The sequence below is a fragment of the Amborella trichopoda genome, chromosome 3, assembly GCF_054954075.1.
Source record: "Amborella trichopoda isolate Santa Cruz 75 chromosome 3, AtrichopodaSantaCruz75HAP2 v2.0, whole genome shotgun sequence".
Classification (NCBI taxonomy): Eukaryota; Viridiplantae; Streptophyta; class Magnoliopsida; order Amborellales; family Amborellaceae; genus Amborella; species Amborella trichopoda.
This window is the reverse complement of record NC_142338.1, coordinates 49,827,918-49,892,932: the sequence shown is the minus strand read 5'-3', so window position 1 is coordinate 49,892,932 and position 65,015 is coordinate 49,827,918. Positions and strand designations below refer to the sequence as shown.

Here is a 65,015-nt window from a genome sequence, read left to right as displayed (position 1 = left end):
CGACATCGAGATGTATGACTATGAAAAAAAAAGGATTTTGAGTTTAAAAAATGATGTATCTTACAACATATTATCTAGCTCGTTCATTTTCAAAATTTTCATATGTTTATAGATCTACTTGATTTTAATCATTTTTGGAGCTTAAAATTTTATAAGTAGATTTGAAAATAGATTTTGAGATAATCTTTAGAATATCTTACGTTAAAATTATATGTTATGATAAAATTGGAATGTACGCCTTAAATGGATTGTTTAAGGTTACAACCTGAAACCACACCCTTTTTTTATGGGAAAATATTTCCATAAACCCCATTTTTAATTTTCATTTTTCCATTGATCTAAACTTGCAAAACCTATCTTACTACATAGAAATTCATTCTATTATATTTCTTAACCCCCTAAATTGGTCGGTCTGACTCATTGCACCGCTAACTGTTTGGCCTGACTAGACGGAACATTGATCAATGTTTTGGTCCATCTGGTTGAGTGTTTAATTGAAAATCGATCAAAATTATTTGCTAAGTTTTGTGATAAATAAAATTGTAGTAGCTTTTTTGTGATATATTTTATTTTAAATTATTAATAATATTTTCCTTTTTATTTAAATTTAATCTAATAGGGTCGACTATCAGTCGCACCCACTTTGATTAGACCAACTCTCACTTTTTTGGTGACGGTAGTATCGGTAACATAAGTGAAACTTAACAATGACTTGATTTTGATCGATAATATGACAGAACTTTTATTTTTCAGCGTTGAAGTCATAACAAAGAATGAATTACCATAGAAAAGAACATTGCATTTGTACGTCTCCCATAAATAGATCCAACAAATAGAGTACTCGGGGGTAATGGTTGTGAAAATTAATTAGTAACCATCAAATGTGAAATTTGGTAGCTTGGGTGTGTTTAAAGTTTGATAAAATCCTTTTTGAACTTTGAACTTTTTCAATGGAATAAATGCAATTACATAATTTCACATCTAATTGTTAAGATTGATTGTGATCACCTTGTACAAAAAGGTAAGTGGTCTTATAATATACATTTTGATATCTATTTTATGATTTGCTCTATTTGTTAGAAAGGTTGAAATTTAACATAAAAATCATGTACCGACATATGCTAAGGTTGGGTGGTCGGGAAGGATGTAGGGAAGGATGTACTTCCCTACACTAGAGACGAGTGTGGCTTTCCAATCTCTCATAAATAGATCTAATAAACAGATTACTTGGGTTAATGGTTGCGTTAAAACTAATTAATAACCATCAAATGTGAAAATTGATAATTTGGGTGTGTCATAAAGTTCGATAAAGTTTATTTTGAACTTTGAACTTGTTCAATGGAATAAATATAACGATCCAATTTTACATGTAGTTATCAAGATTAATTGTGACCACCTTATACAAGAAGTAAGTTGTCTCATATTATACTTTTTCATATATATTTTATGATTTGTTCTATTTCTTACAAAGGTTAAAGATTTGTAGTCCACTATTTTTCATTCTTCATTGATTATATTGTGATGGATTTAGTCAAAAGTTCATCTTGCAACAAATGTATGTAAACAGGTTGTACCCCCTCGACACTGTTCATCTTGCATAGTATAAAGTCAGTGCCTTATAAAAACCTTTTTGTGATTAGATAATAATTTTCCAATTGTTGGAGGGTGGTTGGCATAAAGTTGCAACCTCAAACAATCATAGTAAAGTACAGCACCAAATTTCACTGTAAGATATAATTTTGGTGTTAAAAATTCTTAGGATAGCCTAAGAATCCATTTTCATCTCTAATTATAAAATTTTAAATTTTAAAAATAGTTCAAATCAAGTAGATCTATAAACACATGAAAATCTTGAAAATGGACGGTCTAGATAATGTGTTGCAAGATGCATTATTTTTGGGACGCGAAATATTTTTTTATTTTTATGTTCATACATCTCGATGTCGAGATGATCGATTAGAGAGTTTCCAATCTTCAAAACAACCTTTCACAATGGATTTTTAAGGTACACCTTAATTCTACATTTTAAGGTTGCAAGATTATATAAACTTTCTCCATTGGATCATAGATATTTATAGCTACTTTTTTCTTCTCTTAAATTGCTATCCATGCTAATTGAATCATTCATAGAGAAGGTCCCTTACACCCAAATATACAAAACAAATGGTGGATAAAGGGGTAGATTTCACTTCTCATCTCATCACCATGGAGCCCATTTAGTGCATGGTGATCATTATGACCACCCTATTAATCATGAACACATGGACAATATCATACTATAATCCCCAATCTGTGATAAAAGTCTTGCCTACTCTAGTGACCATGACCATTTTAATAGGTACCTTTTTGGTTAACTTCATTCATTGAAATGAGGTTTGTGTCATTGTATCTCAATCATTATTGACCATATGATATGAAATAGGGTAATAAGCGTTGTGTTATTGATGGGGTATAAAGTTGCAAATAAGATTTTTCAAATGTTACGACAATATCATAGCCTATCAAAGATTTCATATCTGATGGTTAAAAGTGATAGAACTTTATTATATTAAAAATCACAATATACAATCCCATACAATATATTTGCATTTTGACAAGGGGCTAGGTATTTGGTGTAGAAGCTAGTGTCTATGGCATATACCGGAAATTATCACTTGGTAGAGTTTCGGTGCATCCAGGGATGCAATAATTTTTTTTTTGAATAGCAAATATATAAACATATGATGTAGTTTGCATAAGATTGCAACATTAAGCAATCAAAGTGGTGCATTTTATCATAAGATATAATTTTAGCATAAAAATTTATAAGATATCATAAGCATCTATTTTCATCTCTAATTATAACAGTTCAGACTCCAAAAAATGTTTCAAATCAAGTACATCTATAAAACCATGAAAATATTGAAAATGGACAGTCCAGAAAATGTGCTGCAAGGTGCACTATTTTTGGGACTCGAATATTTTTTTTTTTTTTTTCACATTCATACGTCTCGATGTTGAGATGATTAATTAGAGGGTTTTCCAACTTCAAAACATTCTTTTACGATGAATTTTTTAAGTGCATCTTAAATCTACGTTTTAACAACAAACTAGACATTACCCTTTCTATAGTAGTGTGTGAGGCTTGTGTTAGTCTTGTTTAAAATATGAAGAATCTCATTAACAATGGATGTTAACTTCCATGGTGCGCATGCTCGATTTGTGCCCCATTTGATAACATTATGAATCACCCTCTGTCAATTTCATCTTCTTGCCTTCCAAAGTCTCCCGTTCCCTCATTTACTAAAATAAATCCCCTTTTCCTCAAGTTATCAATGGCGGGATGATAGTCGTAAGTTGTATCTCAACATTTATCCAGAAAAAAAAAAAAAAAAGAAAAGAAAAAAAAAAAAACACTTATTGTTTGCTTAGAAAACAAAACAAGTGTATCCTTGGTTGGCCTTTCTTTCCTCCCGAATACTCCCCTGGCAAGGCCAAATATGCAAGAGTACAACTGGATCTCTAAATTCTAATTCTCTGATGATGATTTATGAACCCATTGATATCTTACACCACACATTCGATTCTCAAAATCTAAAGCCTAACATGCACCACTGGTGCATGGTTGGTTTTGTGATATACCATGGTGATGGATATTACATTTTATAATTAGAGATAAAATAAATTTTTAAGCCATCACAAGGATTTTCAGTAGTGAAACGACGTCTTTCGTTACTATTTGAATGTGCGTCTTGCTTTGATTGTTTATAGCCTCGGCCGTAGACAAACCACATCCTAATGTAAATAGCCCCCTGAGTATGTAAGTAGGTTTGCCTTACCCTTTTGGCTTTAGAGGTAAAATGGCTCTTAGCAGCCTTATTACTACTTTTTTTAACAAGGTCGTGCAGGAATGGAAGTTGAGACATAGCTATGAAAACCTAACTGCTACCGTCTTCGCTTAAACCCGATTCCTTAGCACCCTGTTACTACTTAGATGGGTAGGAACATGCTGGGCCGCCACAGCCCGAAACCATGTAAAACAAGCCCAACCTATGGCCAAAAATTTATAATTGGGCACCGCCCTAAATCGTGGTAACATGGCCCAAACCCAAAAAAATTGGGCCTTCTAAGGTGGACCTCATATAACCGCTCTGAAATTTTTCAAAAAGCTGTGTAGAAAAACAGTTGGGTTGGATCCGGTCCAGCCTGGCCCTGTCAAAAATACACCGGGCCTATCAGACCTGACACTCGGGTTAAAATGCGAAATTGGACCCGGAGGAATAGCCCTACAGGCCCAGCTCTGATTTATTGTGTCTTAATACCCCTAAAAACTAGAGCAGAATCCGACTTTGCAGACTCGTCAAAAAATTTTCCTCTTTAGACACCACAAATTCCAATTATATATGCTTACAAAGATTTTTTAGATTCATGATGTAAGATATAAAATCCATGTATCTATGTTATGGCGACTATGGAAGGAAACAAAGAGGTATTGATCATTTCAAATCTTAAAATGCTCGACCAAAGACTTCCCGTTGAGCCCCTTGCTGAAGAACCTCCCGAAACATTATGTCATAGTGAACTTGCGATATTTTGGTGAATTTTAGGGTGAGAGCAGCTCCTCTATGGGACCATAAACTGCGGAATCATCCCTCTTCCCCGGCGTGTAGAAAATGGGTACTGAGATCCTCGGCTCTTTTGATGGGTTTGCCAGGATACGGTGTTCCGCACTTTTGTACACCTCATTTGAAACAATATGCATTCATTTATAAGAGACGAGGTTAAAAGATGGGATAATAGTAAGAGAAGGACATAAAATTTCAAAAAACATAAATAATTTTGGAGTGAAAATGATTGTAACCTCTCTGTACAAAAGATCAATGGTCTCACAATTCCTTGAAAGACACATATAGGACTCTTGCTCAATTAAATATGGTCGAGAGGGATAAATAATGCATAGTAAACATTGAATTATTCCTCAATTGAATCAGGAGAGAGAGATTTATACAATTCAAAAAGAAAGAAAAACAGAGAGATTCGTATGACAAACACAATATCAAATATAAATGAGATATATATATTATAAGAAAGAATATGAAATAAGCCGATTGATGGGAACCTCATATATGACGCCAGCTTAACATACTTTGGGGAATAGAGGCAATTATATATGTAAATGTACATTAAGAGCAACTTAGCTTTTGGGCAAGGAGATCACAATTAACATCTAGCATTAGATAAGAGATTGTGGCTGGGGTGTACCTTGTCATCAGTTTCAAGGTCCAAAATCAAAATTTTTGAAATTTGTAATACATCATAAGTTGTCAGATTTCACATTGCGGCATCTTTTTATTAAAGATAAATATTCTTATAATATCAACCGCTTTATGTATGTAGCGACCCCCTAACCTTTTGATCTAGAATTTGTGCGTCTTTTATCAAATGGACAAGCCTTCTATGCTTCATCTACGACATAACACTTATATACTTCCCTTTATCCAACCATCTATTCTGAATGGACGACTAAGATGGCCCCAAACACAATGTCATATCTCTACACTATTTTATTTTTAATTTTTTTCTTCAAATTACACTAATAAAAAATATAAAAAATTCCTAATAAATAAAATGTCTAAAACACCCCTGAAAGTTTCAATGGGTATTTTGGTAATTATATTTTACAAAAAAAATCTTTTTAATATTTTTTTAGATGCACCCCAATGAGAAGATGGCACGTACCAAATTGTATATTCTTACAATCTGTAAAAAAGAATTAAAAATTAAATACTCTGAGGCATCAGGTCCAAATGAAACGGTGGGTGCCTCATTCAATCAAAATTGAACAGCTGAATGCTTGGGGAATCATAGAGTTTCTATATTGTAAGGGAAGTACATAAACCTTTCCTCTATCAAATGGTCATTGGACTAGGCAATTTGTCATGGATGGTTTTCGTTATTGTAATAACGCTCGATAATATAAAGATATGATGTACATGATATTGTTAGCCCAGTTTATGTATGCCAGATATTCATGAGCAAGTTTGTTTGAAAAAATGGGTAGGAGCTTGTCTTCCCCACCGAATTACCCAAAAAAAAAACAATATTTGTGAATTTTCTTGTTAAAGTCTCATGGGTCGCATTTGATTTTTGGAAGACAAATTGCATCTTCCAATATTGTAGCACTTCTCTCAATTTGATAACGGGGAAATTTTACAATAAAGTGGATACCACATATTTAAAGCTAACTGTGGCTACAACCAGTTATACGTAGGTATTGTGAAACTCCGATATCTACTTCTCTAGAAGATGCAGTTTCCAAAACCACATCTACTAGAAATCAAACACACCAATGCTGATTTGGAAACATATCCCATCCACAATGAAAAGTTTCTTATCCATGTTCATTCGTTACAATGGGCTGGACGGTGAAAACAAAACCTTCTGCATAAATTCCTCTTTTCAAAAGTAAGACAACAAAATATTTTAAATGTTTTCTTTCCTTACCTATTTTTAAAAATAATTAGTAGTTTTTGAATGCGTAAGTGAAAATGAAAATCTAGACCAGTAGCTGAAGCTCACGTAACCACCACGGCCTCAACCCCAATCCCAAACCTTTTAAATGTTGAACACTAGATGTCTTTCATTTGGTCTCATAGGTCTCATAGGTGTACCACATAATTTTTTGTGAATACCATGTTCTACCAAAAAAATTGAAAAAATTACTGAAACCTCTATTGACACAAAATGTCCTCCCAACAACTTTTTAAAGTAGGAAAAAAAAGTGAGTACTGTTTTCTTTTGTACTTTCCCCTCAGTCAAAAGTTCAATAAATTTATAACCAAGATTCTCCTCTCTCTATCTTATACCCACATTTCATAGTGTAGGTTCGGCACTATGAAATCAATGTGCCTAACTGGTTCAGTTGAAAACAGGGGTCAAATAGGGATATTTTGATAAAACAGAGTACCTTTTTTAATTTGGGGGTAGTTGAAAAAAAATAATACTGATTATTTTAAGAAAATTATAAAAAATATACTTTAATTTTTGAACTATTAAAAATAAACCTCAAACTTTTCAAAATCTCATTCATATCCCTTTTTTTCACTTTTTGTTTTTTTTTTTATCAAAATAGCATTTACTGTAGTCTTAAAACCTTAAAAACATCACGATATACTCATTACTATGATGGTCATGGACGGTTTAGTGTTTTGAAACATCACGACACTTAAAAAGCCATGATGGTCGTTGACAGGCATCACGACACATAAAAAGTTGTGATGCACGTTAAGAGGCACAACAACATTTAAAATATGTGATGCACATTAAGAGACATTACGACACTTAAAAAGTCGTGATGGTTGTTAAAGGTTCTTATGCCCTATGGTAGTTAAATTAGAACCGTGCTATGTCAATAAATTATCATTGTTCTTTAAATGCCGTGATGCTTTAAAATTACATTTGACTTGCAACTTGCCACGACCGTCGCGGTTTTCAATGGTAAATGATATCTTCACAATTCTAATTATGAAGGCTAACTCACCCAAAATATGTATGGATGCGGTTTTGAAACGTTTTGAGTTTATTTTCAATAATCTAAAAGTTAAGGGTCAGTTTGGATGTACCCAAAATTGCAATATTTTCCAATGCCAAGAAAAAAAAGATTGAGATAGCAACTGGTAACCGTTTGAATAGCCCCATTAGATTTAATTCCCAACAAAACACATTATGAGGCTAAGCCAAATTTGTCCAAAAACGTTAGCGAAAAAATCCCTATCATTTATCCCAAACCGCTAAGCTAAATTTGCCCAAAAATGTTTCCTAAAAAATCACTATCATTTTCCTAAACCTTCTGGCTCTGAGTCACACTAACAAAAACATCTCTCCCACTCTCAAGCAGGTTTCACAACTCTTTCTTTCTCTCATCTTCAACTATGCATCTCTCCTACTCTCGCATCTTCAACTATGCATCTCTCCTAATCTCAAGCAGGTCTCACAGCTTCTTTCATCCTCAACTATGCATGGGTAGGTTCAGGGTTGTTAATAGGCTGGGCTCGCCACGGCCCGAAACCATGTAAAGCAAGCCCAACCTAGGGCCGAAAATTTAAAATTGGGCATGGCCTAAAATCACGGCAATAAAGTCCAAACCCCAAAAAAATTAGGCCCCAAACCCAAAAAAATTGGGAAATTTCTCAGAAAGCTGTGTAAAAAAGATATAGGAAAGAAGTTTCCATAGGGCCTATGCTTTATGAAAACAAAATAAAGCCTCATCTCAAATTCTCTTCCAGAAAGTACTTTTGACATTGAAATCTTCATAATGGCTCTAAAATTAATTTCCAACACCGACAATAAAATTTTAAACTAAAAAAATGTACAAGCCTATGAACATTTATTTTTAGGGTGAAATGGATGGTCTAATGATTTGTTGCGATATGCACAATTTTTAAAATTTGAATCCTATTTTTTTTGTACAACCATAATGTTCCAGCTGATATGATCGATTTAAAGGTTTTTCAACACTTAAATTGCAAATTTTGATGAGTTATGAGGTGAGGTTTTACTTATTTTGATAGGACTGCAGCCCTATCAAAGCGTTTTCCAAAAGATTTTGAGCTGGATTCGGTATAGCCGGGTCCCAGCCCTAAAATACACGGGCATACTGGACCTGGTACATCAGTTTAAATGCGAAACTGGACCTGGCCCAAAAGCCCGACAAGGCCCTCGCTTTGATTTACTGTGTATAATTGAAATTCCCCTAAAAACTAGAGCTGAATATGTGTTGGCAGACTCGAAAAAAACTTTTCCTCTTTAAACACCACAAATTCCAAGTGTCTATGGAGATTTTCTAGATTTATGATATAATACATAAAATCCATGTATCTATTTAAAGGCAAGGGAGGAAGGAAATAAACTAGCAATGTTCAAAAACTCCACTCGGCCAAGGTACTCAGACCCTGGCTCAGGCGAGTTATTCGGTTGAGTCCGAGTAACTCAACCAAGTTTATATCATGTTAAAACCTAACAAAATAAAGGTACGTGTATAAAAATAAATTAAGGTACTGTATAAAAATAAACTAAGGTACATACATAATACGATATTTACTATTGCTCGGGTAGTATACGGGTAAGAAGAGTCTATGGACCCTCTACAGGAGGTCTAGGTATCAATGGGCTCCTGGAATGATAGCCAAAAGCCAACTATAAATCATCTAGTTATGGCAGCGGATATTATATATATAATAGATCAAGGCCGAGTGAGTAACTCGGCCGAGTCCAAAAACAGTGCAAACATGTGCTGATCAATTTAGATCTGAAAATGCTCGAGCAATGACTTCTGATAGAGCCCCCCCTTGAAGAACCTCTCGAAAAATTCTGTCATAGTGAACTTGCGATATTTTGGCGGATTTTGTGGTGAGAGCAGGTCCTTTATGGGACCGTAAACCGTGGAGTCATCTCTCTTCCCCGGCGTGAAGAACATGGGTACTGAGATCCTTGGCTCCTTTGATCGGTTTGCCAGGACACGGTGCTTCTAACTTTTGTACATCCCATTTGAAACAATCTGCACTCATTCATAAAAGTCAAGGTTAAAAGATACATATCTGATTCTTGCTCAATGAATCTGGTGGAGAGAGGGAGAAATAATACACATTAAACATTGAATTCTTCCTCAATTGAATCTGGTGGAGAGAGATATATTTATACGGTTCAAAAAGAAAGATCAAATAAAGATTCTGGCAAAACACAATATAAAATATAAATGAGATATGTATACTCATGGGAGTATATACAATAAGGCCATATATGGGAACCTTATATATTATGAAAGTTTAATATATTTTGGGGAATAGAAGCAAATATATATATATAGTGTATATTAAGTGCAATTGAGCTTTATATGTATATGTATGGAAATGTATATTAAGTGCAATTGAGCTTTTGAGACGAGAAAATCATAATCAACCTCTAGTATTAAATACGAGATTGTGGCTAAGGGTGTCACTTGTCATCACGTTCAATGTCCAAAATCATTTTTTTTGAATTTTGGTACATGCAAGTTGTCAGATTTCATATCTATCGACTATAAACCATTACGGCATCATTTTACTAAAGATAAATAGCCTTGTACTATAGAACCCCTCTGTATATGCAGCGACCCCCCTAACTTTAGCCAGTGGACCAGGGTGTTTGTCTATGGCTTTGTGACAGCTTTCCAAGGGCATCCATCTTTCACATATGAGTAGGGACATATAGAGATGGTTTTCCTTATTGTAATAACGCTCCCTAATAGAAGGATCTGATGTGCATGATACTGTTAAGCCAGTTTGCAAATGGCAGTTATTCATGAGCAGGTTCCGACATTAGTGAGTTTTCTTGTTAAAGTCTCATGTGTCGTGTTTGATTTTGGGAAGGCGAATTTGCGTTTTCCAGTATTGTACCACTTCTTTATTTGATAACGGGGGAGTTTTACAATGAAGTGGATATCAAGGTATCCACTTTATTTAAAGTTAAAAAACCGGCTTTGCTTTATCGAGGGACCATGAAACTTTGATATCCACTTCCTTAGAAAACACTTTCCAATACCACGTCTACTAGAAATCAAACACACTAATGCTGATTTTGAAACATAACTCATCTACAAATTTAGTATGAGTAAGTCCCGTTTCTCTTGCCCCACTTATTTCAGAAGGGCTGGACGATGATAACAAAACCTTTTGCATAAATTCTTCATTTCTAAAGCACGACAATAAAACCTTTTAAATATTTTTTTGTCCCTGCCCATTTTTAGAAATAATTAACGGTTTTTTAATACGTCAGTAAAAATAAAAACTAGACCAGTAGGTAAGGACCATGACCTCAACTTCATTTCCAATCTTTTTAAATGTTGAACACTGATGCCTATGGTTTGGTCTCATAAATTTACCATACAAATTTAGTGGACACTACGTTCAACCCAAAAGAAAAAAATGGAAAAATTATTAAATCCTCTCTTGACTCAACTTTCTAAATATCCTCCTCCCAACATGTTAAAACAGTAAACAAACTGGTACTATTTTCTTTTGCCCTTCTACTTCCATCAAAAGTTCAATAAATTTATAACCAAAATAGCCCTCTCTCCTCCATGTAACCACGTTTTCATAGTGCCGGTCCTTCACTATGAAATAGTGTGCCGGCACATTTTTTATGTTGGGTCGGTCCTGCACTTTTTTTTTTTTTTTTTGCCTCAAATATATATAAAAAGGGTATTGTACATAGAAGTCAAATGGAGATATTTTGATTAAAAAAAAGTGCTTTTTTTAATTTAAGTGTAGTTGTAAAAAAAAAAAAAAAAAAGATTTTTTTTGGGACCCAATTTTTATGCGACCAATCTTGCATATATAGAAAATGAAGGCCTCCTAATCAATCTATTTTTGAGATGGATTTTATAACTTAATTTTGAAAGACATGTCATCTCTAACATAGAGATCATGAATATGAAAAAATAAATAAATTTAAAAAATTAAAAATAATAATTATAATAAAAAAAACATTTGAATTGTTAATTTTATTTGTTTTTTTTTTTTTGATGGAATACCTACTTGGATCCATCTTTAAGCGGGATGCTTTACACTTTCTCGACCTTTATGTGTATAAATGCGGTTCAGCCCGCATGACCTAGCGTTTTAAAAAGTTTATTTATTTTGGGGGGTTAGTAATTTTCCAAATAATAAAAAAAATAAATTGATACTCCGTTGAAATTACGAACCTGCAGGAGATCCCCAACATTGATGACAAGCGCACCAAGCAACGGCCGCACATCGACCCACTCCTCGCCGTTGAGAACCTGAAGCCTGCTCACGTGGTTCTGCAGCAGCACCCCCAACACCGCACCGTCCGAGTGCCCAACCAAACCCACCGTCAGCTCCGGTTCACGACACCAAGGATAGCAGTGAGCCACCAGATACCTTCCCTCCAACGCGCTCATCCCCTTCAAAAACTGAGAGCCTAACCCTAAACCCTCCCATCAGGGTCTCCGCGACCCTGGTAGCCTCTTCTGCCCCCTCAAGAAGAGGCACTCGGCAGGGCTCGGGCACGCTCCCAGGGTCCACAGACACTGGACCCAGGATCACCTGTAGTGTGTCGCGCCAGCTTGCCGCCTTGGTCTGGTACAGATCGAAATTGCTTGCAAAGGCCACCCCTGTTGTTTGGTCTCTTCTGTAGTAAGGGGCCTTTTCGGCATGCTGCTGCTCATTGAAGGCTTTCACCGAATCGATCGTAGCTTGAAGAAGGTTGGAATCGATTCCATGGTTGATGAGGTAGAAGAAGCCGCAGGATGATGCGGCTTGGTGGATTTGAGCGGCCACGATATCATGAGGGGCAGAGAGATCAACAGTCCGGATCAGGGGTGCGGGACGGGGACCGATCGTGGGAATGACGCGGGACTCGGGAGGGTGGACAAAGAAGCGGGGAATGGAAGGCGAATTCAAGTCGACAAGGCCTTTGACGCAGAGCTTTGATTCGTCAAAGGCTCGGAGCTCGGCCATGCGATCGTAATCTTGTGTTTCAGCGGCGTTGGTGATAACCATTCTCACTGGTTTTGGCAGGCCTTCCTTTCCTCTACCTTGGAATTGTGGGATTTCTGTATCAGTATTTAAGGGCTTAGTTTTCTTTTCTCTTGACCGCTATGGGTCAAGTCCAAACGCAAAGAGGTGTGGGGTGGGTGCTATCATCCTTGTCGCGGCTCCCTTGCTTTATATGGAATAATTTGCCATTGCCATTGCCATTGCCATTGCATGTCATCCTTGTCGCCGTTCTGTTGCTTTTTATGGAATAAGTTGCCATTGCCATTCCCATTGCCATTGCATGAATGGCGCCTATCGTGAGAAGGCAACATAAAATATTTGGAGAGGAAGCCCTACTTGTATAGCGTGCTCCCACTGTAGGAGCACGTTGTCAAATACTTCCCCACCTGAAAGCTTGGGATGAGTTCTAGATGGCCTAGGCTTTATAAAAATAAAATAAAACCACATCTCAAATCCTAGTCCGTAAAGTACTTTTGGCAACAAAAATATCCATGGTAGATTTAAAATATTCATGGGCGTAATGTGACTGCCCTTAAAGGTGCCTTTTTTTTATTATTTGAAAACTTTTATTTCCTCTTCGGGACTTCTTGTTTTGCATTGGAGAGGATTTTTAACTTTATGCGCCCAAATTTTCATTTTTTTTAGTTTAATTTTCATATGTATCTATTTAATGATTTCATTATGGAGAATGATTTATTAGATCTTCTTATTATTGGAGCTCACTTTACTTTATCCAATAACTATTCTTCCAATCTAATTTTATCAAAGATTGATCGCTTTCTTGTCTCAGAGGCTTGGGACATAGTATTCCATTTGGTTAAGGTTAATGCTCTTATCAAATTTTCTTCTGATCACCTCCATATCTGTTTTCATACTGAGGAGGTCTTATCTGGGCTCAGACCTTTTTGTTTTGATATTCACTGACTGGATAAACCTAAAGTTGTGGATATCATCAATCATATTTGGAATAGTTGTTATGTTTTGAGTAGTTTTGACTTCCATTTTCATAAGAAGCTAATCTGCCTAAAGCACAAACTCATCTATCGGAAAAAAACAAACCAGTATCAAAGGCAAGATTGACTCCACTTTTGTAGATTTAGAGATGATTGAAAATTCTATTAAAACTTTCAGAGTTGATTTCCCTTTTTCCTTCTAATTGTATGGTCTGGAGCCGCTACAATGGGCTACAGGACATAGTTATTTTGCAGCTTCATAATCTACGTCAACAACTTGATTAAGTTTGCATATTTTTTAATAACGAAGAGTTTATCATATGGGAATCAGAAAGTGACGGATTATTTTTCTGTCAAATCAATATATAAGCTCTTTTTTATGGATCCGATATAAAATCCAAGCCTTCAAGTGGCCTGCATGTCAAAGGACATGTTTCCATGAATCCAAGCCTTCCTATGGGTTCCATGTCAAAGGAATGTTTCCATGGTTGATGAGGTAGAAGAAGCCCCATAACGTTGCCGCTTGGGGGATTTGAGCAGCCGCGATAGCATGAGGGGCGGAGAGGTCAATGGTTGGGATCAGGGCCGAGGCACGGGACCGACTGTGGGAATGGCCCGGGATTCAGGAGGGTGGACAAAGAAGCTGGGGATGGAAGAGGAATTCGAATCGATGAGGCCTTTGACACCGAGTTCGATTCGTCAAAGGCTCGACGCTCCGCCATTGGATCGTAGTCTTGTGTTTCAACGGCAGCCCTGGTTTTGGCCGGCCTTCCCTTCTACCCTGGAATTGTGGGATTTCTGGGAGAGAAGACGAGAGAGAGGGGGGTGTATCAGTATTTAAGGGCTCTGGTTTTCCTTAGCCCAAACGCAGATAGGTGTGAGGTGGGTGTTGTCATCGTTCCCATTGTCATAGCCATTGCCATTGCCATTGCCATTGCCATTGCACTGCAGGAATGGCGCCTACCGTCGATGCGAAGATCATATAAAATATTTTTAGAGGAAGCCCTATTTGTATAGTGTGCTCCCTCTTTAGCATGTTGTAAAAGTATTCCCTCACCTGAAAGTCCACATTAGCCTGGAATAGAACTAGAGAGAGAGAGAGAGAGAGGTGGGGGAGGCATTTTGGTCTGTAGAGAGAGAGAGGGGCACGAGGTTTTCTGTTACTCCCCAAAAGATTGTTATTCTTCTCTCTCTCTTGTTTGCAGTATTTCCAAAAATGGAGAAGCGATTCACCCTTTTTCAGACCGTAGCAGCTGCTGGCGTCTTCTCTGCTATTTCGTTCTGGTATTATTCTCTGTCTTTCTCTGACTCTGATTTTGGATCAATCTTTTGTTTAATGCTCAAAAGGATGGTAAAGTGCAGGTATGGGTTTATGTTTGGAAGGGAATCCTCAAGAAAAGAGCTCAGTGGCCTCATCGAAGAGCTCCGTGCTGCCCCTTCTCATACAAATACCACTGAACCATGAATCCATCTTCCAATGCAGGTTATAGTGCCAAATACAAACACATCTCTCTCTCTCTCTCTCTCTCTCTCTCCTCTCTGTCTTAGAAAATCAAGCGGCATGTTTCTCTATTATTTTGATCAATGTGGGCCATTTCTTTGTTTGGAAATGCTTTGATTTTGGTCTCTGTTTCTCTCAAGCTTTTTTTTTTCTGGTTCACCGTTCATGTGGTACTGTGATTTGAAATAGATTTCTTATTAGCAAACACTAGAAATTACACCATTTTATTTGTATGGAATGGATACTTTATGGAGGAGCTGAGCGACACATCTATTGGATCTGAAGTAGTGAACTCTCTTTCGTAATTGTGTAGAATTCTTTCGTGGGGGATATGAACCAAACTTTTGCTGAAATTTGATGTAACCTAGATCCCTAGGAAATAGAAAAAATTGTGTTTCTAGGGTATTTGGGCGATCCCATGAATACGTTTAGATGCTTCCTTCATGACTAACATTTTTTTTGTGTTCGAGATTTGTTGTGGAGCCAATTGTAGAGTCTAGGACTTGTGATACAGTGTAAGTATTTGATCAAATTCCAACTTCATTTGTGGGTTACGAAACTTGTTGCTCAGAATTTTCTCCAATGTACGAGTTTGATACCTGTCTTACAATAGTATTTTCCATTTATTTGATGAATTGATTTGAACACAAATTTATGGCATCTGGAAGCAGATTCCTTCAACTCCAATTCCCTAATTATCAGAGTTTAATGGAATTAAATGCCTATCTTTTTGGTTGATATTGAATTTATAGGTGCTGGATTCAGTGAAAATCCTAGCCGACTTATAAAGTGGGGAAGGAGCAGTAGAGTTGGAACTTTCAGTGATGCCTCTATTTAATTGAAGAAGAGAAGATGGGGATGAATCAGAAACAAAGACCTGACCTTGTGAAGATACATTCTGAGAAGACCCACATGTTAAAAGGTAATTATCAATGGGAGAAAATGTGCTAGTTGACTTGGAAACCATGAAAACATCGAGAACAAGAAGAAAATGCGTCATAGAAGACAAATCTAAAGACCCCAACTTCATTTCCATCGTTCTCAATCCAGTTTAAAAGCCGCTGTAATCAAAATGGGATCACTATAGCTTTTCTGCTGTTACTAAAAATAGGAACTTTTAATGCAATCCAAGTATTTCAGCTCAAAATCAAAACGATAGGATGCTTTGAGAGTTCAGAAAGATCTCAAAACCTGATAAAAAACAAAGTTTGTAGGTTTGTTTTCTGTCACAACCTCTCCAGAAGCTATCTCCATAACCACATGAAGAAAGAGAAACAATGACACATTCTTCCCCCTACTGGTTTCAGTAAGAAAAAGAACCACCTCAGAGATAAAGACGAGAGAAAGTAACAGATCTTAAGAGCAAATGACGTCTATGAAAGAAGAGAGAGAGAATGCATGACCAAGAAAGGCAGGAACTTGAGTTTCTCTCTCTAAGAAGAAAAGAAGGAATCATGGTTCTCTCTCTAACCTCAAAAGAAAAGCAGGGAACTTGGGTCTCCCCCTCTCTTTCTAGACATGCGTACCTTGTGATTTCATTATATTATCATGTCCCTTATATATTATATAGTATATATTATATATTACATATTATTTATTATATATTTTCTTATGTTAATAAAAAAAGAAAGATAAAAATCATAATATAATTTATAATATAATGTAATGAAATGAAAAATTAAAAAAATCTAAAATAAAGATAAAAATAAAAAAGGTAAAATTTAAAAATATAATATATTGAATTAAAATCTTAAATTCATAGGTTAGTATTGTATTATATTATGTTATCTATAACTTTGGTGCTCTATTCGTATAACTATTTTGCAAATTTTCTATTCCTATGGGCACATACTGCATGCGTGATTTATTAAATTAGAACTCCTTGTGAATAATAAAATTTTATTTTTCTCTTAAAAATAATTTCTTTGCTAATTTAGAAATACTCTGTAAATTTTATTTAGAAATTACCGTGAAAAGCACCTACTACATTCAGAAGGAGCTTCTTTAAAAATAAATATGTATTTCAACATTCCAATTAATATACATTTAGAAGGAGTTCATCAAAATGTTTTTATTTTGGGTGAGTCAGTGGGGAGAGGGCCCCTTCCCTTGTAGGAATTGAGCCTAAGACGTAGCGTTGCCAATTGTCAAGAGCTAACCAATTAAGCCTGGGGTCTTTTCCTAGTTCATCAAAATGTTGACACGTTGAATTTGTTGATGGGGCACCACACGAAGCTCTCAACAAAGCTTAGAAGGATAATCTGAAGGAGAGAAAGGGAATGAGAAAAATGCATATGGGATCTATATTTTCCAAGGAATCACAATAATTTTCTCACCCCTATGGGCAGATTTGGGTTAGCTTTAGAATGATGGGACACAGATTTGAGTGGCTGACTTTCGATTTCAATGTGTTTGGTTCCAGAATGACCAACTCTTCCATTTGGGTTCCCAACTTTGATTATGAATAATATAAAAGGACAGGATATCATATTTGGGGAAGGGCATAATGTATGTTTCAACTCCTTATATGGTAGTTTCTGAAATAGATCTCCAAAACCAAACATTTGTAATATGTTTTAAGGTTAACTAGTATCCTAGGTATGGTCCAAAAATTTGAGTAAATTGTATTTAGGCAACTTGAAGCAGCTTCCTATTGATGGTATTGTATTAAGAAAGAAAAGTTTGCATAGCACATGAAATGCTTGTTGGTATTTGAAACGCCCATTCTAATTGTTTTAGTAACTTCTCCTTGATTATACATGCCTAAAATGAAACTCGTCACCAAATTATTAGTAGCAACTTCCTGTGCAGTCACTTCTACATGAGCCTCTATTCCCATGTAAAACTATTCAAATTTGCAATTTTTGTTAGGAACAACTTTTCCTTAACGGCCAACTTGGATTGTCTTCAGTGCTTGAGTTAAGATTTAATTCTTATTCATAGGGAAGAAGGGGTTGCTGCTTTACATTGTAGGCAGAATACGTGGTATCGATTAAACTTTCCTAATGAATATAACATTGACAATGGATTCCACTGTTCATTTCTTTCCTTGTCATCCAAATAGTTGGCCATGAAACAGAACCACCAAAGATCTTTACTTCTTGGCCTCCATATAGTTGTTGCTTGTTATTTCCAGAAAAAGGCTAAAACTTCAGGTATTAATCACTGAAAACTTAATAAAGACCACCATTTCTTTCCAAATCTCTTGTCCATATCTACTATTGTCGAAGTGATGCTCCATTATCTTGTACTCATCTTTACAAAACATGAACACCGCTTACAAGAATGAGCTATAGCATTGCCAATCGTCAAGATTTTATTTTTATGATGTATCTAGAAGGGATGAGTTAGTTCAAGTGGAACGCTCTAAAAGATATTGAGAATACCCAAAAGAACATGGATGAGAGTAGTAAGAAGAGATATGGTGACCTATGGTCTTACTGAGGTTACGATCCTTGATAGAGCGGAATGGGGGGAATAGGATTCGTGTAGCAAATTATAGTTGGAATAAAGCTTAGATGATGATGATTATGATGAACTAAGGGGGTGAATCAAACTTTTTGATAGCTGACAGGGAAATTCTGGTCATCACAAAACTAAGTTTACCCAGAATAGACCGACTGAGACAATGCTGGAATCTCTGCTTCCCATTCCTCCTCATGGTTTCTATCACCTATAAAGCTGTTAGCCCTTCTACTCCAAGGTCCACCTACATGAGATCACTTTCTGAGGAAAGGCTCTTTTTATTTTGAATCTTAGTATCTATCGAACTAAAAATCCCAATTTATGTAGATCTTCCTTTTTCTTCTTTTAATAATGAATATTTTTCTCAAACAATGATGACACTTACATTGAAACAGGAAAATGATGTAAACTTGTTGGGGCCAAAAATCCCTATTGCCCAAGTCTCTAATTAGTTCCCACAAGTTTGGTGTATGACTTGCCACCGAATTAGCTCCTCAAGTGCATGAACAATATTGATCCAGGGGTCATAATGAAGGTTCTACTCCCTGAGCAGAGTACGTTGTGCTTCCACACACATTTAGTTTGTAATTTGTATTATGCATCTCCTTTTTTTGGCAAATTGTTATTCCTGGAAAAGCCAATTTAGCCAAATCGTACATAATAATATCATGATATTATCCCCTTTAGTCATTAGTCATTGCCATCAAAATCAGCTGGACCATGCTTTCTTTAGGAGTTCAATTATAGTTGAGTTTATTTAAGTGATTGTTGGGTTGGAAAGCCTCTGAGTAAATAAGCCTATTCTTGGGACTGGAATCTTGTCATTTTTATTCATGACATCCTTGTCAAATACCATCAATCCTTCAAAAGTTTGTGTTTTGGATCATCCAAATGATCTTATCTTATTTTTTGACCTCAAACAGGTCATATACATGCATGTCAAACATCCTAAAGCATGATACAAGGTGATAAAATAGAGAAATATTTAATCTTCATTCTAACACACACTTTTCTGCACAGATTAACTAAAAATAATCCTTATGGTTCTATATTCCATATGCTCTCTTCTGATCTGGATATTAGGTTGGGCCTCAAAATCTCATGGGTAATGGAGGGATCCACAGGGACATGTGCACTTGAGGGGCAGTTTCATAAGTAATATCATAAGATATTCCCCCATCCCCCTTAATCCAGGCTCTGGTATCTACATGGGCAAGGTGTCAAGTGTGGCCCTCCCTAGAGTTGGGAGTTTTTCCATTTTATGAATTGTACTTCTACATTTTTTAGGGTATCCATTAATTTTTCTCTATTTTGAGATATCTATGGATTTGAGGAAGATTGTTAGGTGTTGAATGTTTGATTTCAGTGTTTTTCCATTGTATTCTTTTTCCTTTTTAGATATTTCTCCTCCAAATCATACTGCTGAAATTTGTCTGAACTTTATACCTAGTAAAAGACTCTTTGGTGATCTCAGCTTATCTGTGCATCTCATAAATTAGTTCATGACTAAGGCTAGAATCACAGTCTCCAAGCTGTCTATTTAGCAAAAATTTCACTGCAGTACCACACTAACTATAACTTATGTCATTTAGACCTGTAATATTTACAAAAAGTCTTGCATATTCTGTGGGGATGAATATTTTGCGAGACCATTGAGAACCTCTATTGCTGGTCTAAGATACTTGATTCTCTTGAAGATACAGAATCAAGTAGGTCATATATATCAAATAATTAAGTGTTGGGATATTACTTCTATTTTATGGTGAATCTGATTAAATTAGAAAATATGAAGCAATGGAAATTTTATTTCAGATAGCTCGTGTGTAGCCCTATTCTCTCCAATTAGTTTCTAGATATACCATGAAGAAAGAGTGATTTCTATGCAAAGAAAGATAGGCATTTCTAAATTTGTTCTAGGACAGTATTCTGATTACCCTCATGGATTATTTAGGTTGTCACAATTACCATTCCACTCATGGGGATCGATGGGGCGGCAGCTAAGTTCTCATTTGATTCATGCACAAATTTGGTGACCAATTTTTTTCTTGATTGTGACAAGATTTGTGCATATTATGTGGTGGTATGTGGATCAGGAGTCTTTATATGAATAATTTTGTTTCACTATCCTATAGAGAGAGAGAGAGAGAGAGAGAGAGAGAGAGAGAGAGAGAAAGAGAGAGAGATTTTGTCAATTCTTGACTAGAGTCCTATAGGATGCACTCACCTCATGAACCAACTGGATGAACATGAACGTGTCCTAAGACTATACTTGGATTATTTTTTTTAAAGAAATGTGTTTATTGTTTCTCAATTATGGCAAAGTTTCTATTTGTTCTCTTTTTCATAATGATTTTAAACTTTGCTTTGTATTTTTTTATTTTCTCTTAATTTTACCCATTTTTGGTAATTGTTCTATTTCACACCATATTATATCTTGGGAAAATATAGTGAGATTATCAAACCACCCATGAATTGGTTACTTTGTTAAAATGTTTCTATTTTAGGTATTTTCTAATATTCTGTCAAAACATGCCTTGACATTTGAAAACTCAAACAAGTAGGGGTATTTTGGTAATCTAGCTTCATTGGATCAAGTGATCAAATTACTAAAATATCTTCACATGTTTCAGAATCTGAACATGAAACAAGATATTTGCTGAACATGAAACAAGATATTTGCATGTAAAAACATATTATTTTGAGCTTAAACTCGGATAAACAAGGATAGTCTATCATTGGGGACCAGATTACCATAATGATCCCAAATCAATATGTCTCATGTTTAGAACCGAAAACCAGCGGGTCATCCACTTTAGTGGGGCCTAATTACCAAACCACCTTTGTTCGAGGTTCCTAACTAGAGAACTTGCAGTTTAACTACTTTTTTTTAAAAAAAACAGTAAAAAAAAAGAAAAGGAAAGGAGGGAGACGTAAGTGTAGAAATCTTAATAAACTATTTAACAAAAAAAAATGGTTGAAGAGGGTCATTAGTGTAGAAATTTTAGTGACGTAACTATTTAAATTGGTTGATTCAACGACCTTTATTTAAAAGGTGATTTATTTAAAAGTTGAGGTTTGTATAAGGTGCCTACCTTATGCTATACAAGTAAGGGCATTCCACATTTTGGAGGAAGATGTCATCCGGTGTCAAAAACTTTATGCAAGTTTGAAAATCCATGTTCAATCATAATCATGAAATTTAAAATTGTAAAAATGGTGCATCTTAAACAAATATATAAACACTTGAAAATAGACGCTCTAGATAGCATATTATAAGATGCAGTAATTTTAGGACTCAAATTTTTCATTTTTCTTTATACCATAGATCGTGAGTTGAAATGATCAATTGGATTTTTTCCAACATCCGAACAATTTTTTTTCAAGTTTTTCTACTGGATTTTTGAGGTGAAGCTTGCTTCTATAGTATAGAGTTACAACCTTATATATTCCTTATTAAAATGGCCGGAGCAACTAAAAAATAAAAGAAAAGTGAAAATTGACCTCCATTAGATGATGCATTAATGAAAACTGGGCTACATATACAAGCCACTTAAATGATGAAAGAAATGTCCCAAAAATTCCAAGTTGAACATTTAGAGATCGGTAAGAAAGTCCTAAGAAGAAACCCAATTTCTATTTAAATAGTCACCGGTGGACGGACCCATACGACAAAGTCTCCCGAGAGAGAACAAAACAGTATTGCTTTTGGTTTTACATTTGAGTGCAGTTTGTATAAGGCTGAAGCCCTAAACAATCAAAGTATGGCGCACCTTTAAATAGTGTCGAAAGGTTGTTTCTTAGAAACCTTGCTTTGTTTTAATATCTAATTATAAAATTTAAAGCTTAAAAAATATTGTAGACTTTGAACACTTGAAAATCTATAAAATTGACCGACCATAAAATACATTAATACATTACAAGATGCACGAGTGGTTAACATTTAACATTAACATTGACTTGTACGGTTAATATTAGCAGCTACCATTGGGCTACACATGCACTTTGAACCCATTGGCTATGGCACTAGCTACAGCGTTTTCCTAAATTTAAGGGGTTTTAAAGGTAAAATAATGAAGGTTCAAGTATTTTATAAAATCATTAAATGGGCTCCTAAATTTAAGGGGTTTTATAGGTAAAATAATAAAGGTTCAAGTATTTTATAAAATCATTAAATGGGGTCGTTTAGTGGTGTTATTTTACATAATATCCGCTTTAGCACTGCAGGGTTTACGTTTGAAGTTCCATTTTTGACAGGCACCTCTTAAAAAACATTATTCAAAGTTTTCAAATTGGTCCTATTTGTTGAAAATGGAGAACAACCAAGAGCATTTTGTTAATTTAGCTCACTTAAGTGGCTCAAGCCAAATAACAAAAATAGCTTTAAGAACATTTAGCTATCAAATGACAAATTTCTCTCATTATGTAGTGCTAATCACAAGTAACTAAAGGTCTATTGGTGTTTCAATCTTAAACAATTAGAGGTATTTTCTGTAATTTGGTTCGAGCCACTTAAATGCACTATAAACTATCAAAATGCCCTTAGTTGTTCATGGTTTTCCAACCTTGAACATGAGTGATTTCGAAAATTTTGAACATATATTTTGAAGAGGTACATTAATGAAATAAAGTTTTAATAGTAAACCATGTACTAGACTAATACTAATGATTTGATAAGATACTGGACCCTTAGTGATATCTTCCCTGATAGGGTTTTGGCGTATCAGCTAGTTAGGGTGCGGCCTCTAAATCCATTGATAGATTTTGGACTAAAGATTTTAATAATCTCGAACACGACGACGTTCATAGAAATGAAAAAACATTGGTTCTGAACCTAAAAAATGGATAATTTTATTTTTTTAAGTTTTTCATGACGGTTCATTTCTATTTCTTTTCATATTATTAGATCTACATTATTTTTTTGAGCTGCAAAATCCCGAATCCAAATCAGAAATGCATTTAAAGTTGCTTACAATGTGTTTCCAATCCATTTCTAATTGAGCAATGATCCAATACCACGGTTGTATCATAGTATAATGCAACGACACTTCTAGAAAACTATGTTTGTAGTATTTATATGATCTTAAATTTTGCAAACACACTCTTTTCATTTCAATAATCAATTCCCCCTAAAAAAAAAAAAAAAATTCAATTTGAACCCTAGATATGGTCAAAATGAGTCCCCTCCTCTAAAAACAAATCTAGACCATTCATTTTGTGAATTTCAAGATCTTAGCCTTTATGAACTCAAAATCATTTTTTTTCTTTTTTAACATTGTTCATCTAATGATAATAAAGCCATCCAGAAAAATTGGAAATAGAAAAAAATCCTTCTAGGGCCTAGACCTAAGCATCTCACCAAAATGAACGGTCTATGTTAATTGGGCTAAAAAAATATTTTATAGGTTGTGTTTTCAATTTTTCTTTTTTTGTAATTGTTCATTAGAATGAAAAGGATGTATATTTAAAAATTTGGATCAAACAAATGGCTATAAGATCGTTTTTTAAGGTTGTTACATCATATTACTCTACAACTGGCTATAAGATGGTTTTTTAAGGTTGTTACATAATATTACTATGCAACGGTTGCATGAAATCATTGGTCATTCTAAAATAGATCATCGGTAGGGAAATACAGTTGAATAGGGCCCATTCAATTTTTTTCCCTTTCTATTTTTGAAAAATTTCGAAGTCCAAACCATATAGCGTCTTTTTTTTCAATAAAATTGTGGTAGGAACCTTGAGATTCTTAATCATACGGAGAGAGCTGATATCCTCCCCATTGAACCAAGTATATAGTTAAGGCCTAAAGAACTAGACCTTGGGCTACAAAATGTAGCCCAAGGGCCAGGCTAGGGCTTGGACACCTCGCTCCAAGACAGGTTTGGAAAGCACATGGACCCTTTTTTCTTATTGTTTTTTTGTCATTATATTTGCTTTCGTGTGGCCCAGATCAACCCAAATAGGGCCATGGCTGAGCTTGGGCCAAGGCTTTTTGATCCTGTCACAGTTAGTCCTGACTGGGTTCAGCCCAACACGATAGGGACTAGGGCTAGTCCTCGCCTAGGACCGGCCCATTGCCACCCCTTAGTTTCAAGTAAACCCTGGATCTTTTGGTAAAATAAATTCATACAAGGGCAAAAGCAAAAAAGTTCAATGCTGATGCTTAGAATCAAACCAACTCACGCATCCTCTAATAAAAAGTGCAAATAAATAATAGCAAAAGCATCTCGTCCGCATCATGCGGAAGGGTGCCCACGCATCCTTTGGATGGTTGAGATCTCATATGTTTATATCCAACGATTGAAAATGATTTATTTTTTATTTAAATAAGATATTTGATATAAAATATATTTTTTAAATATAATTAAATAAAAATAATTGAAAAATATTTTAAATAAAACAACAAAATATCTCTAAATTTATTTTTGTTAATATTTTATTATTCAAAATAATTTTTTTATTAATTTCATTCAACACTACTTATAAAAATGAATTTAATATTTTATAATTCAAAACAATATTTTATTAATTTTATTCAATCCTACTTATAAAAATGAATTTAAACCAAAATTGAAGGTTAAAATAATCTTTAAATGAGAAATAAAAAATAAAAAACTAGATTCTGGCCATGCTTGGACGAGCAGGTTCAATGAACCATTGAAAAGTGCACAAGCGCATGCAAATAAAGAAATTAGAGAGAGAGAGAGAGAGAAAGAGAACACGTGTTATGCGTGTGAGGAGAGAGAATCTCATTGAGGAAAAAGCGAGGGAAATGAACCGTTGAATGCAATGAGAGACCGCGAATGTACCCATGCAACTACGCTCGAAGATTCGCAGCAATAGAGAGAGAGAGAGAGAGAGAGAGAGAGGGGAAGATTCCTTGGACTTATTCGCTTTGCCCAAATACCTCTCTTCAACCCCCCCCCCTTCCCTGCAAACCGTTACTTTCTCTCTCTCTAAAACCTCTCTCTCTCTCTCTCGATGCTCCGCACTCTTCATCCTCACCGCTCTCTACCCATCTCGTACTCCCAAAAACCATATCATCCCCATCCCCATCCCCATTCCCACCCTCACGTTGCCCCAGTTCTTGCAAAACGCCCCCCTGCATTTTGCAGGATGTCTCTCTCACCTCCTTCACCTTCCACCTCCAGGTCTCTCTCTTCCTTTCCTTTCCTTTTCTTTTCTTCTTCCTCCATTTTAATGCCTGCTTAATTTTGTTCTCTCCACATTTGTACTGTAATGTGAATCACTTCTTATCTCATAATGTAGATGCCTTTGTATGGAGCTCTTTTTTCTTTTTTTTTCTTTTTGTGCGTGGATGAGATCATTCAAGAAATTTATTTACCGACTAGGAATGATGAATTTATGGCTCGTTCGTTGTTCTCTAATGCTGGAAATTTTTGTACCAACTAGGAAAGATGAATTTGTGTCTCTTTAGTTGTTTTCTGATGCTCTTTTTTTGCCAAATTCTCATTAGTTTTCTGTAATTGAAATAATTTGTGGTTGGAGTTATATAGTCTTTTGTTTGACTTTGAAGTTGGTTTTATTGTTGCTTTTCCCAATTGTTTGTTTTTCATCTTCTTTAACTCTTCCTATTTGATTCAATTTGTGAGTCTCATACCGATTTCTTTGATCGTTTCTTTTATCTGATCAGGAGAATCGGCAATCTTCTTTTTGCTCATTCTTTCTCTACACTACTTGTGGTGGTGATCATTGATAAAAAATTTAACAATTCAAGTGAAAATGACGCTTAAGCATCACTCTCTTATTGTGTGATCTGCACTTAAAACCCAATGTTCAGGATCTAGTTACGAGATAAATTTTGTAATGCAAGAATCAGAATTGAAGATTCCCCGCTATTTAAGACTGATGATTCTAAGTTCTTGGGTTGGAGTTCAAGATTCAAAATATTGTTTCTTGGTTTACTTTATAACTTGAACTCCAGAACTAACAATTAAATTATTGATCGACATTTTATAGAATGCCAGATCAACAAGTTCACAATTTAAGTTTCAAGGTTAAGCATTGAAGATGATTCTGGAACAGGTAGCAAGGATTCATTACCTTGCAGCAGCAGCAGTTGTTGTTGTTGTTGTTGTTATTACTATTACTACTATTATTACTACTATTGCTACTAATACTGATCCTGATGCTATTTCCACTGCTGTTGCTGGTGCTGATTCTTCTACTACGACTACCACTGCTTCTGCTACTACTGACCCTATTATTAGACTAGCTAATCACCTGAAATGCACGTGACTGTGCCACTTTTATCAGTCAAGACAAATTTCAAATGTATGGGCACTGGAAAACAAGATATTGAATATTAATGAAGTCTTACAGATAGAAACTTTGTCTGGATGATTTATTGAAAGCGATCAGCAATAATTTTCGACGGAGTTCCTCTTGTTTCTTTTTTATGGGTGAGTGTGGTATTGGAATTTCTGAAATTTAAGTTTCTAGTTCGGAGCTGATGAATACCCTAAGCCTATTCTGTCATCTTCATGGCATTCACTTGGAATCGGTTATTGGTACAGAGTCCTATCCTGGGGATTTACCAAAGGTCTATATTGAGGACCTTCTGAAGACAACTGATTCTTACATATTTTATCTGACCTCAATGGCAGTTGCGTGAATTGCATCTCTTTTAATTCCTCTGCTAGGGCCATTGAACCAACACTCTGTAACTTTCAATCAAATTCTTCATGCACTCATCCTCTTCAGTGATTCCAGTGGTCTTGTAAGTCTTTTTGGTCCTTGCTCAAGAAGTTTCTAGATTTTGTTTTGCTTCCATAAGTTGGTTTCTGTCCTTAGCTTTCCATGGATAATCTCTTGCTAGCATGTCAAGCCTTTTTTTAAAGGGTCATCATGTTTGGTTATCCTTCATTGCATGATATCTATTTATTTACACTTAGATCTGAAGTTCAGAAGAATTGATTCGCAATAATCTAGTTTAAAGTACCTCTCTTGGAGGTTTGCTTCAAACATTTGGTCTTTCTAATCAACAATAGCACTAAATCTTGGGTGTTAGTAAATGACTTTGCTATTTTCTTGAGCTGCATAACTCGATTCCTGATTTCACATCATCAAAGTACAGTTCATTAACATATCTGTGCTTATTTGGTTTTTACATTTTTTTAATCAGATGTATTTGCTGGCATTTCTACCTCTCTTGAATCCTACAAGCTCACATAAACAAAGTATCTTGCAAGATTGATGTTTGGAATGTTTTCTTTGCTCAAGATTTACCATAATAGGTTATTAAACTAATAAACGATTCCCTAGTGTAAGAGGCTAGAAAACAATTATATATGACTTGTTTGGACCTGTGCTTTATATCACAGAGTAAATAGTTTACATGCTTGTGTGCCTCTTTGTGAGTGTGTGTGTGCGTGTGAGTGAGTTAGAGAGAGAGAGAATGTGTCACGACCCCACTCCGTGCCGTCCCCACCAGACCCTAGAGGGCCTGGCCCGGGCTTGCCGGAGGACCTGTGGTCATGGACCCCACTCCCTACGGTCCTCTGGTGGGCCCGGGCCTGTCCCTCTAGGGTCCAGTGGGGACGGCAGCGAGCAGGGTCGTGAGAGAGAGAGAGAGAGAGAGAGAGAGAGAGAGAGAGAGAGAGATTTGCAAATTGATGCGGGTGTTAACAATTACTTGAACTTGTTTTCTTGAACTAACAGCTTTTGCTTCTCAAAGCTCGGAACTCTTGAAGCAATACTGTTTGATATTGATGGAACACTGTGTGACTCTGACCCTCTCCACTACTTGGCATTTCGTGACATGCTTCAAGAGGTAGGCAATATCTTCCAGCATTCCCTTTCTTTTCTAACTAGGTAAGCTTGGTTTGCAAGGGGGACAAGCTTTGATGTATGATCCATTAAGCTCCATATAAGCCTGGAAGCACACCACTGTTGCAGGATTTCATTATATATTGTTTTGTAAAACACAATCTCCATAATTGTAACTGGAGCATGCCATATTTGTTGACAGGTCGGATTCCAAGGTGGCATCCCTATCACTGAGGAGTTTTTCAGTCAAAATATAAGTGGCAAGCACAACGAGGATATCGCCCAATTCCTTTTTCCAGACTGGGAACACCAGAAAGGCATGAAGTTCATGGATGACAAGGAAGCCTATTTTCGAAGGTATACTTACACAGGGAAAATGTACAATAGTGCAATGTGCCATGGTGTGCTCTCAGTCCATTGGGCTCACAATCATTACTGGAATGATAGAGGTGACAGAGGGAGTGAGACCTCCTAGAGCAGGACATGTACCAACAGTAGGTCCCACAGTCTCTCGATCCCTGTCCACCATTTCATTGAATGAGGACTCCAATAATCCATTAAATTATGTACATGAATGCTTAATGGGTGTTCTTATAATTGATATACTCGAAGAACTATGCTTTTTATGATTTCTTTATTTGGCATATATTTCCTCTTAAAGGGACATGGAGTTGATAAATTGATACACAGATTGGCAAAACAGCAATTGGAGCCTGTTAATGGTCTCGATAAGCTGAGAAGATGGATTGAGGAGAGGGGGTTGAAACGTGCTGCAGTGACCAATGCACCAAGAGAGAATGCAGAGCTCATGATCTCCATTCTTGGCCTCTCTGACTTCTTCATGGCTCTTGTGGTGGGGACTGAATGCGAGCGTGCAAAGCCATTTCCAGATCCTTACTTGAAGAGCCTGCAAGTGGTTGAGGCCTTAGCTGATCGTGCATTTGTGTTTGAGGTTTGTCTTGTGACACCTTTTCCTGATAGATAAAGAAATCAAGTTTTTGTTATTTTTTCTGATATCTACAGGCTTTCTGCTTTCTTATGCCTCTATTTAATATATATCGATATTTTTGTTGCCCCTCTATTTAAATTTTGCAATGCTTTCTGATATTTCCAAGTTTTGCTTTCTGTTGGGTCTTTGTCACATGACTAAATCATGTTTCCAATTTTTTCCTGTAGTCTCCTAGTTGGGTCTTTGGTGGACGAAGAAACCACCTCTCCAAAATTTTTCTTACGATCCCCAAGCTTATCATTTTGTTTGGTCATTGGTACATGAGAAGATTGACCTTCCAATGTTTCTTCTGCATCATAATGCTCTTTGATTTCTTGTATTTTTGGTAGATGAAGAGACCGACTGTACTATGTTCATTTGATGTTTTCTTGCCATTAATTTTGTTGGGTCTCTGGTGGATGAAGGATCAAATCCTGGTTTTCTGATGTATGATATTTTTTTGTTGTTTTCTCTTCCTTTGATCTCTAGTAGATGTAGAGGTCAAGTTTCAAATGTTTTCCTTGATATCTTGAATCTGAGTTCCTGCTAGATGAGGAGAATAATTTTCTTATGTTTTCCCATGTCTTCATGTCATAAATTTTCTTAGGTTTCTGCTTAATAGATCAAAACTCAAAACGTCTTTTTAAAATCTGCATGCTCTTCTGCTCATTGGGTATTGGGAAGATGAGGTCAGGTTTCCAGTGTTTCCTGATATCTCCAAGGTTTTTGCTTAGTTGGGCCTGAGGTTGTTGAAATGATCAAATTTTAGATGTTTTTATGTTACCTCCAAGTATTAGTATCTCTAATGTCACGTTTCCAATACTCTTACTTGTTCAAGTGTTGTGGTATGTTGGATTTTTATTTTAAGATAAACTTTCAGTGCTTTTCTCTCTGACATTTCCAAGCTCTCTCTCTCTCTCTCTCTCTCTCTCTCTCTCTCTCTCTCTAGGACTCTGCATCAGGTATAAGAGCAGGTGTAGCAGCTGGGCTGGCCGTTGTGGGTTTGACAACCAGGAACCCAGGGAAGGCATTGATGGATGCTGGTGCCACTTTACTCATCAAGGATTTCGAGGACCCTAAACTCTGGGCTGAACTGGAACGGCTCGATCAAAAGAGAGCAGAAGAGGGTAAGTCTGGGTTATCTGAAATGACTTGAGTATGTCGGAGCTTGGATGGGTTCTGTAGCTTTTGGCACCATTGGTATTCTTTCCATATCTCAGTCATTTGCATGAAAATGGAGATCATGGATTGGAGATGCATTGGAGCTAGTAGAAGAACATGGTTATTTCTAACAATAACCTATAACTGTCGTTCTTTGGGATTTCATTGATGTTGTTACATATGTACTGGCCATTAAGCCTTTGATTTGATTGCTTATGTCAAAGCTTCTGAGGCATTGAACTTCTCAAATGTAGCTGAACATGGGATTCTGTCAGTTTTTACATTACACAGGCATGAAAATAGATCTAAATAAAGAAGCAATGAGTGTCTTGAAAGCAAAATGCATCTCTCAAAACCTAGGACAGGAAGTGTCCAAATTGTCCATATGGAAGCCTCATTCTCTTCTCAACTACCTTCTGTTCGTTTCCCTTCTCTCTTCGTTTCCCGTCTCTCTAGGTTTCATTCGTCTCTCTTCTCTCTAGTTTGCTTGCTGGCAAATTAGGGGGAGTCTATGACTGCATATTTCTCTCTCTCTTTCTCACACACACAAACATACATTTTTTTGAAGGGCCATAATGATGATTTGGTGTAGAATAGGATAAAACCGTTCTAGAATCTTTCAATCCAGAAATTAGAGGCCCCATTTAGACGATTATTGGCTTTGGATGAGGGTTTTGCTGAGTGCTATAATAGTACAAGTTAGAGATAATAGATAAAAAAAAAATATAGAGGAAACAAAAGATTATTGATAGGGTGAGAATGAAATTGAATACATGCGTTCTGAAACCCATTTTGAATCCAAAAAGTGCTATCAAGTAAATAGTTTATGCCAATTAATGTTCTCAACTTTTTTACTACGATTATATGAATTTAAGTTTTAACCCAGAGTAAGTGGCCAGTGCTGAAAGGAATGGGCCCTTGGCCTGGTGATCAGGGCAGCAGAGCCATACTTCAGGTGAAGCGTTCCGTTCCTACCATCAACATGTCAAAAGAGAGTCATCATACTTGGGCTTGAATTTGGGCTTCTTCTTAGCTTCCTTACTTTTGAGGTCTTTTGTATCAAAGACTAGCATCTTCAAATTTTTGAGAAGGATTTTTGTAAGTTTATGCGTATACCTCTAGGTTGTCATTGACCAAGAGTCCATATTAAGTCATTGAAAATTTGTACAGGATTCTTCTAAAAGAAACTACCCTGTATTAGAAATAAGAGTGTATAGGGACAATTACATATAAGCCCCATGGCTAGGCTTTCTATGCAATCCCAACCAAATTTTTTTTTCAAAATGTACTTTTCTAGCAAATACCGTCCCAAATAAAAAAAGGTATACTTTTTTTTATGAAAATAACCTCTTCCGTATATAAAAAATTAATTTTGGCCGAATGTTCATGTGGGCTTACATAGGCTGTCGAATCGCTTTTTAACATTGCCAAACCCCGTTAAACTGAAAAAGTGCCTGCCCGCATTGTCCGACCACTCTTTAGCAGTGCTGGTCCACATGGGCTTATTGTCGGACCGCTCTTTGGTAGTGCCTGACCGCATAGACTTATTGTCAGATCGTTCTTTATCAGTGTGAGCCTGCCACTTGTACTATCGGACCGCCACTATTATTTACTGGACCAACATCACACTGTCGGACCACCCTAAAAATACGCCGAACTGCCTTTTTGTAGGAAAGAGGAGAGAGAGACGTGGGTAAAAATAAGGAAGGGTAGTTTAGACTTTTTTTATATTTTTTTGAGTTGGGGGTATTTACTAAAAAGTCTATTTTTGGGTAAAAAATGAAAAAAAAAAAAATTGATTGAGGGTAACTTGCATAAAAAGCCTAACCTTGAGGGGTATTTATAATTTTCCCAAAGTTTTATGCGTTGCTTAAAAATCGTCCCAACGGTAAAATGTCATCAAACTGGGATGTGTTATCACCTACTCAATGTACTAGGATGATGTTCAAGCACTGTAGGATACTCAGCTATAGTACACTTATTGGATATTTTTCTATAAACTATATCATCGACTAAAGTTTGGTTGATCTAAGGCTTCATTTGTCAATGGCGTCCATTTCTCCTTTATGTCTATGAGTCTAATGCTCTAGAAAGTATGAGAAAAAAACTACGTACGTACACAAAAACTAATGGGAAAATACAGGTCCAAAATTTCCCAAACTCGGTTCCCTTCGAGTTTTTTATTTTTTCTAGTTTGGCCCTTGGTGCAATATCTATAGCATCGGATCGGTTTTTTTTTTTTTTCTTGAATGTAGGGTTGTGACCTAAAATTTAGGTCACTTCAACACCCATCCAAGGTAAGGACCTTGGACCGCTAGCAGTGTGGCTTTAGGCTGCAGATAAAGTGGTCTGAGGTTCAGGAACTTGGACCACTAGTACTACGACTTTAGGCCATAGAGCGAGCGGTCTGAGCTTAGGGACCTTGGACCACTAGTGTTGTGGTTGTAGGCCACAGATAGAGCTGTCCAAGGCCTACGACTTTATGCCACAGAGAGAGCAGTATGAGGTTATGGAAGACTGCTAGTCTATTGCTTTAGGCCACAGAGAGAGAGCGGTATGAGGTTAGGGAAGATTGCTAGTCTATGGCTTTAGGCCACATATAGAGCAATCCAATGTCAGAGACATTGGACCTCTAGCTCTGTGGCCTTAGGACACATAGAGAGCAGTCTGAGATCTTGCACCATCAATCGTTCTAGATGTGACCTAAATATTAGATCATAACCCTAAGTTCAAGAAAATAGAAAAATAAATAAAATTGATCCGATGTTACCAATATTAAACTGAAGGGAAAACTGGAGAAAATAAAAAACACAAAAGGGACCAACCTTACACATAATATTTGAGAAAATACGGGCCTTCTTATATTGTCCTATTAGTTTTCATATTTGTAATTTTTCCAAAGTACAATACAAAATAATCCTTCTGTTTCCTAATGTAAAGCATTCTACGAAGTTGCTCGGGAATGATGGCACTTGATTGTCACGTCTTCATACAAAGTATTTGTAAATGGTCTAAGGAGGGTGAGTAAAACTTCGTCAAAACTTTCTATGAATCCTAAATCTACATTATTTGCTTATATTAAGATGTTATCCGGAAGTAGTGAAAAATGAAATCTAGGGATTTAAGGCCCCACTGATGGTATGAACCTTAATAGACCATAATTACGAACTGGGATTCATGTAGCCGATCTCAAATAGTTAAAAAATGCTCTGATGATGATTTATAAACTCAAACTCAGACGAGCCAGATTCAACGGGTTTGACCAGTCAAGTCTGAACAATACCCAGCCAATTAAATTAAAAAATAGCACAAAATATTTTGGAACAAGTGAGATTTAGCCTATTCTTGAGGTTCTATGGCACCCTACATGGTCGGGAGAGTCCGATTGATACTGATGAAGGGTTGGTCCCTTATTTTAAAAATAGCCAGCGCCACAACCAAGAGTACCTTCTTTAATCCATGGTGATCACTGCTTCAGGCCATTTGAAAGTTCTACTCTGACTGGGCATTGATATCAGTCTTTATTTAAACTGCCAATCAAAATCATTGGACCAATGAAAACCGGTCAAAATGTTTAAAGGGTGAGATTTGTACAAAGTGCACACCCAAGACGCACTTTTAAATTTTATTAAAAGATTTAGTTTTGATGTTGAAAACTTTAGTATAGCTTGAAAATCAATGTTTAACCTTAATTATGAAATTTAAAATTTCAATAATAGTGCATATATATAAACACTTGAATATAGATGGTCTAGATAACTTGTTATGAGATGTACTATTTTTAAGACTTGAAATTCATTTTTTATTTATATCTATATATCTCGATATCGAGATGATCAATTAGAACTTTTTCCAACTTAAGAGCACTCTTTTCTACTGGAATTTTGAGGTGCACCTTTCTTCTATACTATAAAATTGCAATATTGTATAAATGTTTTCCATTTTTAAGTCTCTCTAAAAAATTTTAGGAATATACATATATGTTTTCTATTTTTTGATATACATTATAGTTTGGTCGGACCACCAGGTTAGTTTGGTTTTGTAACAAAATTCAACCAGTACAAGGACCTTGGTTTTTAAGGGATGGTATGCTATGAGACCGTTTATCTTTATTACAAAGAGCTCACAATTATTCTTAGCTATTAGATGTCAAATTGGACTTTCTATTTTTTGGACCATCGATTTTTGTCCCATTAAATGAGAAAGGCACGGTTTTTTATGGGGAGCTCGTTGAATGGGATTTTTATTTTTATTTTTAAAAATTAACTCAAGGTGAAAATTTTAAGGGTAAATTCGTCTAATTTGGGCACATTAATAAAAAAAAAGTAAAGAAAAAATTTCACAAAAAAGGACCAAAATGCCCTAGTATTTTATGCGTATTTTGTCTTTTCATATATGCTTTACTTTTTTGATATAGCTTTTAGAGGTGTGTGTGATTAAGATAACCAAAATTTTAGCTGAAACAAATGTATAGAGAAAAATAGATTTGAAATACTATGTCATGCTCGTGAAATTAAAATATTAGGTTCTAAAACATTCAAATCTATTAAGGAAATATATCCAACAAGATCATTTCTTTTTGGTATAAGGAGACCATATTCATTATTGACCGTCAGATATGAAATTGAGTGATTGGGCTAGGCATAATGGCCCCAAATGATTGTATACTATATGGTCATGTAGTACACAATCCCATTTATCAAACACAAGCTCCCATAATCAATAACAATTCCAAACAAACTACCGAACAAAACTTTTACAAGATCTTAATATGAATTTCACAGCTTTCAGACCACAAAACTTCTTAATTTTTTAGGTTCCTATGGTCAAACACACCTAGGACTCCCCATTCATCTCTCTATAGATCTCCTATATAAAAAAACCCAAAAGACTTTGGTGGACCATTCATCTCTCTAGAGATCTCCTATATATAAAAAAGTAAAAGACTTAGATGGAGTTTTAATGGTTAAATCTAGAGAAATTATCGCAAATATGCCTTAAAAAATTAATCTATATAAAGAATTAAAGAGAAAGAAGAGATAAATATAAAAAAAAATAGAGAAATAAAAAAGATAAATATAAACAAAAGGATAAAATGATTTACGGTACTTAAAATGTCATATAGCATGATCATAATTATCCTTATGATAATACACCAATGGAAATACCAAATAAGTAACTCTCCCCTCTTTCTCCACATGAGTTATTCCTTCAAAAGATAGGGCTGGCAGCGGCTGGGCTTGGGCTAGGGCCTTGCCCCGACCTTATTTAGGACTGACATAGGCCTAATTTTGGCCCTATCAAGGCCAAACCTAGCTGGACCGTGCTAGGTAAATTATTTTAAAAAAATTATATAAAAAAGATGAAAAAATAAAGGCCAGGCTATAACAAATTGGGCAAAAAAGATAAAAAACTAAAGGCTAGGATAGAACGAATTGGGCAAAAAAATGAAATCATAAAGGTCATGCTAGAACAAACTTGGCAAAGCTTGTTTTAGCTTTGCCCTTGAGTCAAGTCCATTTTTTATGGTGCAAAATCAAACCGGAGACATGAGGCGTAGAGCGATTAGAACCAGAACTGGGCAGTTATGTGGACTAACCGTTCTGATAGATTTTTTAAAAAAAAAAGAGTAAAAAATCCCCCAAAAAATAAAATAAAAAATTAAAAAGAAGAAGAAAAACATAGATTTAGTATATATTATCTTATCAACTACATTTATCTTAAAAAAAAAAATTGAAACAATTTTTTATACAAATTAATATATGAATACTGTGAAAATATGCAAGACAATTCAGAATTTGACATTAATTCAATTGATAGAGTTACAAAGTCCAATTAACTGTGATGAAAGTGGCTAGGAGGGGGTCAGGGTACTGTTGTTTCTCGCTATCAGGATTCATTGGGCAAAAAAACATCTATGTAAGGCATGTCGGAGTACGTAGTCCAATAGCTATGCCCCCTAGCCAGTCAGGAACATTTTCCGTGGTAGCCCATTGGGCAAAGTCTCCTAGTGGTACCCCATTAAGCAAAGTCTCCTAGACTTGTCCAGCTTTCGTGGTCTCCTCCACCCTGTTCTGTGTTATGGCCTTCTAACTCAACAGCTTCAACATTGTAGCTAAATTGACATGCTTTGCACCATCCGCTTAATTACATCAATCGACAAATGCAACAATCGATTATTCTCAATAAAGAAAAATATAGGAAACATTAGTTTAGAGGCACATTAGTTACCATAACCTACCAGATCTCAATTCTTAAGTCATTAACTTTGAGAAGAATTATACATAACACATGCGTCCCTAAAAGAAGATGAACAATATACACAGTTGCAGAGGCAAATTGAGCATAGGTCAAAAAATGATAAAACAATGACTACACCTTGTCAAAGATTTATATATTGCATTGAATTCTGATAAATAAGATACAAAGAAAACTTACCTTCAATGAACAATAATGCATATATCATAAGGTGAAATAAACGTTGAATAAACTAAAAAATATTCACAGAAGCCTATGCAACATACAATGAAAATAAAAAACAAATACTTTCCCACTAGCGGTTTTAAAATATGTGTACAATGATATTGAACATGAGTTCAAATCTTCAAGTATTCATTCTCCATTAAGCTTCTACCAAATGTTCACCATGTTTTATATCTTTTCGCATATTATTATGGAGGTCAAGTCTCTTATAACTTCAAACCCCAAGTTAATAAAGAACAAAAAAATAAATTTATTTTATGAGTAAAACATCAAATTCTGAGTGTGTTAATTCTTCACACTGATATCTAATGTTACTATAAAAAGCCACCAATTTTGAATTCAAGCAACTAAGTGGTTTTTTTATTATGCTAAGTGAACAATGCTTGAGCAAAATAATTATTTTTTTGCAAAACAAAATGGTAAACAAATACTTAAGCAACTAAAAAATCATATTAAAAAAAAAACTAAATGGAAAAATCACATGAAATTCATACATGTGATCTCAGCTGTAAAAATCGATCACCAAATCGAGCGATTGGCAGTTGATTTTCAGCTCAGTTCAGAAAAACTGAGTAGATGCTCTAATATGTCAAAATCGATCACCAAATCTCTGATTTTCAATTAAATTAAGACATGAATCTTGTAACTAACTCCATGATCTACAAAGTCCTAGACTTTGATTGAAAAAAAAACAAAATCCGATCAATAATATGGAGTACGGCAGATTTTTTCAACTTAGTTCTAAAAAGCTGAGTCAATGCCCTAATCATGCAAAATTGAGCTTCAAATCTCGGATTTTCAATGAAATTAGGACTTGAATCTTATTATTAACTCCATCGTCTACAAAATCCCTATATTTTGATTGAAAAAAAACAAAAATCGAATCAACAATCGGAAGGATGACGGATATTTTCAAACCGAGCTACAAAATCAAGCCGATGCCCCAATTGCTCAAAATTCATCTGTAAATCTAGCGTTTTATATGAAATATGGAGTAAAATATAATGAATATGTATATTATATACAAAAGTCCTCAATTTGAATCGACAATGATCCAAAAACAAGACCACGACACGAATTTTGGCGGATTTTCTTGATTACGCGGAGAATACAAAAAGAAGGGCAAAAAACATCAAACTTCGTTGGGTTTCTGTTGCAAATCCTTCATTCTATACTGTTAAAGCAATAAAATCATGACTGGACTGAAAAATCATGAAAAAGGCTAAAAAAACAACAAAAATCGATTTGTCAAATATAACGGCCCTGCTCGAAATAACGGCGCCATACAATATAATGCCCGTTAAAACATTATTTTAACGTTAAATATCGTTTTTTCTAAAACCGGTGGTCCTTTTAGCTTAAAGAACCTGTCGATTATTTTAACCAGTGTTTAAAAAAATGCCGAGTCGAATCGGATTCGCCCGGTTCGACTTGGGAATCGGCACTGGACGTGCCGGTTCCGGCAAATTACACAGAATCGCCCGGTTCCAGAGAGAACCGGGCGATTTTGTACAATGACTCGCCGATTCACTGTACGGAATCGGCGCATCCCGTGAAGAACACGGGCTGCACAGTGTTCTTCACGGGATTCTTCAAAATTTGTCATTTTTTAACCAATTTTCTTGTTTTTTTTCCATTTGATAGAATATTAAGGCTTTATGCAGCTTTTTTCAGCCTTTTCATGGATTAAATGGTAGATAAATTTCGTGTTTTTGGATCATGAAAGTTACGATTTTAGGGTTTCTGCCTTTCCTTTTGTTTCATGCCAAATAGAGCATGAATTTGTGAAAACTTTTAGGCATTTTGATCGTAAATGTGTTCGTCAAAAAATTCTGTTACGAATTTGTGATAATCTTTAAGAAAAACAGAGTAATTTGGAGATTGAAGCCACAGGTTCATGAAACCAAGTAAGAACTTTGGATTTTTTTTTTTTGCCGCCATTTGATCTATTTCAGTCCATATTTTGGAAATAATGAGTTAAATTTGTAGGGTTTTAAATCTTTATCGTGTCTTTTATCATTTACCATATTCAATTTTATTTAATTTACTCAATTACAGCCTAATTTTTTAGATGAACACAGTGAAGTCTGTGAAAAAAAAATTCTGCTGTTTTTTTTTTTTTTTTTTTTTCGCGTTTCGATTTTTTGTTCACGATATATTACAAATAACGTATTAGATTTCTAGGGTTTTTAATCGTTATAGTTTTGTTTATAATCAAATATATTCAATTTGATCTGATTTATTCAATTTGAGTTTCATTTTTTAGATTCAATTACTGTTGTCTGTGAAGAACTGCGTTTTTTTTTTTTTTGGCTCAATTTAATCGATTTGATTTGATTTATTGATGATAATGTGTTCATAATTTACGGTTTTGATTCCTTATATTGTTGTTCATAAAAAAATGTACTCAATTAGATGTAATTTATTCGCTTGGAGGTAGATTTTTTAGTTAAAATGGCTGATGTAAGGTGGCTCTGTATAGAATAGATTTTTTTTTTTTTTTTTTTTTTGTAATCCATGATCGAATTTTTTGAAAATTTGTTTTTTTTTTTTTTTTGTAATCCATGATCGAATTTTTGAAATTTTTTTTTTTTTTTTTGTAATCCATGATCGAATTATTTGTAATCCATGATCGAATTATTTGTAATCCATGATCGAATTTTTTGTAATCCATAATCGATTTTTTTGTAATCCATGATCAAATTTTTTGAAAATTTGTGATTTTGTTTTTGTAATCCATGATCGAATTTTTTGAAAATTTGCTGTACTTCTTTTTTTTTAATCCATGATCGAAGTTTTTGAAAAATGATGATTTTTCGAAATTATGTGAAAATCGTGACAAGGTTTTGATTATCATGCGATATTAAACCATATTTTTAATTTTTATTGTTTGAGTTTGTTGTACTTTTTTTTTTTTTTTTTTTTTTTATCCATGATCGAATTTTTTGAAAACTGATGATTTTCCTAAAAGATGTGAAAATCGTGACCAGGTATTGATTATCATGAGGTATTAAACCATATTTTTAATTTTTATTACTAAAGTTTTTGATGAAAAAATTGTATGTTGATAGGTTATTTATGCAAAAAAATGCATGTTATTATATTTTTAATGTAAAATTGTATTTTTTTAATTTCTTGTTAATGCTTTTTTGAGTTGGAATGACTGATGTTAGGTGGCTCTGTGAAGAATTGTTTTTATTTGTTTTTTTTTTTTTAGTACATGATCGATTTTTTAAAAAAATTGTGATTTTTCGAAAAGATGTGAAAATAGTGACTAGGTTTTGATTATCATGAGGTATTAAACCATATTTTTAATTTTTATTGTTAAAGTTTTTGTTGAAAAAATTGCATGTTGATAGAATATTTATGCAAAAACATACATGTTATTATATTTCTAATGCAAAACTGTATTTTATTTTTAATGTAGTTTTGCATTAAAAATGTATTTTCAATTTTTAAAATTTTGAACGTAAAAAATACATGTTGTTAAATTGTATTATCGTGCGGAATTAAAGTGAATATCAATGTAAAAAAATCGCGGCATATATGACAATTACATTATCTTGTATTTTTTCAATTTTATTATTAATTTTTTAATGCAAAAAATGTATGTTCTTGATAATTGAGTTGTAGCCATGTTTGGAGCTTGCATTTTGTATTATATTATCCTGCATGTTTGTAATTGATATGTACGAAAATATTATTGTCAATAGAAGTATTTTGCAATAACAAATAACAACAAATATAACTATATGAACTACCCCAGCATATTATCACTACACATGGTGATTATTTTCTTGTTGAACTGTCAGATTAATTTTTAACTTTTTACATATAAAAACAGTTGAATCATGTCATGATCTGCAGAAGACCTTGCATGCAACATAGGGTCAGACTTGATCCCAACAAAAAAGATAAAATTATTTGTAATTACTGTCAAAGAGTGACAAGTAGTGGGTACATAGGTTCAAGCAACACTTGACAGGGGTTAAGGGAGGTGTTTCTGCATGCAGTAGTGTCCCTAGTAATGTAAAATAACAAATAACGATATTTCTTAATGCTAACAAAGGTAAAAAAATTACCAAACATAGAATGAATGAGGAGATAGCTAGTTTATATACGCCATCAAGCAGAAATGATACAAAAGAGCAATATAATAATGACTTAGAAGAGCAATATAATAATGACCTGAACATGTCCACAGGAATGAGTTTACATGAACCATATCAAAGGGAACATGGGTTTAGAATGCCCGATGGGTCTAGCTCAGATATACATGGTGGGTCTAGCTCAAACATGTATGGCCGGCTCAGCTTAGACATGCATGGCGGGCCCAGGTCGAGCATGTATGGCGGGCCCAACTCAAATATGTATGGAGGGGTGGTGGCAGTATGTGTAACCAAGAATCAAACGTTAAAGAAATAATTCCTAGCTTATCTAGGAGTGTCAGTATTACAGGTCATGGTCGTATAGACCTATTTCTCTAAAAGCCTAAGTCACAACAGATGACCCTAAAAGGCATGGTTAAAGGTACAAGAAACATGTTCGGGAGATATATTGGTAAATGGTGTTACGCTAAAGGGATTCCCTTTGATGCAGCCAATAGCCCATATTTTCCACCTATGGTCAGTGCAATCTAGAGAGCCGGACCCGGGGTAAAACCCCCGACGGCATATGAGCTCAGTAGGCCAATATTAGATGAAGAGGTGGAGGAAGTTACAAAATGGATTGAAGAATATAAACAGAGTTGGCTAAGGACATGCATTACTCTCGTGAGTGATGGTTGGTTGAATAAAGTTACCAAAAAGGAGTTTTTAAACTTCTTGGCCTATTCCCCAAAAGGTACAACTTTTTTGTCTAGTAAAGACGTATCAGGGACGAAGAAGGATGCAAACTTCTACATACGACTATATGATCAGATAGTGGAGGAGGTAGGAGATAAGTATGTAGTCCAGTTTATTACGGACAATGCGCGTGCATGTGTTTCTGCAGGCAGCAAGTTGATGGATAAGAGGAAGCATCTAGTATGGACCCTGTGTGCTGCACACAACATCGATCTTATGTTAGAGGAGATCGGTGAGATCAAAATTGTGAAGGAGACTCTAGAGGAAGCAAGGTTGGTGTCGAGATTTATATACAACCACTCTAAATATTATTTCTGTTTAGAGAACACTCTAAAAAAAAAGAGATAATCAGGCCTGCCATAATCCGCTTTGCGACCGATTACTTAGCTGTGGGCTCCATTCGGGAATATGAAGGTGCATTAAAGAGATTGTTTGCCTATGAAGAGTGGTTAAATGACCGTCTCTCAAAGTCCAGTACCCTTATAAAAGTGGACGGCATAGTCTCAAATAGGAGGTTCTGGTCTCGATATTCCAGTGTCGTAGAGGCCACTGCCTCTTTGGTCACGGTGTTAAGAATGATGGATGCTGACAAGAAAGCTACCATGGGCATCTTTTATGAAGGTATCGAAAGAGCGAAATCAGATATTGAGGAGAAGTGTAGTTTTGCTAGCAAAGTGATCGAGATTATATAATGGAGGTGGAACGCCAAATTTGGACGTCCAATTCATTATTCTGGTAAATATAAATTTATATCATTAGAATGTTTCATTTTAAATCATTTTTTTATGAAATTGTAAATGACATTTTTTCTATCTATATATTTTATAGGTTACTACTTCAACCCAAAAGTTTTCTATTTAACACCTGAACATCCATATAAGATTATGGAAGGGGTCAGATACATTATTGCGAGAAGCCAACGAAACCAAGTAGCAGCAATACAAGAGGTATTATTTAAAGTTTGGGTAAGAACTTTATTGAGTTGTTATATTTGTAATGAATAATACACTAAAACGAAATATATTTATTTTAGCGTGATATGTATAGGGATGTTATAGGATCCTTTAGAACTAGCCTTGCCAAGAATTTTCGAACTAAGATGGATCCAGGTTATCCCTAACTAATATTTTGTTCATTCTTATATTTAATCTTATGAATTGTTCTTGCCCTTACAATGCTTTTTGCATTTTAATACAACTGAATGGTGGGAGATATATGGTACTGATGTACCTCACCTAAAGAGGATAACAATCAAGTTGCTCTCCCAAACATGTTCTGCTATTGGTTGTGAGCGCAATTGCAGTACGTTCTAATGGTTGCACACTACTAGGAGAAATCGACTCGCTTCGGAGAAGCTTCATAAACTAGTCTACGTTCATTACAACTTAAACCTCCGTGAGCCACAAATAAGAAGGAAGCTTGAAGACTGGGCCGATAGACTTAGACACAATATTTGTCACAAACACAACAGACCAATGGGTAGTAGAAGAGGATGAGCCAGTGTTACACAAGAGAGCGTTCCTTGAGGCTATCGGTGAGGAAGATCTTGAAGAAGGTGATGAGCAGCATGAAAGAGGAAGCAGTTAGTCAACGTATCCACAATTCGTCGGAGATGTCTGTGATATTGTACCTAATGAGGGAGAGTGGGAAGGGGGTCTAAGGGAAAATGAGAGAGATAATGATTCCGAGGCCACCCTATCCCAACCATATTATTCACATATCGAGTCTCAACAGCAATAGGGTAGGGATGATCACGACAGTATAGGTGAGCATGAAGGATGGACAAGCTTCGGGGATTTTGGATTGGGAACACAACATAACACTAACACTCAGGGATTTGGATATAGTCAGACGCCTGCTAATATCGATGATTCGTTTTTAGATCGAATCAATGAATTGTCGAACAAATTCAATCAATGGCACCAGCGTGACCAAGAAGAATAACGACGTCGTCTGTCATGTTATTTTTAGATCATATGTTACAAATTGTATGCGTTATTGTAGTCCATGTATGTTGATATACTTATTCCACGATAGTTCTATGTTTATCCTCTTGTGTGACGTAAATTAACTGGTAAATAGTAGTTCGTGCAGGGAAAGAACATATCAATATTCGCATATTCATGCAAAAAAATGAAAATTCTTAATGGAGTACCCTCATTTTTTATTGAATTCCTAAAAAACAATATTTATAATGAATTTTAATAATTTTTTCGAATTTTTTTGAAGCTTTAATCTGACCGATTCACCCGATTTTCGATTCGAATCGTCGATTCACCGATCCGGATCGGTTTTTGAGATACCCGATTCGGATCAACGATCCGCTTTTTAAACCAATGGTTTTAACGTTAAATACCATTTTTTCTAAAAGCGGTCCTATTAGCTTAAAGAACCCCTATCGATTAGATAAAATACCGAATGATTTGGGTATATTTCAGCGGCCAGTTTTGGATCATAATTTTTTTTGCATACATACTAGAACCCCAAAACCACTCGTAATTGGAATCAAAACCCTAGCAGTTCCTGCTCTAACGGCCAGTTTTTCTAACACTAGGCCCAAGCCCTAATTTTTTAAAAGAGACCTAACCCATTGCCACTTCTAGCAATGGAGAGCCGTTGAGGGCGGCTGACAATCCTCTTTTTAAGTGGATAGATCCCAATTCAAAACGTCTTGGGGCTCGTGGGACTGGGACCAGTCTAAGGGCATTTGTGGAAGTGAACGTCTTTGAAAACCGGGGTGTTTTGGTCATTTCCTCCAAGAAGACGAGTGATGACTGCAGTGGGACCCAGCCCGATATTTTATCTTTCTACTTTGGCACTCTCCCTCTTTCTCACTCACTCTTAAATCGAAGTCTGCGGTGAGGTGAGGTTCGGCAGTTGGAAGGCCCGCCCCGCCCCGCCCCGCCCCGCCCCGCCCAACGCAATTTGATTTTAGACGCGGTGGCCTCGGTACAATCTAAAAATATTAAATAAATGAAAATAGAAAAACATTCTCTCTCCTCTCTCTCTCTCTCTAGACTCTGCCAACTGGGACCAGTGTGGGCCCTCCCTCCTTCCGAGCGTTTCAAACTCTTTCCATAAACGCTCTTCCCCTCCCTCACTCTTCACGCTACCTTCCTCTTCCCCATTTTCTCTCTCTTACTCTGCGCCATTTCTCTTTCTCTCTCTACCAGCCCTCTCTCTCTTGCTCCGAAGTTTTTTTTGTGAAGGGCCTAGGGTTCAGGCGATCTTCCTCTCATCGAAGGTTTTTGTAGCAGGGCCTTGTGTTTCCTGTGATTTCTAGGGTTTTGGAAAATGACGACCATGGAGAGCTTGATCGGCCTAGTGAATCGGATTCAGAGAGCTTGCACTGTTCTCGGTGACTATGGTGGGGATAACTCTTTACCCACCCTATGGGAAGCTCTCCCTTCTGTTGCGGTGGTTGGCGGCCAGGTCTTTCTGCAACTCTTTGCAAAAAAAAGGACCATCTTCATGACCTTCTTCTTCTTTTTATGGCTTCTTTTCTGCTTTCAAGGTTATGATCGTAGCTTGGTTTTTGAATTCGAGTGTATGGTTTGAGTGCAGAGTTCTGGTAAATCTTCAGTTTTGGAAAGCATAGTTGGAAGGGATTTTCTTCCTCGTGGATCGGGTGAGGTTTTGTTTGTCCTGTTTGTTTTGTCCAGTTTGAGAGAGATAGAGAGCGATCCGCTTCCCTTTTTAGTTATGTTTGGTCTTCTCTTTAGAGTGGTGGTGATGTTTGTGCTTTTGAGAGATTGCTTGGATTTCCTTTTTGAATTTGATTTTCTCTAGAAATGGTGGTGATGTTTGTTGTGGTCATGTTTGAACTGATGCGGCGATAGGTATTGTTACAAGGAGGCCATTGGTTTTGCAGCTTCACAAGACAGAGGAAGGCCAGCCTGAGTATGCTGAGTTCCTCCACCTAACCAAGAGGAGATTCACTGATTTTGGTTTGTATCACTTTCTCTTTCTCCCTCTCTCTGTAGTTTTGTATTTTCATCCCTAGAAATATGTCATTCTCTTTTTTGTAATATGTTGATTCTCTTGAACGGGCTTCTTATTTGCAGTTTCTGTGAGAATTATGGTAAGACAATCTGTAGATATTGATGTTTTGTTCTTTTCTTTTGTGTTTCGGTGAAAATTTTGAAACTTTAATTCGCAATTGATGTTTTTTTTTTTAGATAGCTTGCATTTTATGCAATTTTTATAATGTATAGTTGTTATTGGTAACTTGTAGTGATGCATTTCTAATTGTTTTCTGGCAATTTTATTGTTTTCATATGTGGATACGATGTAATTATTGTATGTTTGTATAACAATGCCTTTTTTTTTAAACTCTCGGGGGCTTGCAGTTTCTGGAGAGATTATTAGGTGATACTTTTTCTTTTCATAAATAATTCTTGAGCTCCTTTCAAGATGCTCCCAGACAATGCCTCACGCTAATTTGAATGTGATTGGTGCTTTTTATATGCCTAGGATGATGTTTTTGATGACCTTGGACAATAGTGGGCACTAAAGAATGAGGAAGGCTGTTCTTTTCTGTATTCCAATGGAAATGGAACCAAAATTTGCGTGGAAGCTAAACATTATACGATATTGGATAGCAGCATTTGCTATGTGCCTATGAACCATTATCATGCTCTTCATAGTTATTATACTTCTGGGCTTAAGTGGTGCTGCCATAGTCTGTTATGGTTTTAATACCTTGCATCATTTGCACCAAAAAAATTACACTGACATTTTATATTTTCAAATTTTTCTTGTGAAAAAATACCTCTTAACATCTTTTTTCGAGTTTTATTCCCTTCCAATTGTCACTCTTAACTGAGCTTCGCCTTTGAACATATTGGTGTGCTTATACAGCTCTTGTACGCAAGGAGATTCAGGATGAAACCGACAGGATGACAGGAAAGTCAAAACAAATATCTCCAATTCCTATACATCTCAGCATCTATTCTCCCAATGGTGAGTTTGCTTTTGGCTTTGTGATTGGTTGGGTGTATATGTATCTTGTGTCATGAGTGATCAGTCACTAAAAAAGGAAAAAAGAAGGCTATATTATACACCATTGAGAAAATCAACAGTTCATATATAATTCAAAGGAAAAAAGAAGGCTATAGTATACACCATTGAGAAAATAAACAGTTCATAAATAATTCAAATGCAATATTGGCCTGATTCCTGAAGTGTATGCAATGAAAACCGGCACATTATTCTCTCTTTACGGGGATTATGTGTCAGCATTTTGTCAACGTCACTGCTTTTTATTTCTGTCCTCTTTGAGAATTCCTTTATTGGCTGGAAAAAAAAAGTGGTCTTGAGGGTAATATGGGTTTTTGAAGGTGCATTTGGGAGGGTAGATACTTGTATTTTGCAGGGAAGGAATAGGTGACATGGAATGGGTAGGGCCAAAAATATTGTATGTTTGATGGGTTGCTTTCAGGAGGGAATTTGGTGAGCCATCTTCTTTTTTGCTAATATTTTTTCCTTTTTGGGTAATTATATTGCAATTAATTTTCCAAAGATTGAATGTTATTTATTTAAAAAGCAAGTAATTGCTTGAAGGGGAAATTGTTTTATACCATAACATGTATTCCATGAGCCATAGTCGTTTGTTGCTTTGAGTCAGACTTAAATGGTAATAATTTGTCTTGGAGGGGTACTTCAAATATATGGCAAGCTGCTCAAGCACCATGCCCTAGGTAGAAGATACCACCCACTTCTGCTGGCATTGCAGATGCTTTGGCAAATTCTGCATGTGTGTGTGTGTGTGTGTGTATTACATTAGTGATAATGTTGTTTTCCCACCAAAACATGGAAGCTTTCTGCAGTACATCTTCTGCAACATGATTTTAGTTTTTCACCATCGTCACATAGGCTGCTGTAAGTTTTAGTGATTAAATACGTTCTCTCTGCATATATGTCTCTAATTATGTTCTGAATGAGCAATTTCTGAAGTGGGTGTGTTAACATTGTACTGATGTTCAATGTGAATCTCTTTTCCATTCCCAATGTTTGTATCCTTTCAATTATTCAACCACACACATGTTAGATTCCCCTTTTTGACATACACTTTTGTTGATTATTTGATTCACAGTTGTCAACTTGACACTCATAGATCTGCCGGGTCTCACAAAGGTTGCTATAGGTAGTGGTCCTTTATATTTGTTCACTGATTTTCTGTTCTTTGCAAGGATACAAATTTTTCTTGTTAGTTTGTTAAAATATTAAGAGAAGCTGGGTATCTGCAGAGGGACAGCCGGAGAGTATTGTTGGGGATATTGAAAACATGGTTCGCTCCTATGTTGAAAAGGTAAGAGACATGAAGAAACATGAACAAAACCATTTATAGATATCTGAGTTTTGATACATTCACTCACTTGAGGAATTGCATCATATTTCTTGAATAATAAATGGGACATGTCTATTCCTTTTTCCTTAGATCGCAGGCTCTTGAATGTACTGTTACAAAGTGACAACCATAATACACTTTCTAATGATGGGCTTCCTTGGGATGTTACTATATTACAGGAGATCTTTAGTGGTGGTTGTATTTACTATAAAGGATGTTTCTTGTTTGTTATTTGATGTGATCAATTTCTTACTAATAAATGTATTCATTTTGGTTAATACTCTTTTTGTGGAGACTTGGACCCTCATTTTCTTATTCAGTTGTTTTCAGTGAGAAAGTTTTCCTTGAGGAAGTGGTCAGCTCTTTTTTGGTTGCATTGACCAATGGCTGCAGAGCTTGTTGAATAATAGAACATCTACAACTGTGGATACATTTCTTTTATGTTCGCTGCTGAAGTTTGGGTACCCTAGAAAATAGCTGTGTTCCTTTAGGCCTGGATTCGATATGCTTTTAAAGGAAATGTATGAATGTTTTTGCTTCAAGAACAGTCATTTTTGTTTGGGGTTAGAAATCCATGAAGATTGGTCTAGCAAATGGAAGAAATGTTCTTTGTTAAGCAAATGGAAGAAAATTTCGTGGGATAAGTAATTCCTCAAAGATTGCTCTCATGCATGGAAGAACCTTTTTTTTTTTAAGAGAAAAGGTCAGTGTTGTCTGGGTAAGAAACAAAGAAATGCATGGAGATTGATTCTAGAAATGAAGGATGCTGATCAAAACATTGTTTTTTCCCCAAATAAAGGGGTTTGAGCTATGGTTCTTGATTCTAGAAATGAAGGATGCTGATCAAAACATTGTTTTTCCCCAAATAAAAGGGTTTGAGCTATGGTTCTACAAGCATTTGTATTCTGAATAGGATTTTGAATTTGCTCCTTAGCCCAACTTTGAATGGAGGTGGGGGGGTCGAAAGATGCTTGGGTAGGAGGGGAAAAGGTTTACATTAGAGTTGAGGGTTTAGGAAGAAATGCTAACTAAGAGTGGGATGTAGATTGGTTGTACTCTGTATTTCATGTTATGAATGCGTAAATATCGCTGGCTAGTTCGATTTGCCTGCTCCACTGTCCTGCTTGTGTATTTGACTTTATAGTCTATATTCTTGACAGAGAAGGCATGGGTGTCATAGTTCCATTTATAATCACATTGGTCTGATTAATGACCATTTGGTTGGTATAGGATCTTAAAATTATATTTGGGTAAACCTTTCCAAGCTTGTTGATGTGAACTTGCTTCCATTCAATGTTAAAAAATTCGGCCGCTCGACCGCCTAGGCGGCCGCTTAGTCGAAAAATTTCAAAAAACGCCTAGGTGTTGTTTAGGCAATGGAATTATGCGACCTGTCTCCAGGTGCCGCCTAGGCGCTACAGTTTGGGCGCCCGCTTAGGCATCGCCCAGTAATAGTTTGCGAAAGGGCAAAAAAAATGTCATTTTTCGTCCCTAAAATAGGGAAAAAAGGGTTTTGGGGGCTATTCTAAACCCCCAAAACAAAAACCCGTGGCTTTTATGGTGAGAAAAACTCTAAAAAGAACTACTCTTTTTTGGGGGCTATTCTAAACCCCCAAAACAAAAACCGTGGCTTTTATGGTGAGAAAAACTCTAAAAAGAACTACTCTTTTGTGATTTATTGAAAGATTGATGAAGTTTTGATTTTTGCAATTTCTTCCCAAAACAAACGCCATAGTTCGTGGGTGGATTTAGAACTTCTAGTAGTTGATTTTGAGGACTTTCGGCGACCCAATAGACGAAATTTTCACCTACATCGATTTGATTTTGATATTTTTGCATATTTGAAAGAGGGTTTTGATTTTATTTTGCTACTATGTTACGAATCATGTGTTTTTTCTTTTCCTTTTTTTTCTTTTACGATATATTTACATGTTTGGTTGATGACTTGATGTATTTGCTTTTTGATGTTGCCTTGTTGACTTTGCCTATCATTTCTAGTATAGACTTCTAGTTTCTTACAATGATATTTGGGATTTCAAGCATTTTAATGTCTTACAAGTTACAATCTCTTTGAGACTTGTATCCATAAATCTGTTATGTGATTGTACTATTACATTTTCGTCTATTTCACAAGGAGTTTGGGGCTCTAAAATTGCCCTAAAGCTCCTAAAGACTTAAAACCATATGCGCTAAGAACTCCTCTGTTTTTTTTGTTTGGGGCGGGGCGGGCCGGGGAAGGGGGGGGGGGGGGGGGGGGGGGGGTGGTGGTGGTTCAATTTTGGTGAGGGCACCCTGTAACCCAAAACGCCTAGGCGCCCAAATCCGCATTTTTGAACATTGGTTTGTGATTCTTTTGACATTGTAGAAAGCATGGTCTGTAAGACTGTTAGCTTATTGCGTTTTTTCCTCTGATATGGTTAGTTTTGTAGCTTTGGTCTCAATTTCATGAAGTGCAAATTGTGTGTTGTAATTCATCTCTGAAGGGTATTCTGATAAATTCCCCTAATATCAATAAAACGCTCTGCAATTATTATTTAATATTTAGCGCATTTGCAACTAATGCATTCATGATCGTGTATATTTTGATGAGTATTTTAAAATTAAATCAAACACTAGAGTATTAAATTGTCCATCTTTGATAGGTATTTTTATAAATTGCCCTTGATATTATCATGTTTGTGCAGCCCAACTCGATCATACTAGCAATATCTCCAGCCAATCAAGACATAGCAACTTCAGATGCTATCAAGCTTGCTAGAGAAGTTGACCCCACAGGTATCCCTGTACATTATGCTGACCGTTTTTTCTTTGGCAATTAAGAAAATAATACGACGTGTTACATGTACGACGGTACAATGGACATAAATATATTGCCCAGAGATGAAGTTCTATATGGCGACTTATGTATTTTGTTCTTTGCGTTTGATAGGCGAGAGGACATTTGGGGTCCTGACAAAGCTTGATCTGATGGACAAGGGGACAAATGCATTGGAAGTGAGTATGCACAATTTCTAAATTGGAGGTTATGCTTCATACTTTAGTTAATTACACATGAGGAAATGTTTTTCCACATGGCATAACCTTTTTTTGGTTAATACTCACTGGTCTGCCTTGCTGCTATTTGTTTTTTTATTTAGTTATGCAGTGTTCTCTTCTTGCCATGATTCGGTCTTGCTAATAACACCACTTTAAGGCTATAGTTGATTTAACAGGCATCTAGCTTTCTGTTTCTCAAAATCTGGGGATCCATACTCCTTTGAAAGAAATTCTGCACAAAATATTTGAATCACAAACTGAAGGTTCCCTTTTCTTTTCCATTTTACCAGGTTCTTGAAGGGAGGTCGTATCGGCTGCAACACCCATGGGTTGGAATTGTTAATAGATCACAAGCGGATATTAATAAGAATGTTGACATGATTGCCGCTCGCCGAAGGGAGAGAGAGTACTTTGCCACGAGTCCTGATTATTCTCATCTGGCTAGTAAAATGGGTTCAGAATATCTTGCTAAACTTCTCTCGAAGGTAATGCATGTATGCTGAATACAAGTTGAATTTTGTGTGCTGTGGTTATTTTTGACATCGAGATGAAGATGGCGTGCTTGTTCTCTAATGTCAGGGTCATCATTTTCATGTTAATCTTATGAATCTGAGGTTTTTTTGTGGTTTCCTTTTATTGCTTTTATTCTTTCAGCATCTGGAGGGAGTTATTAGAGCAAGGATACCGAGTATCACATCCTTGATAAACAAAACCATTGACGAACTTGAATCTGAGATGGATCATCTTGGGAGACCTATTGCTGTCGATGCAGGGGTGAGTTCTCATTATATTATATTCTAATTCGATTGATGAGTGCTTAATTAGCAAAACAATAAACCCTGGCCTTTTTCCTTTTTTATATTCAGGCACAGTTATACACAATCTTGGAGCTTTGTCGTGCTTTTGATCGTATATTCAAAGAGCATCTGGATGGAGGGTAATTGAAACGAAACCTTGGTTTTTACAATTTTCATGTCCTTTTAAAGAAATGCAATGTCTTAGTGTGGCTTTTGTGGAGTATAGGCGACCAGGTGGAGATCGGATCTATGGAGTCTTTGACCATCAACTCCCTGGAGCTCTGAGGAAGCTTCCATTTGATCGCCATCTCTCACTCCAAAATGTGAGGAAGGTGGTATCAGAGGCAGATGGTTATCAGCCCCATTTGATTGCTCCTGAGCAGGGATATAGGCGGCTCATTGAGAGTGCCCTCAATTACTTTAGAGGCCCAGCTGAAGCATCTGTAGATGCAGTAAGTTATCACTTCTCCAAGTTCTCTTCCATCTGTATTTTATTCTTAGTGTGATGAAGGCTATCATTTTAATTAGAAAATTGATGTGCCCATGTTTTGATATGCTTTGTTGTAGGTACACTTCGTCTTGAAGGAGCTTGTTCGAAAGTCAATTGGGGAAACACAGGTATTCTCCAAGTTTATAAGGACTACTGGATTGATAGAATCTTAAGAGTTGCTTTCTGAATTAGAACGTGAAGAATGTCTCTGTTTCTCTCAACTCCCTCTCTCTCTCTCTCTCTCTCTCTCTCTCTCTCTCTCTCTCTCATACTACGTGAGGGGAGTCCTATATCTAGAACACAAAACAATGGACAATGAAAGTATGCTCTTTGGTGCGGACAGGAGTTGAAGCGGTTTCCTACCCTTCAAGGTGAACTAGCAGCAGCATCCTACGAAGCTTTGGAAAGATTTCGAGAGGAAAGCAAAAAGACAACGCTGCGGTTGGTGGAGATGGAATCTTCTTATCTAACTGTTGATTTCTTTCGGAAGCTTCCACAGGAAGTGGAGAAAGGTGGAAATCCTACAGCCCCCACCATTGATCGCTACACAGAGGCTCATTTGAGGAGGATAGGTTCCAATGTTTCCGCTTATGTGGGGATGGTCTGTGAGACCCTCAAGACCTCCATTCCGAAATCTGTGGTTTATTGCCAAGTTCGAGAGGCCAAACAATCTTTGCTCAATCACTTCTATACCCAAGTGGGCAAGAAAGAGGTGCTACTCTCTCTCTTATCTCTATTCTCGCATCTACACATGTAAATTTAGAGAGAGAGTTGGGGTTTGAAAAGTTTTGGGTTATTTACATAAAAGAACTGGGCCGGTTGGAATTTTACAGGTTAGAGAGAGAGAGAGAGAGAGAGAGAGAGAGAGAGAAGGGTGGGTTGGTGGTTGTTGTGCTGCTGTTTCAATGCTGCCCTAGGCCGAGCGCTTCCTCCTTAAAAAATGGAGTGGCGTGGTATTTCCACGGGAGAGGTTTAATCGTGGCGCACTCAGCTGTGTGATGGGCGAACATAAATTCAATTCATTTTGAGGGGGACTCCTTTTGGCCGCTCCACTGCTAAGCCATGCAGCTTGAAGCGAGGATGAGCCCTACATAATATGCATATGATGTATTTTAATTGCATAGAACGTCATTAATCTCTTTGTCCAACTACCGTTTTTTTTAGCACACTATGTTTCTTTGCACCACTGTCTTGGCCAAACTAGTCTGCCCAAGATTAAACCTCTTGATTCTCTTATAATCACAAAAGATGGGGAAAAGGGAAAAAAAAAAAAGACCAACTAATTTTCTTATTTCTGACTGTCTAATTTCCATCAAATCACTCTTTGATGGAGCAGGGGAAACAGCTAGCAGCTTTGTTGGATGAGGACCCAGCACTTATGGAGCGAAGACAACAGTGTGCCAAGAGGCTCGAGCTTTATAAGTCTGCAAGGGATGAGATCGATTCTGTGTCATGGGCTAGGTGAAGAGAGAGGTTTTTATTGTACCATAGCAAGTTCTTTTTGCTTATTGTTCTTGGAGCCGCGTTAGTTCTGTTTATATGTAGCTGTGGAAACTGGAGTTGTCTTTAGCTTGGATATGGCTGTTGACTGGTTATTTGTTTGTTGATTTACTTTCAGGATCTCTATCATTCTTCTCAACGTTTGTGTACTCTTCTTTTTGTATGTTCGGATGTTGTACTTTGAGGATGTCTATTCTTTGCAATGGTCTGACCCATTTGTTTTACATGAGATTATTGGATATCTAATTATTTTGGAAAAGTATATAAATAGATAATTTACTTTTAGCAGAGGACACGATCACTCTTGTCCTTAAGATTTCAAATTAGGTAATTGTGAGCACTTAAGTGGAGGTTCTGTTTGTGTTCGACTTGAGACATTAGTAGGTTGGCTGCTGCGCTGGATGAGTGGCAGGAAATAACTGTCTACCCTTTATGGTAGAATCTATCATTCTTATTTCATAGGAGCCCTTTTACAATATATATGTACTGTACAAACTTTCAAGCATCCAGCAATTAACTTGCTCGCTCCCAATCATTGTGCCCTTTTAAATGCCCTACCCTAAAACCAACCCATATGTCATTTCTCTTTCTAACACAAATTTTGCCCATTTCCTAAACCCTCTCTGTCACTACTTTTACCTGCCCCCCTTCCTCCCCACTACCCTTTCTAATATCTATCTCGTGGGCTTCACTCCATTCATGACCCACAATCCAAACGGCACTTTCATCCTCCCGTTCTCTCTCTCTCTGAGGTGTGCCGTTAGTTGGTTTGGTATATGCCTCTCTCTTTCTCTCTCGATTTCCATGCCAACATTGTATATTGAGCTCTTTCCGAATTCTTTCGTAAATAATAATGTCCATGCCCTCTTTTTGTCTTTAATATAGAAAGAGAGAGGGCGTCGACAATTTTGAGAGATAAGGTTGTGATCTCACCCTTTCTTGATGTTCTCTCTTTCTTTCCCTCAATGTTGTCTCTCTTTCTCAATGTACCTATCTCTCTCATGCAGGAACGGCAATGGGCCGGGCGTCCGCCCGATCCTAAAAACAAGGCCAGGGCTAGGCTTGGCCTGCCTTTTTTTTTTTTTGCATTATTTTTCTTTAATTTTACCCAGTACAGCCCAGCATGACCTTCAGGGAAATAGGGCCGGCTATGACAGGCTCGAGCCCTGCCCGTTGCCAAGTCGCTAGGCCTAAGTGGAGACGAGAAGGTGTGCCTCCAGTTCTCAATGGACAAGGACCAAGTGCTGCTTCCCCTCCCGCACTACTGAATTTAGCGGTGACGCTTATGTCATGGCCGCCATTTTCACCACGCCCAAGGCATCAGAGGAAGAACGAGAAACCATTTCTACAACAGCCTACAAGATTAAAAAAGCCAAAAAGTCAATAACTAATGAGTATATTAGGTTTTATTTGATTGCACTTGATGCTCCCCAAATATCTCTTCCTTCATTGCCTGAGCTCGCCATGTTTCCAGACCTTAGAAACCTCCGTTTTCACTGTGCAAACGTTGGCTATGGACATGCAGCCTGTGCTGCTTTCTTGCGGATTGTGGCTAGTGTTTCGTGACTGGCCCACTTACTAAGGGCGAGGTGGGTTTTATCTGATTAAGGCTATACCGATTTTTAAATATATATAAATGTATCATGTCAATTGTTTATTATAAATGCTTCAATGGCCTTTGGGATAATGTCTGTGCATGCTTTTCAATGCCACTAGGGGGTTCCATTCTCTCCAAAAGTAAGACTCTACGTTTCGTTCTTTTCAGGGTTAAGAAGTTGACCAATTCCCTTTAAGTAAGAGGGTCATTCTTCGGGTTTATAATTCGATTCCCCTCAGGTAAGACTTTGTTTTTTATTTTTATTTATTTTTGTTGTTTTTAGGGTTAAGAATAGGAACTTGATTTATTTATTTATTTATTTTTAGGGTTAAGAATAGGAGCTTGAAAATTTGAAAAACAAAGAAACAACACTAATGGGAATCAAACCCATGAGCTCGAAACTACACTCATGGGAATCAAACCTATGAGCATCTAAAACAAAGTGTAAGAAGGTAGACAAGCCAACCAATAAGACAATCAATATCTTCTATTAAAATTATGCAGGTTATAATATTTATTTGGTTTTATTTTTTTTTTAGCTCGCCTCGACCAAAGTCCAAATATCTTTGTCTAATCCATTATCTAAATCCTGATTATGGCTGATAAATGGAGTGAGAGTAGGAATGGGCGGGCACCATATATATATATATATATATATATATAGACAGCCAAAGAGACTGGAGAGAGATATGGTTGTGGGACTGAAGGCACATAGATAAGTGGCGGCGAGGGTTTAGGAAGTGGGTTAAAATTGGTTAAAAAGAGAAAGGACTGAAAGAGAATAGAGGCTTTGTGTGGGGTATTTAAAAGTAACAAGTAGAGTAAGGAGAATGGTAGGGGGTGAGATGAAAGGTGCTTAGAAAGTTTAAAGCCGTATGAAAAGGATCGTAGGGATATTATGAAATGAGATTGTCTGTAATGAGACCATTTACCTTTTATGCAAAGAAGCCAGTATAACTGTTCGATATGAAATCTGATAGTTTGGGTGTGTCACAAAAATCAAAAAAATTTCTTTTGAAGTTTGAGATAAATACAACCATCTAATTTTCACAAAATATGAAGGCATAAAGCATAGAAGGGGTGACTTTTATACAGCTATGTTGTTTTTGCACATTCTTGGTAAACGTAGGTTCATCATGCAGCTTCCATGAGTGTGAATGAAAAGTTCCATCAAAACAAACAAGCGTAAGTGTATTTTAACAAATTGCTCAAAAGGTTTTTACACCTTGTATCAACCTTGTGAAACTTTTAGGCAACCTAGAACAAAAATGTCCTCTATAGAGGCAAATATGGCACAAAATCTACTCACTCTAATTTTTACGCAATCTAGGAAAAAAACGTCCTCTACAGTCAACACGGTGAGATTCGGTCTTTTTTTTTTACCTAGGTCATTTTTGTTGTTCTTGGATTTTGATTTTACACTCGAAGTGCCAAACCGACCAAAGTGTCGAACTAACCTCAGATTATTATCCTTTGTTTAACGGGTAGTCGATTTGAAACTTGGAGTGCCAAGTTAACTTCAGTTCTTTCGATGCTCTCTTCTTTTTTTAAATTTCTACCATGTTAACAACTAAAAGGCTCATTCTTGTCTAATGTCCAATAATTTTAACCGAAGGGGTTGGATGTAAAGGAAAAAGAAGAAGTAAGAGGCTATCATCACTATCATCAGAGTCTTTTTCCAACAATTTGAGATCGACTACACGAATCTTGGTTCGCCATTTTACTCTATCAAAAGCTTTATTCTCAGCAAGGTCGTAATGCACATATTTTTTTTTACAACTTCCAACCATAGCCTTTTGGATCTATCTTTTGTTTTTTTTAAGCTTTCTACTTGAACTAACTTGCACATTCTAACATGTGCTATATTGGATCAGCGCTACAGATGGCACTCCATAGGGTCATACCCTTAATAATAGGCTATGTGTGTTAAATAAAAAGTTAGTGAGGGGCCTTGTGTAATATTTTCAAATTTTCTCGATAGGAGCACGCGTAAATTTCCCTATAATTAAATCTCCTCCGTAAAGAGGAAATTTTTTAATGCCTGAATGATTTACAAATATAGTATAAGGGAGCCGGAAAATGACCACTTCATGGGGGAACTGTTTCCTAGCAAGAAACACCATGATGCACTCCAAACCCAACTTTATACGTCCGAATCATTTTCTTAAAGACCAAGGTTCCGATCCTTAAACGCTGTTAACTTTAGTGGAAACCAAATATTTTGAGAAAGGGTGCTGTTGGCCTAAATTAGACCCTACTTTTCAATAGTGTCGAGAAATGTGGTTTCAATACTGAAAATCTTTGTGACAGCGTTAAAATATATTTTTATCTTTATTTATAAATTTTAAAGCTTCAAAAATAGTGTAGATCGATAGATTTAAGAAAACATAAAAATCTTGAAAATTGACGATCCAAAAATGCGTTGCAAAATGCTCCATTTTCAAAACTTGAAATCCATTTTTTTCATCATCTTGATGTCGATATGATCAATTTGAGGATATTTGATCATGAAAACAACCTCTTCTAGTGAAATTTTTGAGGTAGGTTCAAATTTGATTGTTTAGAGCTTCAGCCCAATATAAACTTTTTCCTTTGGAAAAAGGTTTATGGAAGGTGTTAACTTGATAGTTTATATTAATGAAGTAAGATGCAATTTAAAAACCCATCAAAAAATGTTATTTGGATGTTGGAAAATCCTCAAATTGATCCTTTTATTTCAATCTCACAATGTATGAATATGATAAAAAAAATAAAAATGTTTTAAAACATCAAAATAGTGTATCTTGTTATATATCATCTGGATTGTTAACTTTATAAATTTTTAATTATATATAAAACTGCTCAACCGATAACTTTTAAATTTCATGATTAGGGATAGCAACCAATTTTCACCCTAGTGCATCTTTCGGCAAAGTTTAATGGTGCATCTTACTTTGCTTTTTGAAAGTTGATGCCCATGCAAACTATACGCAATCTTTTAACTTCATCATTCCCAAGATGACTTATAGGGATCGAAGTACATGCTTACATGGACATAGACACAGGTCTCATGTCTAAATGATGCTGCAGATGCTTACATGGACATAGACACTGGTCACATGTCCAAAGGATGCTGTAGATGCTTACATGGATATAGACAGTGGTCTCATGTCTAAATGATGCTATATATATATATATATATATATATATATATATGGTACAGTCGGCATACGGATGCATGTGTAACTGCATACGGATGCATGTGTAGCTGTAGGGGTAAGGTGCACCTTCAAATTTTATCATGGTATATAATTTTAATGTAAAATGTTCTTAAGATTATCTTAAAATCTATTTTTATATCTAATTATAAAATTTTAAATTTTAAAAATGATTAAAATCAAATAGATCTATAAACATATGAAAATCTTGAAAATGGATGGTGTAAATAATATGTTGTAAAATGTACTATTTTTGAGATTTAAAATCTTTTTATTTTTCATTTTCATACATCTCGATATTGAGATGATCAATCAAATGGTTTTTCAACATTAAAACCACCTTTTTTCGATGGATTTTTTAGGTGTATTCGTAGTTCTACATTATAAGGTTGCATCCTTCTATAATTTTTTTCCATATATATATATATATATATATATATATATATATATATATATATATATATATATATATTATTTCAAAATGATTCTTTCTAGACCTTACCCAAAAAACCTGGTAGTATTTTGTTTACTATATAACATATATCATAATTATTAGAACTGTGCATATTGTCAATATTTTAGTTTTGAAAATACTTGTGGGTTTTTGTTGTTTTTCTAAGTTATATTTTGTAGAAAGAGAGAGAAAGTCATGGATTTTTGTCCCACATTGAATTGAGTTGTACTTAAGTGTAGGTATTCTCACTTATACTTTTAATACAAAGATGAGGATGATGATGTTGTGCGAGGGTGAGTGGGTGATGGAAACACGATGCACTATTTTGAATGGTGTGTCGACACCGGCATTGTTAGACATGTGAATGGTGCGTCATGATTGTTGTGTTTCACACTATAGGTTTACATCCAAGGGCGTGTCATCTTAAAATCCACTATTTTGATTCGTGGACCACAAAGTTATCTTTTTAGCTCTTGACAAGATCCAGTAGAGCAATTCTTTTAGACCCGTTCTCCCGATTGACACCTCCTGATCTTCAAACTCTATTCGACAACTAAACCACTCTTAAAGAAGATAACCTGGAGAGTAACAAAGATTTTTTTTCACTAAAAGGGAAAGCCACTCAATATCTCCATGGGATCACTTCTCTACAAGAAACTGTCACCTCACATTGCATATAGTATTTTTCTAGTGCTTCTTTCTATAGATAGCTCACTTCTCTCTATATAAAAGCCATGCCTCTCATACACAGGAAACCATTGCTTCTCTCTCTAGAAGAGTCCACATTCCCATATAGTGACCCCAAATAAGCCACACATATTATGACCTTTCTAGTTCTTTATATATAACGATATGAATCCCACATCAGATAGGAATCCCATAGAAGTCGCATATTTTAAACTACAATATAACCAAGAATCCTAATCTAATTGGACTTCAATAGGTATATTAACTTCGGAAGCTTATTAATATCCATATTATTATTGATCTCTTTTAACATGGGATTTCTTTCTCGATGTGCTAACAAAAATCCACTTGTAAATGTTGTTCTGATTCTAAAAAACTTGTCAATTGACCATCTCGATCATGAGGTATATGGAAATAGAAAAAAGGGATTGCAAGTATTATCAATAGTATATCGTGTAATTTATTATTTAAAAATCTATTTCCATGACTCAAATATATTTAGATCCTCAGTCTACATTATTTTGGAGTTTTAAATTTTATAAATTTTATGTTGAAAGGAACAATGTTTAAACCCCATGAATGAAAATTGCAACTTAAAATATGAAAAAAAGAATGACATTCGTGTTTAATAAGCATATGCGTCCTATACCATGAAACACATACAAGTCTGTCTTGGGGTTTGACCACGTGTCAACACTTAGCGGATACTGACATGTGTCTCAACACTCTTAGACCTGCATATGACACTTCTATTACGTGTCTACTACTGCATCCACTTTTTGAGACACGTACCATTTTTTTGAAAGTGACTAATCTTTTTTTAGAAACTTCATTCTTCTTTAAAGAATATTTTATTTTAAAAGTAACTTGTACAATAGCCGACCTCAATTAATTGGGAAAACGCTTCAGTGATGATGATGAAGTATTTTAGAATAAAACAAGTAGGTTTTAGAATAAAAATAATAAAAAATTTATTTGTTAAATTAGAGTTTCCACAAGCCATTGTTAGTATAAATAAAATATATGATTTATTTCAACTAACATGAAACTTTCTAGGGTTTCTCTTTCTCCAACTAGTTTCTCCCTTCGCAAGTTGCGGACCGCTTGTTTCTCCCTCTCCAAGCTTGTGGACCACTGGTTTTTCTATCTCCAACCTCTGGACCAATGTATATCTCTTCTTTAACTTTTTTTCTCTTCCATTCTTGTTGTGCCTTGTGCAGTGGTCCATCTCTTTTGCCATTAATAGCATAAATTGCATTGTACATTGCCTTGTCCAAAAAATTTATTTTTACTAGATTGCATTTTGGATGAATTCATTAGAACTCTTTTCAATTGCAGTTTTTTTTTCTTCATATTGTTACGATGCAACTTTGGATTGGTCTATAAGAAATTTTAATGAATAAAATTTAGGCACAAAGTAACCTTTTTTTGGATTATAATTTAATTATTTCTATTTTTGGGATACTTTACTACTGTTTTATGACATGAATTGTTGTATGTGTAAAAGCATATGTGAACTATTGATAGATTGTAAGATATGTATATATAGACATACACATTTATATAGATAGTTGTATTATACACATTTATGTAGATGCTTATATATTGTATGGACTTACCATGTCTAGATGCCATTTTTTTGGGTCATAGATAGATACCTGTATCCGTGACCATATAACATAGGTCCTGCATAAGTATTGACATTGTCAAGCAAGATTTTATTTCAGCTACATGAGGACCATGTATCAGTTGCATTTATTTGGCAGAGTCACATTTATGTTGACATGCGATATAAGAGCAAAAGTTAGGTATAAAAATAACATTTTCTAAGTATCCCCCAAGAGCATTGTGATTTGATCCATTTTGTCAATATTGGTTATCCAGAAAGGTCAATAATAAATAGGAGTTGTTTGATGAAGAAGTTAAAGGGTGCTTGGGCTATAAACAATCCCAATTAAGGTTATAAATACCAAACTTGACTGGTCGGTCTGATTCAGTGGATAACAAACCAGGTCCGAAATCGATTATGTCAATAACCAAGCTAGAAAATTGGACAAAACCAGTTGAATCAACAGCTTGAACCCTTTTTTTTTTATCAATTTTTATCGATTTGTTACTTATTTATACAGGGTGGTTGTATTATTTTTAAGGACTGTATGCTATGAGACCATTCATTTTTTATACAAGGAGGTCACAATAAAAGTGTCAAAAAACATTCGAGAAATTTCATTGGATTTTGTACCTAAATAATGATGCATCCTCAACCATTCAATTTTTATTTTATTTTATTATTATTATTATTTTTAATCTTGGAAAATATCATCCAATAGGTTATGTCCCTTACAAAATTATTAAGAATTAAAAAAAACATCCCAATGAGCATTAGATGGTTCACTTTTTAATTTCATTTCAATCAATTATATCTTAAAAAATATATTTAAAAATACATAAATTGATCAGGGTCATTTGTTGAGAAGCGTAAACATGGAGGTACAGTAATTCGACCCCCTAAGCAAACGATAGGCGTACTTGCTTGTTCATAGTAAGCCAAATTACTAAGATACTAGTACTTGTTGAGGGTTCCAGACTCTAAACAAGGCTAATTTGGACATTTAGTGAGGAGGCTGAGTTAAAAGAAAAGAAGAAAAAAGGTAATTACCCAATATTAATTAGGATCTTTTGACCCTATACTAATTTTACAAAAAGTTTAATCCCTTGAATGATATTTTCCCTTTTAATCTTCTACATTTCTTTTAAGAGTAAGCCAAATCAAACATGTATGGATGGGTCTGATGCCTTCACTGGTCAGATAAGTCTAGTTCTAGTAGCATTGATTCTACAGGGCCTCTTCCAACCACCATGGGTAAAAGTAATAACTACCTGCATCCCCACAAAAATTACAACAATCTAAAAAAAAATTTGAGAGGTCACTTCCATAGGTATCAAACAATGTAAAATTCGAACTATATGTTATACTTTAGTTCATATTGGACAGCCGTGGCTAACATCCACCATCCATGGATAGTGGAGATGAGTAATTATTTTCGTTTAAATTCAAGTGCCAAAAAAGTGAAAAATGCATGTGGTCAGGACTCTTTATTACACCAGTTAATTATATTCAGATAACCCCCCTCAATTAAACAGAATCCTCTACTCTATTTCTCCACAATAAGCTTAAGGCCTTGAAGAGGAGTACAAAATTCGGCATGATTAGTTTAATACAATTAGTTGATTATTTCAAATTTTCTCTGGTCATTTGTTAAACATAAAAGACTACCATTCAGTCCTTCAGGTAAAAACCCTATCTAGGAGGACTTCTAGAACCCTAATTTTTGTGGATGTAACATCCTCAACCTAGCAATTGACCTAACCAAATAAAATAAAATCAAATGCACCTGAAAACAAAAATCCGGTTCCTTATTCAACTACTCGTGCGATGATGCCATAGTTGATAGCAAATTTCAGATAAAACTAGCAAAGCAGTTCTGTTGACTGATGGAGTAAGTAAACTGTATGCTCCTACGAGAGCACGCTATATGCTCCCACCACCCTAAGCTTTCGTCCAACTACAACGCATTCGGGCACATAAAGTTTCGTGCTCCCTAGATAATAGTTTGAGATGATTGTTCCCATCATTTTCACCTAAGGTAACTGTGGTCCCTAAAGTCATTGGAAGTGCCACTTTGTGAACCCTAGAGAGATAAACTTGGGGGATGCATTATTTGTGACTGTTCATTTGTCGCTCTAAAAGTTGGTGGTCATTATCAATCCGTTTTCGGCCTTTTGGATCTATGGATTTTTCGATCCAGTGTAAAAGTCAGTGGTGGAATTAAGATTTTCTAAATGTCGATTACATGTTTGGATCGCATCCGGTAGAAATAAAGAAAACACAAATTTCCTCTTTGGATTGTCTAGAATATCTTTTTTTTAGAAATGCAAATTCTTTATCTCTCTAAAAAATTTGATATAGTTTCTTTCTCTAAAATTTTAATACACTCTCTTTCAAAAACTTAAAATTTGAGATAGTTTCTCTCTCTAAAAATTTTATGTACTTTCTCTCTCTAAAGTTTGATATAGTTTCTTTCTCTAAAATTTTGAAATAGTTTATCTCTCTAAACAATTTCAGATAATTTCTCTTTCCACATAATTTCAAATAGTTTCTCTCTCTAAAATATGATATAATTTATCTCTCTAAAATTTTAAGATACTTTTTCTATTTAAAACTTACAAATTTGAGATAGTTTCTTTCTAAAAATTTTAAAATAGTTTCTCTCTCTAAGAAATTTTAGGTAAGTTCTCACTCGAAAATTCGATACAGTTACTCTCTCCAAAGTTTTCATGTAGTTTATCTTTCTAAAATTTTAATATATTTTCTCTTTAAAACTTAACATTTGAGATAGCTTTTCTATCTAAAATTTTCAAATAGTTTCTTTATCTAAAAATTTTAGGTACTTTCTCTAGCTATCTAAAGTTTTAAAATATTTTCTCTATCTAAAAATTAAAATTTGAGATAGTTTCTCTCCTTAAAATTTTCAAGTAGTTTCTCTATCTAAAATTTGAATATACCTTATCTCTCTAAAACTTAAAATTTGTGATAGTTTTATCTATCTAATTTTTTAATAGTTTCTCTCTCTAAATATCTCAAGTACTTTCTCTATTTAAAATATCATATAGTTTCTCTCTGTAAAGTTTTAAGATATTTTCTCTCTCTAAAACTTAAAATTTGATATAGTTTCTCTCTCTAAAAATTTTCTAGTAGTTTCTTTATCTAAAATTTGCTATAATTCCTAATCTCTAAAATTTTAATATGCTCTCTCTCTCTAAAACTTAAAATTGTAGATAATTTCTCTATCTTAATGTTTTGAAATATTTCTTTCTAAAAAGTTTTAAGTAGTTCCTCTCTCTCAAATTTAATGTAGTATCTCTCTCTAAAATTTTAAAATACTTTTCTTTCTAAAATATAAGATTTGAGATAGTTTCATTTTCTCTCAAATTTTAATATGGTCTCCCTAAAACTTTAAATTTGAGATAGTTTCTCTCACCAAACAAATTTGTATATATTCCATCTCTAAAAAATTTCATGTACTTTCTCTCTCCAAAATTTGATATAGTTTCACTCTCTAAAATTTTAATATGTTCTCTCTTTAAAATTTGATATAGTTTCTTTCTAAAATTTTAATATTTTTTT

The 65,015-nt window shown here is 35.5% G+C and overlaps 2 protein-coding genes, 1 long non-coding RNA gene and 1 pseudogene across 7 annotated transcripts; 3 read left to right on the top strand and 1 right to left on the bottom strand.

The window, feature by feature from the left end:
* Positions 1-9,189: 9,189 nt before the first annotated feature.
* LOC18429116 (1-aminocyclopropane-1-carboxylate oxidase homolog 6 pseudogene) lies at positions 9,190-13,213 on the bottom strand (annotated as a pseudogene). The gene is made up of 2 exons (XR_016051458.1): positions 11,720-13,213; positions 9,190-9,535 (listed from the first exon to the last, which is right to left on the bottom strand). The product of XR_016051458.1 is annotated as a 1-aminocyclopropane-1-carboxylate oxidase homolog 6 pseudogene (transcript).
* A 1,638-nt stretch (positions 13,214-14,851) lies between these two features.
* On the top strand, positions 14,852-30,734 carry LOC18429114 (Haloacid dehalogenase-like hydrolase (HAD) superfamily protein). 3 transcript variants are annotated; one of them, XM_088861108.1, is made up of 5 exons: positions 14,852-14,972; positions 28,137-28,248; positions 28,447-28,601; positions 28,935-29,196; positions 30,182-30,734. In XM_088861108.1, the coding sequence occupies exons 1-5, from the start codon at positions 14,854-14,856 to the stop codon at positions 30,386-30,388; spliced, it is 855 nt and encodes a 284-aa protein (XP_088717234.1). In that variant the 5' UTR covers positions 14,852-14,853; the 3' UTR covers positions 30,389-30,734. The 3 variants fall into 3 exon arrangements, with proteins under 3 accessions (XP_088717234.1, XP_011621485.1, XP_020519800.1); XM_011623183.3 differs by lacking the exon at positions 14,852-14,972 and adding an exon at positions 25,249-25,606; XM_020664141.2 differs by lacking the exon at positions 14,852-14,972 and adding an exon at positions 26,994-27,195.
* A 14,092-nt stretch (positions 30,735-44,826) lies between these two features.
* On the top strand, positions 44,827-54,116 carry DL1E (DYNAMIN-like 1E). The gene is made up of 15 exons (XM_006838405.4): positions 44,827-45,152; positions 45,285-45,348; positions 45,560-45,667; positions 46,581-46,682; positions 47,815-47,865; positions 47,969-48,030; positions 50,754-50,844; positions 50,999-51,063; positions 51,396-51,590; positions 51,760-51,879; positions 51,972-52,042; positions 52,129-52,354; positions 52,470-52,520; positions 52,736-53,104; positions 53,729-54,116. The coding sequence occupies exons 1-15, from the start codon at positions 45,015-45,017 to the stop codon at positions 53,855-53,857; spliced, it is 1,842 nt and encodes a 613-aa protein (XP_006838468.1). The 5' UTR covers positions 44,827-45,014; the 3' UTR covers positions 53,858-54,116.
* Positions 54,117-55,655: 1,539 nt separating this feature from the next.
* Positions 55,656-61,244, top strand: LOC148782930 (uncharacterized). 2 transcript variants are annotated; one of them, XR_016051457.1, is made up of 2 exons: positions 55,656-55,728; positions 55,816-55,910. It is a non-coding gene; the product is annotated as an uncharacterized LOC148782930 (long non-coding RNA). The 2 variants fall into 2 exon arrangements; XR_016051456.1 differs by lacking the exon at positions 55,816-55,910 and adding an exon at positions 60,884-61,244 and having other exon boundaries at positions 55,658-55,728.
* The last annotated feature ends 3,771 nt before the right edge of the window (positions 61,245-65,015 follow it).

What these genes read in the sequence shown, in the direction of transcription:
- LOC18429114 (XM_011623183.3), top strand. Translation starts at nt 25,437, where the DNA reads ATGCTCCGCACTCTTCATCCTCACCGCTCTCTACCCATCTCGTACTCC. An exon ending in AAGGAAGCCTATTTTCGAAG is followed by an intron (nt 28,602 to 28,934) that starts GTATACTTACAC and finishes ATTGATACACAG; the next exon opens with ATTGGCAAAACAGCAATTGG. An exon ending in ATCGTGCATTTGTGTTTGAG is followed by an intron (nt 29,197 to 30,181) that starts GTTTGTCTTGTG and finishes CTCTCTCTCTAG; the next exon opens with GACTCTGCATCAGGTATAAG.
- DL1E (XM_006838405.4), top strand. Translation starts at nt 45,015, where the DNA reads ATGACGACCATGGAGAGCTTGATCGGCCTAGTGAATCGGATTCAGAGA. An exon ending in CAGCATCTATTCTCCCAATG is followed by an intron (nt 46,683 to 47,814) that starts GTGAGTTTGCTT and finishes TTTGATTCACAG; the next exon opens with TTGTCAACTTGACACTCATA. An exon ending in TTGCTAAACTTCTCTCGAAG is followed by an intron (nt 51,591 to 51,759) that starts GTAATGCATGTA and finishes TTATTCTTTCAG; the next exon opens with CATCTGGAGGGAGTTATTAG.